The sequence below is a fragment of the Histomonas meleagridis genome (assembly GCF_020186115.1).
Source record: "Histomonas meleagridis strain 2922-C6/04-10x chromosome Unknown scaffold_168, whole genome shotgun sequence".
Taxonomy (NCBI): domain Eukaryota; phylum Parabasalia; order Tritrichomonadida; family Dientamoebidae; genus Histomonas; species Histomonas meleagridis.
In genome coordinates this window covers 113,466-165,360 of record NW_027150930.1, presented here as the reverse complement: position 1 = coordinate 165,360, position 51,895 = coordinate 113,466, and the positions used below count along the sequence as shown (strand labels likewise).

The 51,895-nt window shown below is 26.4% G+C and overlaps 8 protein-coding genes across 8 annotated transcripts; 3 read left to right on the top strand and 5 right to left on the bottom strand.

Annotated features, from left to right (window-relative positions):
• Positions 1-7,293: 7,293 nt before the first annotated feature.
• Positions 7,294-8,430, bottom strand: GO595_010045 (uncharacterized protein; the record flags this gene model as incomplete). The annotated part of the gene is made up of 1 exon (XM_067912681.1): positions 7,294-8,430. The coding sequence occupies one exon, from the start codon at positions 8,428-8,430 to the stop codon at positions 7,294-7,296; it is 1,137 nt and encodes a 378-aa protein (XP_067769818.1).
• A 1,182-nt stretch (positions 8,431-9,612) lies between these two features.
• GO595_010044 (DUF4980 domain-containing protein) lies at positions 9,613-11,523 on the bottom strand (the record flags this gene model as incomplete). The annotated part of the gene is made up of 1 exon (XM_067912679.1): positions 9,613-11,523. One exon carries the CDS (start codon positions 11,521-11,523, stop codon positions 9,613-9,615), a length of 1,911 nt encoding a protein of 636 aa, XP_067769817.1.
• Positions 11,524-11,847: 324 nt separating this feature from the next.
• Positions 11,848-13,014, bottom strand: GO595_010043 (ATP-dependent RNA helicase FAL1; the record flags this gene model as incomplete). The annotated part of the gene is made up of 1 exon (XM_067912678.1): positions 11,848-13,014. The coding sequence occupies one exon, from the start codon at positions 13,012-13,014 to the stop codon at positions 11,848-11,850; it is 1,167 nt and encodes a 388-aa protein (XP_067769816.1).
• Positions 13,015-21,239: 8,225 nt separating this feature from the next.
• GO595_010042 (Phosphatidylinositol transfer protein) lies at positions 21,240-22,148 on the top strand (the record flags this gene model as incomplete). The annotated part of the gene is made up of 1 exon (XM_067912677.1): positions 21,240-22,148. One exon carries the CDS (start codon positions 21,240-21,242, stop codon positions 22,146-22,148), a length of 909 nt encoding a protein of 302 aa, XP_067769815.1.
• Positions 22,149-35,186: 13,038 nt separating this feature from the next.
• Positions 35,187-35,780, top strand: GO595_010041 (small GTP-binding protein; the record flags this gene model as incomplete). Its single annotated transcript, XM_067912676.1, has 1 exon — positions 35,187-35,780. One exon carries the CDS (start codon positions 35,187-35,189, stop codon positions 35,778-35,780), a length of 594 nt encoding a protein of 197 aa, XP_067769814.1.
• Positions 35,781-47,126: 11,346 nt separating this feature from the next.
• Positions 47,127-48,998, top strand: GO595_010040 (calponin-like domain-containing protein; the record flags this gene model as incomplete). The annotated part of the gene is made up of 1 exon (XM_067912675.1): positions 47,127-48,998. One exon carries the CDS (start codon positions 47,127-47,129, stop codon positions 48,996-48,998), a length of 1,872 nt encoding a protein of 623 aa, XP_067769813.1.
• A 39-nt stretch (positions 48,999-49,037) lies between these two features.
• On the bottom strand, positions 49,038-49,433 carry GO595_010039 (elongin C; the record flags this gene model as incomplete). The annotated part of the gene is made up of 1 exon (XM_067912674.1): positions 49,038-49,433. One exon carries the CDS (start codon positions 49,431-49,433, stop codon positions 49,038-49,040), a length of 396 nt encoding a protein of 131 aa, XP_067769812.1.
• Positions 49,434-49,928: 495 nt separating this feature from the next.
• GO595_010038 (heat shock cognate 71 kDa protein) lies at positions 49,929-51,536 on the bottom strand (the record flags this gene model as incomplete). The annotated part of the gene is made up of 1 exon (XM_067912673.1): positions 49,929-51,536. One exon carries the CDS (start codon positions 51,534-51,536, stop codon positions 49,929-49,931), a length of 1,608 nt encoding a protein of 535 aa, XP_067769811.1.
• Between the last annotated feature and the right edge of the window lie 359 nt (positions 51,537-51,895).

Genomic DNA, 51,895 nt, shown 5'->3' with positions numbered 1-51,895 from the left:
TGTGTCAATGAGCAATTGATTTAATTATTTCCATCCAACCTCCACATAACATTGTATATAGTTTCTTTTTATTTTAATTGCTCTGATCGTTGTAAAGATTAAATTTTATAAAATTTTAAAGTAATAAAACATAATTAATATGTAGAACATGACAATTCATAAAAATTTATATGCGAAGCAAATGATTTTATTGATCCATTTATAAAATATTAATTATATCAAAAATGAATTTTAATGTAACATTGACATGAAATTTGTGTTGTAATTTAGATACGATTAAATTTTTCATAATTTCTTAATTTTTGATCGTAATTTAGTTTGATATATAATAATTGTTTCTTTTAATTATAAGAAACATAAAATTTAAACTCTTTCCTTCTTGCTCCTAGGAAATTGCTTTGAAATTTATCCTCTGATATTAAGTTAAGTCTTTCTATCTTTTCCTTAATTTTATTTTCGGTTATCATTTTATTTATAGGGACGTGTAGACGTTAAAAAATGATACCTGCATTCAAAAATGCAGATCTATCGTTAGAAGAGATTGTAGCAATCTCAAACGCCTTTAAATATTTATATATATAAATATTGTGTGCTTGCGAATTTTTCGGGAATGGTGAGATGATACATGGTTTAATATGCTTTAAAACGCCAAAAGTGACTAAATCAAGCATTTGAAAAAAATTAGAGGCATGTGGCGGGAATGTGATCATTTTAATTTCGTTCAAACCCAATATTGTTTTCACCTTATCTGATAGATGCGAACTACATCCATCGAGAAATAAAGTCGCCTCTTCATTCTGTAAATTTAAGGAATTTCTTGTGACAAAAGTGACAAAAAAAAGTACAATCCATTCCTCAAAGATTAACGAATTAATATACCCAGATTCTGAATACCTCAGAATAACGTCGGTTCCTTCCCTTAAACCTTTTGCATATGATTCATTGTCTACTGTTTTCTCTGAATGGATCAGAACAGGTGTTAATACATCACCTGCAGCTGAAATGTATTATAACATTGTTTGCAATTTTGTAGATTATTTAAATTTACTGGTGATGAATCTTGGTTCTATTGGGTATCTAATTATACCTCTCAATGGCTTCCTTTCTATTCACCGCGTCCAGAAAATTTGAAACAATTAATTAATAGTCGTATAACGATACTAGTATTTTTTTTTTCTACGGATAGGTTTATTTTAATACAGACTTTACCTAAAGAAAAAAAATTTGATTCCACATTTATGAATGATATTGTTCTTAAAAACATTCATAAGAAGGTGAGAGAAAGGAGATATGTAACTGGTACAAAAGGCTTGGGGATTAAACAAACAATTAGAATATGTACGAAGCTTGGCTTGAAGTGCTGCAAAGACTCCTCGTGCTCCTCAAGACAAAAAATATCAAAGATTATATACATCACTGTGCAGTGGCATCTGTTAGAAAGTATGCACAAAAAATTGAGAATGGCACAGTACTTGGTTTTGATGGAAGCTGGTCACACACCAGAAACGCCTCACAATGTGTATCAACTTTCATTGATCTTTTAACAAAAAAAATTGTTTTATCACATTGTCGAAAATGATAATTATTAAAATAATGGAAATTATTCTGGATATCTACAGGGTATGGAAACAGAATGTTTCAGGATATTAGCACAAAGGTGGTACAAAAATAAAAAAATTAAAGCTATATGCTAGGATACCGATAATGACCATAAAAACACGTTGCATAAATTAAAATGGAACATTAAAAATTGTGGTGGATTCAAATCACAATTTCAAGCAATTTATAAAATGTTTAAGAAAAGCTCTCAAAAACCAAGATAACAAATATATTAATTCAATCGAAAAAAGTCTGCAAACCCACTTGTGGTATTTGTCTTGCAATTCTGATTTAACAGAACCAAAAAAGAACTTTATGGTTCAAATCAGCAAAACATCTAACTGGCGATCACTCACAATGTGAACATTGTAATAATGAATCTAACAAAGAACCGATTTATTTTTGCAATGAAGAAATTATCAAAATTCTGGAGCAAACTGAGAAATATCTTAATGAATGTGATCAAAATGCAAGCACTCAAAAGAATCATTCCGTTTTTTCAAAGCGAACTTTACGTCAAAAAATAAATCATGGAAAAATTTTTTCGCTGCTAGAATGCGCAATTATTTTAGGGAATGAATAATCATCTTATTATATGGAATTTTTAAACGATTTAGATATTCGTTATCAGAAATGGCAAATTGAAGAGCTAGAAGAAATGGCGAAATAAGGATTAAAAAGTAAAACTTTTCAAAATACAATAGAAATTAAGAAGAAAAGGAAGATACAAAGAAAAAAATGAAAGGCAAACAAATCAAAAAGTTCGAATTATGAAGGATTCGATACTGGAAAATAAAATAATAATAATAATAATAATAATAATAATAATAATAATAATAATAATAATAATAATAATAATAATAATAATAATAATAATAATAATAATAATAATAATAATAATAATAATAATAATAATAATAATAATAATAATAATAATAATAATAATAATAATAATAATAATAATAATAATAATAATAATAATAATAATAATAATAATAATAATAATAATAATAATAATAATAATAATAATAATAATAATAATAATAATAATAATAATAATAATAATAATAATAATAATAATAATAATAATAATAATAATAATAATAATAATAATAATAATAATAATAATAATAATAATAATAATAATAATAATAATAATAATAATAATAATAATAATAATAATAATAATAATAATAATAATAATAATAATAATAATAATAATAATAATAATAATAATAATAATAATAATAATAATAATAATAATAATAATAATAATAATAATAATAATAATAATAATAATAATAATAATAATAATAATAATAATAATAATAATAATAATAATAATAATAATAATAATAATAATAATAATAATAATAATAATAATAATAATAATAATAATAATAATAATAATAATAATAATAATAATAATAATAATAATAATAATAATAATAATAATAATAATAATAATAATAATAATAATAATAATAATAATAATAATAATAATAATAATAATAATAATAATAATAATAATAATAATAATAATAATAATAATAATAATAATAATAATAATAATAATAATAATAATAATAATAATAATAATAATAATAATAATAATAATAATAATAATAATAATAATAATAATAATAATAATAATAATAATAATAATAATAATAATAATAATAATAATAATAATAATAATAATAATAATAATAATAATAATAATAATAATAAAAGGTGAAAGAATTAACATGATTTACAATGATCTCGAAAATTATATTTATGATGATATATTTAAGGAAATTAATAATGAAGAATTGGAAAAAATATTTGATCAGAATGATAGTTCTGATAATAATATTATCAAAACCATATGAGGTTTCATAAATCCGGATAATAATTGTTTTATATCTTCGGCAATACAAATGTTTTCTTCATCTGTATTATTAATGGAAATAATCGATCATTTCAAAATCAGAAACATTGAACAAAACACTGAAAATAATCCAATTAAAGGATTATATAAGGTACTGAACAAAATAAATAAGGAAATTGGATCAGACCTTAATTCGATAATGGATGCATTGCAAAGTTAACAGATGGCAATTATTTAGTTGGATAACACTTTGATTGTCAGGAATTTATGCAAATATGTATGAACATAATCGAAAATATAGACATTTTTGTTTTAGCTTTAATATCAATACAAAATTCAAATGTACAATATGTAGCTTCGAATATTCGATTGATAGCATTGATAACTTTATCAGGATACCATGCAAAAAACAAGCGCATACACTAAATTTTTTGGATGCAATTTATGATTATTTTCATGAACATAATGAGGATAGAATCAAATGTATTAATGAAAACATTCACGGGCAAGCAAATATCTCTTCATCTAGGACATTAGATGAATGTCCTGATGTAATTATATTTCATTTGCTTCGATTTAACAAAACGGAGAAAATAAAAGATCGTTATTTTTTCTTCGAAAAAATTAATATGCATCAAATATTGGAAATGGATGGTGAACATATCTATAAATTAAAACTTTTATTTATCATTTGAGGGATGACAAAAGTATAGGACATTATGTATGTTATCCAAATATTGGTAATTACTGGATGAGATGCAGTGATGACGACTTTGAAAAGTGTCATGCCACAAATACAAATGAAGTCGAAAAAAATGGATATGTTCTTTGGTATGAAAAGGAAAAATGAATAACTAATAATAGATAAATAGTTCGTCGATAAATTACTCGATTATGAAAATCCATTTTAATCGCCAAAAAAGGACAAAATTAAAGGGATGGTGCCGAGATAGCAAATAAGTAAACAAGAAAAAGGAAATATTATGTTTTGTCATCTATTTGATGCTTTTTAATATCAACTTGGATAAAATCAGGTGAAGTGGCATATTTATTCAATATGACCATGTAATTTAAACATTCAATAATTTTGCCTTGCATTCAATTTTTTTTTTTGATGTGAAAAATTAAAATTCCATTCCATATAAGCTGTATCAAAAAATTACATGTGATTAAAAATGATGGGGATAAATATGCATTTATATCATGAATTATAACAGAAAAAAATCATATCAGAAATTATTAAAAATAAAAAAATCACCATATTTACTCATAAGTCAAGATGTGAATAAATCATACATAAGCGAATTATAATTTAACATAATTTTAGAAATATTTTTGATTTTCAAAAAAATTTGATCATTATTGAGATCATCAAATAATTTGTACCTATAAGCTGAAAAAAATATGAAAATTGCTCAAATGTTATGCATTGGCATGATCAAAACTCGGTTTATTTTGATGTAAATTCATTATTGCAAATCATAACAACAAGAAGATTTTATAGATTTCAGCACAAAAAACATAATAAAAATAAAAATTAAGCAATAATAGAATTAAAAAAAAAAAAAAAAAAAAAAAAAATCTTGGCCAAGGCGGTGTTCGATTTGCACACTGTTAGTCCCTATTAGTGGTAGGCCAGACACCGCCTTGGCCAAGACATTATCTGATGATTGTCGGTCACATAAATTTTTGATATCAACGGTTCATGTCAAATATTCGTCAGAATATGTCAAAATGTCATATCGGTTTCAATTCAAATAATCCAAAATACCGAAAAAAATATGGGCTAATCGTTTTCGCCATGATCGGCAGATTCAAAAAAATTTTTTGCTGAAAAAGTTATGTTTGAACGGTTATGAATGCCATTTTCTATTTTGATGGAAAGAATTAAAAGCAAAGTTACAGCTCTTATTAATGAGTGTAATAAAATTAACAAAACAACTTTCCCAACGGGTATATTAGTATAACAGAATTTGTATCAAATGTTTCAAGAGAACTTAAATTACTTTATACTGCAGCTCAAACAAGTTGCTGTAACAGAAAATGTGTATTCAAATGTACATTTCATGGAAGAAGATTAGGTATGATTAAAACCCATTGACCTTCTTATCTTGTTTTTATGATTACTTTCTAAACAATGTTCAATATTTTACATTTGATCAGCTCAATTCAGAATTTCAACATAGTCATTCAATTTCTGACGATTTTTACAAAGCACACAGAAATATGTTAACTGAAAAGATCATAAGGGAGGTTTATCAACAACAAAAATTAGGTGTTCCTCCTGGAATTATCAGGACATATTTAAATATTGTAATGAGCTCAAATAATTTTTATAATCTCAGAAGAGATATTATTCAACAAGAAAATTTTGAAAATCTTGATATGTTACTTAAAAAACTTCAAAATATTCAGAATTTTCATTTTATATTGCATATAAATGCTAATAATGAATTTTATTTATTAACAGCAATTCATCTAAAAATAATTTACACAAATCATTGGAATGATGTAATTAATATCGATGATACACAATGTACGAACATTTATAATATTATAATTGCAATAGTTACGATTGATCCTGATGACCATTCTCAAATTGTTTCATATGGTTTTTTTCAGATAAAACAGAAAATTCGTTTGAATTATTTATGAATGATATTAAACAATTTACACAAAAAACAATTCGTTTAATTGTTATGGATAGATATATGGTCCAATTCAATGCGGCACATAATATTTTCCACAAAGCAATTATTGGACTTTGCTTAGTACACATCCAAAGAAATCTTGAATCTCTCCACAACAACGAATTAATGGATTTCTTTTTCCAAATGAAAAATAATATACAACATTGTGAAAGCTTTATAGAATATTTGACAAATTAAATGAATAACATGGAAAATTCATCTGGAAAAGAACTATTAAGTAATAAAATTAATTATAGACAACATTGGTTGCCATTGGATGTAACTTTAAAAGGCATTCCTATAACTTATTTGAATACAGAAAGAGTTGAATGTATTTTTTCGAAATTTAAATCGAATTACTTATTGAAAAATATTTACAGAATCATTTAAAAGATTGAATAATCTTTCCAACCTATTATTAATTCAATCAATTTGTTCAATAAACAATGTTATGGATAATAAATTTGAAATTAGAATTGATATAAAAAAAATGATAAAGTTGGACTTTAATATTAAAAAGTAATTATTTTGAGTTAATGGATACTTATTTGTTGCTTATTTGGTTATATACAAATGATCAGACAATCATTTTTTAGAATGAAATATTTCAAGTATTGTCTTAGCATTTGGTCGATTTTTTTTTAATAGCTTTATAATTTTTTATTGTAGATTCATTTTTGCGTTTGTGGTTCAATTTAAAAAAAAAGATCCAGTCATTCTCATTCTATATTATATATAATCGAAATTTTAATATGACAAAAAGTAATATCATAAATGAGGATATGGGGAAATTATTTTTTATTTCCTAAAACCATTTATATCTAGAGATACAGAAAGAAAAGAATTAAAATTCCATTCAAAATAAACCTCAGAAATTTGAGAATATTGTACAATCGGAGTCGAACCGATGGTATTTAACTTGCAAAAAAGGATTATACCGCCAAGCTATAAATTTGATTCAACAATCGGTTGAATATTAATATTTCTCTCTAACAGGTCCACCTAAATTGAATAAAAAAAATTGCTTTCACAATTTAGCCAACTTTTTGAAGGTCGTAAAATATTTACAAACACAAAAAATAACGTTGCAGAGAACAAAAAACATTTAGTTATGGAAAGAGTTGACAGTTATTATTGTATAATAGGATGCGAAATCATGTTCTTAAGTAATGCTGAGCCTGGTTGAATTGATTGTGCTTTTTCTTTGAGATTTGTATTTTCTATCTGTAGATATTTAAGCTCTTTCATAAGTGCAGAGATATGTTGTTCATAATATTTCTGCATTTCGTCTTTTTGGTGTAATAATATTTCGCAATTTTCACGAAGAATTTGAATCTCCTTCTGTAAAAGAAGAGATTTCTGTCTGTAGAGGGTTTCAATAGTATCGTTTTTGTCTTGAAGAAGCTTTTTGTCTGCTTCAAGTTTCTGTATTTTAAGATCATAATCTGCTAATTTTGGTGGAATTGGAAGATTTGATATATTTCCGGTGCTGGAACGAGTACGTCGATGTTGAGGGAAGATTCCATCTAAGGATAATACACCTTGATGAGACGGTGTTTTATTATCTGTATTTTGACATAATGATGGAGACTCGATTTTAAGAAGTCCGCCGGACCGTATTATTGGAGACTTCTGTTCGCCTAGCTTTGGTTCTTTGGATTTTGCTTGTAATGGAAGCAAATTTGTTTTTAACTGTTGAGGCTTTCGAACTGCGTTTGTGGAGGCTGAAACTGATGGAGGCTTGTTGCCTTTGAGCTCACATTCATAGGCGATCATTTCTTTGAGGTATTTAAGATATCGAAAATATGCTTGATAATGAAATACTCGTTCGAAAAATGGGTGAAGCACATCTTTTGATACCCTTTGGAATGAAGCCATGAAAGATTTTGCATCGAAAGGTTCACCAGATACATCTGCAAAAGGTTGTTTCAAAACTTGAAGCGGAACCAATTTTTCTGTTAAAGACTCTTTGTTGCTAACATCAAATCCTTGAGCTTGAGCTTCGTCAATCATTAGTTTACTGAAATCGTCGTAGATGAAATGGACATCTTTTTCAATTTTACATCCCAAAATCATTTTAAGCTTTTTAATCTTTGGGAATTGATTAGTGAAAAAGTCCTTTGCTATTTGTAGTTTTGATTCAGGGTCTGAAGTTGATAATATCGCACGTAATGTATTTGAGATTTGGACCACAAGACTTTTAACTTCTTCTGCTTTGCCAAATTTGACCTCACAAGAATAAGCTAAGTCTACAAGTGAGCCTTGCATATTTCTGAGTAGTTGTCGTAGATATTGGACCTGGGCTTGCTCCATTTGATATTCTGAGCACAACAAAAAGCTCTTTAGAAAAAGTAAATATACTTTTTGAATGTGATCGATGTCATAAAAAATGCTTCGCTGAAAATTCCATATAAAATATACCGTTAGTTTTACTACCAACGGCCAAGACATTGAATTGTTTGAAATTTATATACAATTTTAACAAATTCAGTTTTAAGAAAAATTCTGTATATAAAAATCATCTTTATGAAAAATTAAGTATAAAACGATGGTTTTTTCTGGTGAATTATGCTTCGAAGCTGACTGTCAGTTTTGGGTGAATGAAAACTAAAAAAGCCAAAAATATTACATTTTTTATAATGAAGACTTATAACGAAGCGCTTGGGTAAAGAAAACCCCTTGAATTCCAAAGATAATTTTTTACAGTATTAATATGCTTCAATCAAATTTTCATATTATCTGATCAAACATCTTTTACTAATTTGGCGTGTTTTTTCACTTAAGGCATTTTAATTGTGTTTTTAATGAAAACAGATCATGTGTTATAAAGAAAATTGCTTGAAATTAGAAGTATACAAACATGATAAAGTACAAATTAGATTCACTTGTATTAGGCTTATCGAACATGTTGCGTCCTACATTTCATACCAAAAGAAAATGATGTGCAAGACAAAAAGGTTTTGTGCTGATTGCCTGACAGTTTTTGTTTGACAAATGGTTTTTTTGGGTTTGCGGTTACGGTTTGGGCAAATACGATAATAAAAATTTTACAAAACCAAAACCAACATCCGACAATCCACGCCTACACTATGCGTTAAACTATAACATGTTAAGGACATCATATTTTTACGGTGAAGTCAAAAAATGAGTCAATCCATAAGTCTTGGAAACTTCTTTAAGGAATACTTCTTGGGGAAATAAAGCATTCAATTTTTTTCAATAAAACTGTCAGTTCATTTTTTATGTCTTTCATGAACTTCTTTAAGCAATACTTCCTTAATAAGTTATAAGTTCCTGACCATCCAATTTGTAGATTTGATTTTAACTAAGCTCAAATTATTATAATTTAATGGTATTTGCTCGCCATTGTATTTCGAGATCTCAAAAACGCACATTCGCATTAATAATTTCTCCTTTCATATTCCAAAGTAAATCCAATTAATTTTTACTTTAATTTACATTAAGTGATGTACTCAGTTGTCCGTAACTTTTCTTCCTCTTTAGCACCACAACGACGCCAATGATTAATCCGACCACGACAACAGCTGCCACAACTGATATTGCGATGATAGCCTCTTTGGACAGTCCGCTTTTGTTGGCTGGCGGTGGAATCGGAACTTCAGCATCGATGTTATTCATTGTCTTATTTAACTCCCAAACATTCACATTGACCACAGTTGAGTTGTCGTCAGATATAACCATAATTTGATTTAATGGTTTATCTGGAAATATCAGATTTGTAATTGCACATATTCCATCGCTGGAGAAGAACTCAACAGACGACTTATCGATGAACAATGTAAATTCGTATTTATCTTGAACAGATACATTACAATATGTTGATGAATTGAAATCATTTGAAAATGTAGAACTGGTACTATGGTTTCGATCCATAATATATTGTCCAGTTGCTGTATTTAATGTGATATCTACGTATTGTTCAACTTCATTTGAAAGTCTTAAGATAAAATTATTTGTATTCGATGTAACACCAACTGAAATTTCAGACAATTCGGTGATTTTTTCTGGTATTGTATAATTTCCTTTTTCAATTTTAATGTTTTCATATGAATTATTCCTTAATCGAAGTGATTTCGTTTCTTCAATTGGTAAATTCGTTAATGTAAGTTTCCCATTAACTTCTTTTAACCCAAATAAACGTGGAATACTACAGTATCCTCTGAAAATTGTCGATGGGATCTTGTCTGCATACTGCCAATTGTTCATCCATGCGATTCCAATGTTACGGTTATTGGGGTCCCCCGAAAAAGTGACAATAGCATATGCATCTTTTCCATAATCAACCCAACGAACGTCTTGTGGTGATTGTTCACATGTGAACTTTGTTCCATCGAATGTACCAACAAAGTACTGGCATGCAGAACCACCTGAATATCCGCCAGGATTGATATTAAGGAGAATTACGTGTTTCTTAATTTCTGGGAAATAAAGAAGATCAGGACATTCCCAAACTCCACTGTGTTCTCCATATCCTTCACCAAAGTCACTTAAGTGAGTCCAATTGATTAAATTATCTGATCCCCAAAATTCAATATGTTGACCAGCAGCAATGAGAATGACAAATTTACCAGGTGAGTATTCAATAACTTTAGGATCTCTAAAATCTGGGACATTGGAATAAATATTTGGAATAATTGGATTGCCAATATATTTAGTCCAAGTGTAACCACCGTCTTGACTATAAGCCATACTTTGCTGCTGGTAATCACCAGCTGATGTATAGAATGAAAGAATAGCATTTTGACCAAACCCGGAAACACCTTTTGTATCAACAATGGAACTACCAGAGAAAATTTGGCCAAGGTCATCACGTTCAAGTGAAACAGGCAAGTATTCCCAATTATATAGATCTTTTGAAATAGCATGCGCCCATTCCATATTACCCCAAACAGCTGCATATAAATTAGCTTGGTGATGGTAGTGGTAATACCCGTTGTAATAAAACATTCCGTTTGGATCATTCATCCAACCATATTTTGGTGTGAAATGATATCCTGAACGATATTGTTCATCGTAAGGAACTTGAAATGTTTCACTTTCATAAAGCCTTTCCATAAATGAAGTGTTATCAGGAAGACCAACAGCAACAATAGTAAGTTTTCTTCCCTTCCATTTCGAAACATCCAAAGGAAGTTCATACGATATTGAATCGTTGTTAATAGCACAACGTATGTCCAAAGTTTTTTCGAATTTATCATCGAGATATAATTTGGTAGTATATTGTTGACCTTTTTCATCGATTGCAAAATTTATATAGTTTGCATTAACTATAAAGCTTTTAGCATGACCAACTGTGTCGCTTGCAGATAAGCAAAGAACCGCAAAAGCAATTTGGAACATGAATGTGACGCCGATATCCATCGAAACTTTTTGTGGGATCACACAGAATTTGTTTACATAGAAATTTCTATCTGATTAAATATTTAATACCGTATTTCCACTTTTTCAAATGATTACGATAATTATCAACACAAATATTCCATTGACTCCGTTATAAAAACGATGTCTGTTCAAAGCATTCAAATAATCCAGAATCCCATTCAAAAAACAACAAAATTCATAGAAAACGCCAACAAAAAGTGCCATAAATTTAAACGGTTGTGCTGTTATCATTTTTGCTTTGAAGAGAAATTATGCAAAGTTATATATAATTTTATTACACAATCAGAAAAATAATGAATCTAAATCAGACGGAAGTGGCTGTATTACCGAATCATAATATTTCTGTATTTTTTGTATTTTCTTTTCATCGCCACTTCCAGCGCAAAACGTAATTGCAATTCCTTTTCGACCGAATCGACCACTTCTTCCAATTCTATGTAAATATGTTTCGCATTGTGTTGGGATATCAAAGTTAATCACAAGTGTAACATTTCGTACGTCTATACCGCGCGCCCATACATCTGTTGCTATTAAAACTCTTGTTTCTCCGTTTCTAAAGTCTGCTGTTATTTGTTCTCTTTCTTCCATAGACAATTGACCATGTGCTAAACTCACAGTAAATCCGCTAGAAACCATTTGGTTCTTGAGCCATGTTCCCTTGTCGCGAGTATTGACGAATATAACCGCCCTCTCGATTGCAACGCTCTGATACAAATCAATTAGCGCATCGAACTTGAACTCTTCGGCGGAGCGAACAATGTACTGGTTAACATTAGAAAGAGAGAGCTCATCGCGCGGAACTAAGAGATTTAGTCCTCGTGGTAAGAATCCTGTGTACAGCTCAATTACATCCTCACTAACTGTGGCTGTAACTACTACAATTTGTGGCTTGGCTGGCTGGAGAACTGTTAAAATGTCTGTTATTGTGCGCTTAAAAGATGTAAGCATTTCATCGGCTTCATCTAATACAACAATTTTGACTTTGTTGTAATCGATGTTGTGCTCTCTGAGAAGCTGAAGGATTCGCCCTGGAGTTCCAGAAACACAATGAATTCCTTTCTTCAATGCTTTGACATCTTCACCAAGTGAATTTCCACCAATACATGAACGAGTTTGAGCGCCAAGTGATTTTAATGTGTTTTCACTTTGAAGTGCAAGTTCTCGTGTTGGTGAAATCACAATTAATTCTGTGAATTTTGATGTAAGTTTGAGTCTTTGTAATGAACCAATTGAAAATGTTGCTGTTTTTCCAGTACCATTTTGAGATTGAAGCACCATAGATTTTCCTTGTGATATTGGAATAATTGCACGTGATTGAACAGGTGAAGGTTTGGTCCATCCTAATTTAAGAATAGCATCAAGTAACTCTGGTTTAAGGTTCATTGACTCCCATGTATCGTAAACTTTTATATTTTGAGTTGCTTGGAAAGCACGTTCTTCGTTAATCATTGGTCATAACCTTGTCACTTTTGGTGAGTAAACGGTTTTTGCTTAGTCTAAACGTCTGCTGAACACATGAATCATTAAATTTAAAAATTAAATTTACAATTAATTTATTTATTTTACGTGATTTTTTTCTTGAAATTTTAAATTCCTTGTTAAATTCATTATAGCTAATAACACAAATAGATTTCTTCATTGATAATGCATTATAGGTTTTTATTTCATCTGTTCCATTAAACAAAAATTTCAAGTTTTCACACTTTGTTTTGAAAGATAATCATTTTGTTTTCTTGTTGCGAGCAAAAACAATCAAGAAAATGAGATTGAAAAGGCATAAAGGAACTTGATAAGATTAAGGATTTTATTAAGTAATTATAAATAAAATGACCTAAAGTTGAGTTGTTACAACTTATGACAAGTTATTATGTTCTAGAAGCAGTTTAACTATTTCTGTATGACCATATTTAGATGCCAAAATAAGTGCTGTATCAAATAATTTAAATGATTTCCAAATATTATCTCAAAATTTTAATGTATCAAAATAAATATCAAACAAAACAAATAAATATTTTCAGCATTGACATCGATTCCTTCTTGTTTAAGTATTAATTCAACCATTTCAGTATGACCATTTGAAGATAAGTAAATAAGTGCTGTATAAAATTTTTAAAATAATTTCCAAATATTACTTTGAGATCCAAAATCATCAAAACATATTTTACATGAAAAGAATAAATATCTTTAACATTAACATCAATTCCTTCTTGTTCCAGAAGTAATTTAACTATTTCCATATGATTATGATCTGATGCGATTATAAGTGCTGTTTGAAATAATTTGAATAATTTTCAAGTATTTTTTTGAAATAAAAAATTATTAAAATTAAGATCAAATAAAACATATAAATATCTTTATCATTAATGTCAATTCCTTCTTGTTCAAGAAGTAATTTAACTACTTCTATGTGACCATTTTTAGATGCACAAATAAGTGATGTTTCAAATAAATTAAATAATTTCCAAATGATTTTTTAAAACATGAAAAAATTATCAAAGCGAATGCTAAACAAAGTAAATAAATTTCCTTAGCATTAATATCAATCTCAACTTGTTCAAGAAGTAATTTAACTATTTCTGCGTGACCATTTTTGGATGCCAAAATAAGTGCTGTCCGAAGAGATTTAAATAATTTTTAAATATTATTTCAAAACCAAAAATTATTTATACCAAAATCTAATTAAATCAAAAAACATCTTTAGCATTAATATCAATTTTTTTCTGTTCAAGAAGTAATTTAACTATTTCTGTGTGACCATTTTCAGATGCAAACATAAGTGCAGTCTCAAATAATTTAAATAATTTCCAAATATTATTATGAAATATAAAATCATTAAAACAAATTCTAAATATAAAATATAAATACATTTAGCATTAACATTAATTCCATCTTGCTCAAGTAATATTTTAAAGATTTCGGCATAACCATTTTGAGCACAGTTTAGAACAAATGATGTTTCAAAAAATTCGAAGAAATATCAAATATATATTTAAAACATTAAATCATATTATTAAAAATCGAATGAATTTAATAAATAAATTTAATATTGGTATCAATAAATTGATTATTAACAAGATAATTAAAAAGTTCTTTATTTCCACAAAATGATGTAGCTTTAAATTTAATTGATTTTTTTGGAAATTTTTCAAGATAATATTGAACAAGAAATAAATTCCCGCTTTTTATTGATTCGTTAATAATATTTTCACTGATTTTCATTCTCTTTTCTTGTAAAAATGATAATATTTCATAATTATTAGATAAAATACATTCGATTCCCAAATTTTCTAAATTAGAAATTTTTGCAAATTTATTTTCGTAAAGATAATGAAAGATATCATTTCTATGAAATTTAATTGCCGCAACATATGTATCACTAAATTTTGAATGATTTTGTTTACACAAATGAATGATTTCAAGATTTCCGCTTGCAACTGCAAATTTCCCTGAATTATATAATTTAGCACCATTTATAAGCAAAAATTTAAAACATTTGATTGACCCAAAAAATGATGCATATTCAATTAATGTAACATTTTCTTTGGCAAGAAATGAACATCTTTCATAAATTGATTTTTCAATTCTTTGATTAAAATCAAAATTATTTTGCGATGATATTTCTTGAAGTTTTTCTATTTCATCATTTCGAATTATTCTTGAGATTTCATTTGGATTATAGCCTTCTTTAATTAAGTGCTTATGAAACTCCCAATCATTCTTTGATAGTTCTTCATTCATTTGTGAAACTTCTATATTTTCATAAAGTAATTCATTATCAATTTTCTCAAGAAGATAATTCGATTCTTGGGTATTAATAGATAGGAGAAACTTTGCAAAAATAGTGAATATTTTATTATTATTATCTTTTATGCGTTCATTTTCTACTGTTTCAAGTATTTTTAAATATTCGAAACAAACTTTATCAAGACCTTTAACCAAAAAAAATGAATAAGCAATACTGCAAACAATGAAATTGAATGAATATGAGAAATCTTTAAAAAAGTAACTGAAGGAAGACTCAGCTGATTCGTTGATATTAGTTTCATTTAAATTAAAAATAATTTTTTCAAGGGATTGTAATATTTGGAGATTTTCTTTGTAGCTGGGTTGTGTGGAACTATGGTACTTTTCCATTGAGCAATTAATCGGTTTTCATATCACATATCATATTTTTCATAAATACGATGAGTAAATTCAATGACAACTATCACTTTTTTCAACAGAAAATAAAATCGTCACATAGAAAATTATATCGTTTGTCAACACATTGAATTTGGAAATGTAAATATTTCAAAAAGTGGCTATTTCTGCGGCATGCGCGGATGAAGATTAAATGAATATGGTATATGATATAAAGCTCCTCTTTGATTAACAGAATAAGTCTTTTTTTTTACAAAAAATGATGGGCTCAGATTGAACATAAAATTTTCTATATTGTACAATTTCATTCATTTATTTTCGCCCAACACAAACATAGAAAGTGTCAGTAACGTACTATTCCATGAACCATAGACAAATTAATTTGAACAATATATCAGCTGATAAAATTGAAAGAGAAAATATCTTTTTGAAATCGTAATCCGCAATTATTTGAATTGGATTAGTTCCGATACGTTATATTGATTTCTGTCAGATTTATTCTTAAATTTGATGACGTCTACACTCAAAATTCTACGACGATTGTCTGGAGAATTCTGAGCTTTTTTCTATCACATAATTTTTTCGTTTAAAAGGACATCTATGTACTCTAATGAAGTAGAGACCAATTTAATATTCAGTTTAACCACATCTTTTCAATGGTGTTCGAGACACTAGATCGTCAAATGAGTTTTTGAATGTTTCTCTCAAAAAAATTTTCAGCTCATAACACGAGGTCAAAAAATTATAATTAAATGCTACCTTCTCCAAAATATAAGACAGAAAAGATATCTTTACTTTTAATTCTTTCATTTTTAATAATAATCAGATATCTTCTTATACCAATTGAAGAGCCAAAAATTGAAATCCTTACCGTATCAAGAAAGAATAGTACTGAAGATGTGCTTTTTATAATATTGACTACCCTAAACAATTGTAGACCACATATTACAAATGATTATTTTGTATCAGATTTAAACAACATTCAGGGATATAAAGCTATTTACATCAACTTATATAAAGAGAACATAACAAGTCTTGAGCCAAATTCCAATAAAACACAAAAAAACAAAATTTTAAATCTTTATTCACCAGAATATTATCTAAACTTTCTTCCAAAAGATCGAAACCAAGATTACTACAAAGACATAGATCTCTTTTCAAAGTCATATTTTGCTCTTTCTTATTTTTTCCATGAGACAAATTATCGGTGGATCTATAGAGGTGTTGATGATTCTTTTATTAATGTAAAGCTCGTTGAGGATTATTTCAAAAACCTTGAATCAAAATATGATCCTTTAACGAAACCGGTAATACTTGGAAATTGTATACAAAAGAATAACAAGTATTTGCAAGGAGGCTCTGGTTTTTTGTATTCTAGAAAGGCTGTTGAGCTAATGTTACCGTATTATGAAAAGGTTATTACAACATGTAATTATTTTGAAGATGTATTCCATAATAGGTTCCTTGAATATTTGGGCATTGAGCTGGAAGATGCAACAGATGAACATTTTTTGGGGCACAGTTTAACATGGAGCGATTTATCTATACTTAAGAGTAATAATATTGGGGCTCTAAGAAAATGCCCGGAGTTTAAGAAAGACAAATATTTAAAGTGTAGGTTTTTCCATGCGCCTGTTTGTAAAGTTGTTTTCTTCCATCAACAATGCAGTATTGAACCAGGACTTTCTGCTTCTAGAGTAGTTTTTAATTGTAATAACGATGCAATTCATTATTATATGGAGAATCAAACTGGAATTCCGCGATTATGCGCAGCAAATTAATAAAATAGATATGTAAAAAGTGCTTTTAATAATTTTCATTTTTTGTTAAAAATTTGATCGTACTGAACCCAAATGAAAGTGAAATTTGAGGAATTTCAGAGCTTTAACAATAACTATTTATAATCTTGAAGAAATTTTACCATTTCTGTATAATCATGTGTGGATGCTTCAATAAGTGCTGTATCAAATAATTTAAATAATTTCCAAATATTATTTTGAAATATAAAATTATTAAAATAAATATTATCTTTAGCATTAATATCAATTCCTTCTTGTTCAAGAAGTAATTTAACTATTTCTGTATGACCTTTTTCAGATGCTAACATAAGTGCTGTATTAAATAATTGAAATAATTTCCAAATATTATTTTGAAATATAAAATTATTAAAATAAATATTAAATAAAACAAATAAATATCTTTTGCATTAATATCAATTCCTACTTGTTCAAGAAGTAATTTTACTATTTCTATGAAACCATGTTGAGATGCATACATAAGTGCTGTATAAAATAATTTAAATAATTCCCAAATATTTTTTTTAAACTAAGAATTGATAAAACACACATCAAACAAAATAAATGAATATTTTTAGCATTAATATCAATTTCTTTTTGTTCAAGAAGTAATTTAACTATATCTGTATGTTTCTTTGAAGATGCCCACATAAGCGCTGTTTTAAATATTTTAAATAATTTCCAAATATTATTTTGAAATAAGAAATTATTAAAATAAATATCAAAGAAAACAAATAAATATCTTTAGCATTAATATCAATTCCTTTTTGTTTAAGAAGTAATTCAACAATTTCTATAAAACCACCTTCAGATGCCCAAATAAGTGCCGTCCAAAATAATATAAACAATTTTCAACATTGTTTTAAAAACATAAAATTATTAAAACAAATATTAAATAATACCAATAAATATCTTTGGCATTGATATCAATTCCTTCTTGTTCAAGAAGTAGTTTAACTATTTGTATATTACCAATTGAAGATGCATCAGTAAGTGCTGTACCAAATATTTTTAATAATTTCCAGAATTAGTCTTGAAACATCAAATTAATACAGCAAACATTAAACAAAACAAATAAAAATTTTGAGCATTGATATCAATTCCTTCTTGTTTAAGAAGTAATTGAACCACTTCTATATCATCATTACATGATGCATACATAAGTGCTGTCAGAAATAAATCAAATAATTTCCAAATGTTAGATCGAAATATTAAATTAATCAGGTAAACATCAAATAAAACATATAAATATCTTTACCATTGATATCAATTCCTTCTTGCTCTAAAATATATTTAACATATTCAACATTTCCGGAATAAGCTAAAATGTTTTCTGGAATTTGGTGAGTTTCAAGAAAATATTTTGTGAGATATATATTTTCTATTGTTGCTGATGCATTAATAATTTCATCATCAATTTCCATTCCTTCTTCAAGTAAAAACATAAAAATTTCATAGTTATGATATAAAATACATTTCTTTCCTAAATTTTCTAAAGAATCGATTTCTTCAATTTTATTTTCATAAAGATAATGAAAGATATCATTTCGGTGAAATTTTATTGCTGTTTTATATGGTTTTTCAAATGATGAATGATTTTGTTCACATAAATGAATAATTTCAATGTTTCCACCTGCAATTGCATATTTACCTGTGTTTTCTACATTTGCACCATTCATAAGTAAATATTTAAAGCATTTAACTGAGCCAAAAAATGCTGCATAATCAATTAATGAAACATTTTCTTTATTAATAAAATCACATCTTTCATAAAGTGATGGTTTTATTATTCGATCAAAATTAAAATTATTTTGTGATGACATTTCTTGAAGTTTTTCTATTTCATCATTTCGAATTATCTTCGCAATTTCATTTGGATTAACTCCCTCTTTAACATATTGTTTATGAAGCTCCCAATCATTCTTTGAAAGTTCTTCATAATTTTTCTCGAATCTCCGCTTGAATTCATTATAACCCGATTTCTTAATTTCTTGTTTTGACATATAATGCGCAAAATAAAGATTAAGTGTATTTCGTACACTTGTTGGAGGGAGTAAATTATTTACAACTAATTTTTCAAGAAGATAATATGATTCTTGTGTGCATTTGTTCATAAGAAAACGTGTAAATATATTGAGAATATTCGCTTCATTGAATTTTTTAATGTCTTTTTCCAAAATTTCAATTTCTTTAAGAAAAACGATATAGATATCAAATTCATTCATTCTGGTGATAATAATAATATATATTATTTGAGTGATAAATGTATTAAAAAATATTGGATAAGTATTATCAAATTTGTTAATAATTGATTTTGCAGATTGATCAATATTTTCTTTATTTATATTAGAAATTATGTCCTTGATAGATAAAAGTGTTTCCATTTTATCATGAAATTCTTGAGCTGCATTTTTTCCAACAAAATTGGATTCCATGACCAGGCTTAAACTGATGGGTTTGAAAACTTTTTCAATATTTTACAGCTAATACTAAAAAAAACAGAAAGAACAAAAATATGTTAATTTAGTCGGAATTTCTTGATCAAGTTCACATTTAGTAAATCTGCACACATGCCCTTAATGGCTTGTTAACAAAAAGAAATGAAAATCAATAAATTTATCAAGTTCCAATGATAAATAAATTAATTTGTCTCAATGCAGGGTAATGCATTCGTTCAAGGTCGCCTCTGAAATATTTATTGAAAAAGATTAAGAGTAAAATTGTTTAATAAAATAATTCCTTTGCAATGAATTAAAAGTTATGTTTGAAAAATTTTAAGTTTCTGTATTACTATCCTTTATTTTTTAATACACGAAGATATGAGGTTTATGATTTGGTAAATAATAATTACAATAACAAAAAACATCAAATTATACAATTTGATTCGTTTAAACTTTGCTCTCTTTTGAAATGCATTAAATCAGTTGTTATATTTATGCGAGAACAAAATATAAATAGAAAAATGATATGATAAATCATCATGAAGATAATATGCTTTTAGTAAAAATTCGAGATTTTAAGCATTTTTCAGGAGGTGACGGATTTTGCTATAAAAAATAAATAATAATAAAAATGAATGTGATGTTTATTTATATATTTCTTATGCTAAGAATATCTTATGCATAGCTTAGCATATAATGTTAAAATTGCAACACAATTGGCTAATCAATTTTTGAAATCGCATTCTGAAATGTATTGTGCAATTAAGCAACATAAGAAAATACAATAGCGTATAATAACATCAACAATTTGTATAAATCTTCGGTATTCAATTGAATTATATATTTAAATATTATAAATCAAATAGTTTAACAAATTATCTATTATTTCGAGAGACTAATGTTTGTGTGAGGCTTTAAATAATAACATTTTAATCAAAAATTTTTTGATTAATAAAAAAAAAATAAAAACTGTGTGCGAAATTTATAAATTTAAATATTATTCAACAAGTTATGTTCAATCAAAATTCATAAGAAATTATTGAAAATCACCATAAATATCGGATATGTATTATTCCAAAAATGACTTTTAGTGACCGTTCAGAAATTGACAGTATTTTTAAGGAAAGCGGGTTATTTGAGAGGACTACAGGAAATTAATCTCAGAAAAATTGCCGTCATATGACATTGATCCATTCAAATTCCCACCGTAAATTGTGGTTAATCAACTTTTTCAATCAAATCAAAGGTGTTTTTACCAACAAAGAAACAAACTTCAAGGGTCTAACTTCATTTTCCAATGCAGATCCTCGAATTCAGGATTGTGGTACCTGTTGATTACTATAAATATGCAATTGGGAATCGATATATGAATTTTCTCTATTTGGAAGCCGAAAAACAGCTCGATGAAGGAATCGAGATTCTAAAAAATGAACCATATAATAAAAATGGAGAAAAAGGTCAATACACCGAAAAAGTATATGACATAAAATCTAAGCTACCTCTACAAATCAGTTTGTTTGTTCCAAACAAATATCTACATTTTCATGAAAAGTCATATAATGCTTATCCACACTTCTACACTGAATATTCAGTCCCTGGATTAAAAGACAAATTTAAGCTTTCTATTGAGTCACAACATCTTGAATTTTCTCGTGGCATGAAAGCGCCAGATAATTTATTAAATTTAGATAAGAAAGAGCTTAAGAATCGTAAAGTCATTTATTTAGACGTCTTTAATGAGCCAATTGAACTAGATTCTCCCGAAGACAACATTCAAAATTTTGTCTGCCCAGAAGCCAATATTAACACACCAATTGACACTAAAGGTAAACCTAATCCAAAGAAGATCCCCAAATGGGTTAAAAACTACGATGGCCCCATGACATTATGTGTTAAAGTTGTTCGATTTGAAATTAAATGGCCAGCTGCTCAAAAGGTCATTGATAAGTTCGTATCCAAAGTTGCGTATTTTAAGATTTTTACCAATGCTAATAGGAAAGTTATTGCTTCTATGAAACAATGGTACAAAATGACGATTGAAGACATCTTGGAAATAGAAGACAAGGCGATAAAAGAACAGCGCCAAAAAGGAGAGTCCGCTAAAGACGAAGAAGAATCATCAAGTTCCAGCTCAGAAGGAAAAATTGATAAAGTCATTAAAGTTGGCGGAAAGGTAGCAAAGAAGATAAAATCCTTGAAGAAATGAATATTTATTTAAACAATTCCCTATTTTAACATGAAAAGTTCTGAAACAAAAAAAGTGTCTGAACTTTAATATAAAAAAGGCAATTTGTCACTTAAGGTTTTAATTCAAGCCATGATTTAAGGTCAAACATGTTGTGATTTTTCTTTCATACAATTTTAATTAAAATAACCGTTTGTGGTTTTTCCGTAACTGATTTAAATAGTTTACATTTTGTGAAATGACCAACGCTCAAAATCTAAAATGCTGAGTTTCTTCTTTCTTTCAGCAATATTTCTTAATATTATTCACTGCAATGAAACACTAGAAATTACAGATGTGCCCAGTGTTGATTTAAGTACATATTCTTCATTAAAAAATACTGTAAAATATCTTATTATTGGGCAAGGTGTAAATATAATTGGGCCATATGCATTTAGGTGGTGGCCTATTTTAAGTAAGATTACATTTGGTGATACAGTAAATCTAATTAATTATAATGCTTTTGAATCATGTCCCCTTTTAGAAACAATAATCTTTTCCAGTGGTAAAAGTTTGAAAACGATTGGTGATTATGCATTTGTCTCATGTTCTTGCCTTAAAGAAATTACTCTTCCTGATGCTGTTGATTCACTTGGCCCATGTGCTTTCGAAGGATGCAGTCGTTTAGAAACTGCCACACTTAGTGGTAATATTCAAAGCATTCCAAGATATCTTTTTGAAGGATGTACCTCTCTTGAATCAGTCACACTTAGTTCTAGTGCAACATATATTAGTAACAGAGCATTTTACGGATGTTCTTCATTAAGCAAAATTACAATTCCAGAGAAAGTCAATACTATTGAAAGTGATGTTTTTTACCAATGCAAGCAATTAACCAGTGTTATTTTTAGTGGGAATAATTCATTGAATATAATTGAATCAAGCGCATTTTATGAATGTACCAGTTTAGTTTCTATTGATTTACCAGAAAGCATTGTTACTATTGGTGCATCAGCATTTAGTGATTGTTCTTCATTAGAAACAGTTAATCTCGGGAAAGAATTATCTAGATTATCTTCGAATGCATTTTCAGATTGTGTAAAGTTGAAGTCGATTGTAATTCCTGATTTACTTATAACCATTTCAAATAATGCATTTTTAGGGTGTACATCTTTAACTAAAGTTATTCTTGGTGAAAAAGTTGAAGAAATTGGATCTTCTTCATTTTCAGGCTGTTCAAATTTGGAAACATTTTTGTTCAATAAAAATATTATAACAATTTATTCGAAAGCATTTTATCAATGCACGAAATTAACGAATATTACATTACCAGAAACTCTTAAAACAATTCAACAACAATCATTTTATGAATGTGAAAATATATACGATATATGTATACCAAATCAAGTGAACGAAATAGGTAATGAAGCGTTTTATCAATGCACAGGTTTAAGAAATGTAATAATTAAACCAAGTGTTTATAATTTTGGTTATAAAATATTTCAGAATTGCAAAAGTTTAACAACAGTTACATTTATGAAAAGTTTGGAATACATTTCAATATATACATTTGCATCATGTTCTTCATTAAGAAGTGTAACTTTCTTTGAAATTATTCCATCAATTAAATCGTATGCATTTTCAGAATGTACATCACTAGAAACAATTGCATTGGATAATGCAACTACAATTGATGAATATGCATTCTATAAATGTACGTCATTACGAACAGTTACATTTGGAAATAATTTAACTTTAATTGATTCATATGCATTTGCATATTGTGAAAAATTATTACAAATTGATTTACCAGAAGGACTTGAAACGATTGGACGATATGCATTTGAATATTGTGAAAGTATTTCAGAAGTTATACTTCCAAACACAACCAAAACACTTGGCGATTATGCATTTTATGGATGTTCATCATTAACTACTTTTGTTGTTAATGATGGTATAAGTTTACTAAAATTGGAAATTCAGCGTTTAGATACTGTTCGAATTTGAAAAGTATTTCTACACTAGAAAGACTTACTGAACTTGGCTCGTATGCATTTGCGGAATGTACATCACTAGAAACAATTGCATTGGATAATGCAACTACAATTGATGAATATGCATTCTATAAATGTAAGTCATTACGAACAGTTACATTTGGAAATAATTTAACTTTAATTGATTCATATGCATTTGCATATTGTGAAAAATTATTACAAATTGATTTACCAGAAGGACTTAAAACGATTGGACGATATGCATTTGAATATTGTGAAAGTATTTCAGAAGTTATACTTCCAAACACAACCAAAACACTTGGCGATTATGCATTTTATGGATGTTCATCATTAACTACTTTTGTTGTTAATGACGGTATAAGTGGTTTCACAACAAGTGTATTTTCAGGTACTTCCATAAAGTATCTTACATTTTGTGGTTTATGGTCAATTGGAGATAATGCATATAAATCATTTACAACATTAGTTTCAATTGTATTTAAAAAAGGAATTACTAAAATTGGAAATTCAGCGTTTAGATACTGTTCGAATTTGAAAAGTATTTCTACACTAGAAAGACTTACTGAACTTGGATCATATGCATTTTCAGAATGTACATCACTAGAAACAATTGCATTTGGAAATAATTTAACTACAATTGATGAATATGCATTCTATAAATGTAAGTCATTACGAACAGTTACATTTGGAAATAATTTAACTTTAATTGATTCATATGCATTTGCGGAATGTACATCACTAGAAACAATTGCATTGGATAATGCAACTACAATTGATGAATATGCATTCTATAAATGTAAGTCATTACGAACAGTTACATTTGGAAATAATTTAACTTTAATTGATTCATATGCATTTGCATATTGTGAAAAATTATTACAAATTGATTTACCAGAAGGACTTGAAACGATTGGACGATATGCATTTGAATATTGTGAAAGTATTTCAGAAGTTATACTTCCAAACACAACCAAAACACTTGGCGATTATGCATTTTATGGATGTTCATCATTAACTACTTTTGTTGTTAATGACGGTATAAGTGGTTTCACAACAAGTGTATTTTCAGGTACTTCCATAAAGTATCTTACATTTTGTGGTTTATGGTCAATTGGAGATAATGCATATAAATCATTTACAACATTAGTTTCAATTGTATTTAAAAAAGGAATTACTAAAATTGGAAATTCAGCGTTTAGATACTGTTCGAATTTGAAAAGTATTTCTACACTAGAAAGACTTACTGAACTTGGCTCGTATGCATTTTCAGAATGTACATCACTAGAATCAATTACATTTGGAAATAATTTAACTACAATTGATGAATATGCATTCTATAAATGTAAGTCATTACGAACAGTTACATTTGGAAATAATTTAACTTTAATTGATTCATATGCATTTGCGGAATGTACATCACTAGAAACAATTGCATTGGATAATGCAACTACAATTGATGAATATGCATTCTATAAATGTAAGTCATTACGAACAGTTACATTTGGAAATAATTTAACTTTAATTGATTCATATGCATTTGCATATTGTGAAAAATTATTACAAATTGATTTACCAGAAGGACTTGAAACGATTGGACGATATGCATTTGAATATTGTGAAAGTATTTCAGAAGTTATACTTCCAAACACAACCAAAACACTTGGCGATTATGCATTTTATGGATGTTCATCATTAACTACTTTTGTTGTTAATGACGGTATAAAGTGGTTTCACAACAAGTGTATTTTCAGGTACTTCCATAAAGTATCTTACATTTTGTGGTTTATGGTCAATTGGAGATAATGCATATAAATCATTTACAACATTAGTTTCAATTGTATTTAAAAAAGGAATTACTAAAATTGGAAATTCAGCGTTTAGATACTGTTCGAATTTGAAAAGTATTTCTACACTAGAAAGACTTACTGAACTTGGCTCGTATGCATTTTCAGAATGTACATCACTAGAAACAATTGCATTTGGAAATAAATTAACTACAATTAATTCATATGCATTCTATAAATGTACGTCACTTCTCACACTTAATCTTAGGAAGGTAAATACAATAGGATCAAGTGCATTTTATGATTGCAAATCATTAAATTGCATTTATTATTATGGAAGTTCTTCAGTTTATATTTATTCTGATGCATTTTATGGAATTAAAGCAACACATGTAATTGTATCTGATTCATATTACGGAGATAAATTCGGATCACTTTATATTATAAAGGATATACAAGAATGTAATGAATCAACAATATACCCCAAAGTTTCTTCTTCAAGTACAACGATTGCTGTCGTTGTTTCTCTTGTTGTTATCATAGTTATTATTATCATTGTGGTATTTGTTGTTTATCGTAGGAAACGTAAAATGGTGCAACGCAGTGAACAATTGCAGAATTCTTTGATAAATGAGGAATACCACGCAATGCCACAGGCCGCTGAAGCTGTTCCACCAGTAAATAATCCGTCTGTTATCACTCAGCCTGCACAAAAAACATTCGAAAACCCGTATAATAGCGTTGATGATCTAAGTAACCCTTACAACGAATTCAACTCAACGTTTGAGCAATCATACTACATATGAACGGAGTGACAACAAGACCCAGAAGGCACTTAACTGAAATTAATTAAAATACTTTTGTAATTTGTATTTTAGTTTGTGCTGATTTCATTACAAATTATATTTAGAAGAACTAAATGTTTTTTGGGCAAAAAAATAGAACAAAATTGGTAGGGGGCCACTAATGATGGGATTAAGTGTAACTTAATAAGAGACCGTTTGCCCAATATCATTATTCAAAATAAAAAACAAAAAATAACTGTTGAATAAATTTGGTATTCACTGAAGTTTAATCGTCATTGATAAACAATTCAAAAAAGCTATTCCGACGGTTGTTGATCATTTTTTTGATTGCGTTACAAAAAAGTGTGCTAAAGCGGTTTTGATCGGAGAAGATTAAATAAACTTCAGAATTCCTATTCCCAAAACATTTGGTTGATGAAGGTTCATGTGAAAGATATTTCAGGAATCAGCATTCAACTTGATATTCCACATGAAACATCAATCAAAGATATCAAACACATGATTTTCGAACAATTAGATGTAGCACCAAAATCACAAAATCTTGTATTCCAAGGGCAAATTCTTCAAGATCAAGACCATGTAGATCTATGCGGAATACATAATGGAAGTGTTTTATATCTTACTCATCAAAAACCAATTAACTATCAGAATCAAAACTTTGAACAGTTTAAAAATCAAATTTTAAATAACAATGAATTTCAAAATCTAGTAGAAATGCTTCCAAGGGTTTTTAATGAGTTTGAAATTAATGAATTACTTCAGTTAAATCTTTTATTTTTATCATCTGATGAAAACTTGAAAGAATTCTGCAAAATAGCAGATATGGGAATGAATAATTGTGAGCTTTCCCCATCTAATTACAATGATATGATTCAAGATTTAAAAGAAATTGATAATTATATTGAAGAAAAAAGAAATCCACATACAGTAATACCTACAAATCCTTCAGTGCCATCAGAATGTCCGCTTCCAAATCCTTTCTTTTTTGAAGAAATCGACGAAGATTGTTTCGATGAAAACGAATACGCGCGTTATTGTCGCTGCTTTATTTAAGTTTCTTAAATAAAATTTTTAGTATGTTTTACTTTCTTTATTTCTTTCATGAAAACCATTTTCTATATTTTTTTTTACTGAGTTAAATATTTTTTATTATTTCATCATTTTCATTGTGATAAATTTTCCTTAATAATAAAACAAATGTAATTCTCTCGAATATTAATTAAAAAACAAAGAAAAAATAATTGTAACACATAATTTTTAGTGATACGAACAAAAAGTTTATTCAGCATAATTAACTTATGCCAAATGAGCGAAGATGAATGATATCCGAACAAGATGGGCAAAAGTTACCACGCGCGCAATTAGAGCAAATTGGTGCATTACAGAAGTTACATCGGAACTCCATTTTAGCGCAGCAATATTTGCACCGAATTGCGTAAGATTTCTCGTAGAAAAGTTGAACTTCGATCGAATATCCAAATCTTCCATCAGTGACCCAAATTTTCATTTCCTTTACATCTATGAAAATAGATTTTACAGGATTTTTGAAGAGTGATTTTTCACCAATTTTCAAAAATTGATATTGATCATTAATTGTAAAGAATGAAATATTTCCAGACACGTCACCAACAACTGTTATTCTTCCATCGTAACTTGTCATACAAGGTAATAATTCTATAGTTGTAATTTCTTTCTCTACTTCTATTTCTCGAAGTTTTGCACAATTTAACGAGTATTGAATTATTGACTTTTTCAGTGCAACCGTCAGTACTCCTTCAAACTTGTCGTATAAAATTGACACCGGTTTTTCGGTTAATTCGATTTCTCGATGACGAACTTTAGATGCGATATTCCACACGACGATTTCATTATCATAAACACTTGCACAAAGGAAATCATCACTAAGTATTGTTGATTGATAGCATTCATTTAAATTCATGAAAGAAGAAACAAGGCTTAAAGAAACCGGAGTTTGTTCATTATGAATAATTTGATAAACTTCGACCAAACCTATTGAATAAGAAACCGCCGCGAAAATTGAATCGTTTGAAACCGATATGTGTTTAACGAATTCAAATTTTGAATCCATCTTCACAAACACTATTGAATTATCAGCGACTTTTCTGATGAGTAAAGCACTTTTTCCAGCGGTTATATAAAATTCGCATTTTGGATAAATAATTCCGCAAATTTTATCGATGCATTTTTCATTAATAAAAACAAAATCACCTTGTTTCGGTAACTTCATTTTATTCTCTTTCATTTTTTGGGTTAATAACGAAAGATTATTATATTTAAATAAAGATCTCTTCGGATGATTACTAGTGAACAATTGTATTGGACATTGTCCGAAGTTAATCACTTGATCCTCGAAAGCTTTTTGATCCAAATGCAAAGACTCGGCCGTTGAAGTATGATAAGAACTTGGTAAGAACAAATTTTTAGCTTTAATTGCAGCTTCACCAGTTTGTTTACATCCGAATATCAAATCGATCCATTTATATAAATCTTCGGACTCTTCAAGGAATTTTCTATTCATCGAAGTATAGAAGTATTGAGAGTTCAATGCCCATTTTGGCAATGTTACTTCTGGGCATTCTACTGTTAAATTTGAAGGATTTAAAAGCATTTCAGGCACCGAATATAACTCCGGGATTAATTCCTTTAAATCAGTTTGATTTGTAGATGAAGCAGATAAATATGAATCGGAAATACTATAGAAATCTCTACGCGATGAATCCCAACCATCATTTAAGTCCCATAAGAAGAAGTTAAAAGGTGGTAAACGCATTAAGAACCAAAAGACTACACCAGGTAATGAATAATGACAACCATAAAAATATTTTGGTGATGTGTCTTGAAATGTTTCATCATAATGTTTCGCACGTTTTAATGATAATTGTCCCATTGGTAATGATAAATCTCTTGGCTCTAATTCAGGTGATATTACCCATGGGAACACTGGATATTGAGCTAAATCAGAGAATGATCGACCACTTGAAGCATTTAATAATAATAAATAATCGAAATTTGAGATTTCCCGATTAATCCACATATCTAAAGCATCTGTAATTCGAGGGATATTAAATAAATGTGAATATGATGATAATTGTTTCCTAAATAAATAAGTTTTATTACGGAATATTTTCTCTATTTCTTCATAATCATTAAACGTATTAAATATTAATATGAAATTAGGATCAAATAAATAATAAAATGAAAATGCGCGACTTTGATGTATATATAAATGTGGTCGTGTTAATACAATATGTTTATCTTCAAAGATTAAGACAATATGTCCACAAAATAATGATGTATGATGCCATTCATTTAATGATATCGATTCTGTAAATGGAATAAATGTTAATGGTTGATTTGGTTGATCGATTAATATAATTTCATTATTTTCAAATTTGGATAATACTAATAATATCATTCGATCATTTTTTATAAATAAGATACAAGGAATTGGATATATATAATAATATAAATATACTGAAAATATCATTGAAAATGGACCATAAAGAGTTTTGAAATCTTCAAATATATTCTTTAGGTTGATTAAATATGAATATTTAAATGGTGATTTATCATCAATAAAAGGAAAATAAAACCATTCTGGTGAACATTTTAAGAAGCCCATGAAATCAATTTGTTTAACTTTACTTGAAAAATTAACATTTTGTTTAAAGTCATTAATTTGAATTCGTTGATTATTCGTTGGTGAATTAATCTTAAATGGAGATGGTGATAATGATCTTGATTGATGAATAGGTAAACATAATTGTGATAAATGATATGATTCTTTTGGTGTTTTCTCTTTGGAATATTTATTTTTATAATAATAATTCATAAATTTGAAATAATATTTTTCACTTTGACGTAATAAGTTATGAATATCAATGATTTGTAATTGTGTATTAATATATAAATTCGTGATTCGTAATATTTTTGAGGATAAATTAATTTTTGTACTTTGAATATATTTCTTTTTATATATTGTTATTAAATTATTTCCAATTTCATTACGTTTCTTAATTCGTGATTCATTAGGTTGAAATGCTGATTTAATAAATGAATTCCATTTGTTTTCTATATTTAATAAATCAGAATCTAATATTTTCTTATTTGTTAATTTGATTATTAAATATATATATTCATCTTTTTTATATTGCTTTAAATTATAAATAAAAAATGAACAAAATTCATTATCATTTAAGATTTCATTTGTAAAAATTATTGATTGAAATGAATTAAATAAATCAAATAATTTTTGTAATTCATTTTTACGTATAAAAATAAATGACAAAAGAATAAATAAACGAAATTCTTGAATAAATTCATTGTTTTTACGTTTTTCCATTATTGTTAATATAGTTGATAAAAGATTTATATAATTATCTTCAAATATATGTACGGACTTTAATGCAAAAGGTATTGGATTTATTAAATTAAGTTTATCAAAGTTATTTATATAATAATTTAATACTGAGATAGTTAATTCTTGTGAAAATCGTATATAATATGTTTTATATTGTAAAGGATTTCCTGAAATTATATCAATTAAATTATTTAAATTATTTGTGTTTTTATAAAAGATATTAACAAATAAATTAATAATTTTATGGAAATTAATTATTTCATATGTTTGTTCAGTAAATTCATTTTTATTATATCCATCAAATTCTAAAGGTAATTCAGCATTTATAATATCTGGTTCATTTAACATCTTTTGATCCGAAATTGTATTTTTAAGTTCTTCTTTCGTTAAATTTATAGTTTTTTGTTCAGCAATATTTAACATTATTGTTTCATTATTATTTTCAAGTTGTAATGTTTCAGGTAAAATATTTAAATTTGATAATATTTGTAAATATGTTAATACATTAGTATTATTTAAATGTTGATAAGTAATTGATTCTGAGTTTAATAATGTATCTAAAACAATATTTAATAATTCGGAATTTTTTGATTTTTGATTTATAAATGCTTCATTTATTAATGTTAACTTGATTAATTCACAAAGCATTGATAATATTGTACTAATAAATGAAGTTCTACGTAAAGAAATTTTTGTCGGAAATGTTTTAATTTCATCATTACCATCTAATATATTAAAAGCTTTAATCCAAGCATTAATATCATTTGAAAATCTATAAAATGAATAATGACATAAAAACATATCAATTATATATTTCGGATTTTTTGATGAATAAAATGATATTATATCGAAAAAGATATAAGATCTTTCATCATTAAATATTAATGAATATTTTAATAATTGTTGGAATGAAAATATTTCTTCTTTATATTGTTTTAATGATTCATAAAATATATTCAAAAGTTTTATTTGTAAATCTGATTCAAGTATTGACATTTGAAACAATGATTTAATTGGAAACATTGAAGGAGATAAATTTAATTTCCAATCACATGAAGTTATAGCATGTATTAAAAATTGTTTAATTTTATTTTCCGTTACATTAATATTAATTAAATTCGATATTAAAGAGATTAATTGAAATTGTATCTTTTCATTTATACCGGTCTTTAAAATAGATATTAAATTCGTTGATAAATTTTCGGTGTTTTCAATATATTCTAATTCTGATTTCGAATTATTAAATATTAAATCATTTTCAATTAAATGTAAAAATGATATAATTTGTTCATTTGGAAATATAAAATATATTTCAATGTCTTTTAATATATAAACAAAGAATTTAGTTAATGTTCGACCTGTATATAACATTAAAGGTAATTGATGTAAAAATAATAAAAGATTATCTTTTATTATATTTATATTTCTTTTCATAGATAATAATAATCGAAACCAAAATTTCTCTTCTTTAAAATGATATAATTTTTGTAATGATATTAAATTTAAATATAATGAATTAAAGTCTTGAATATTATTTGCAGTATCTATTTTTTGAAATAATTCTTCGATTTGTATAAAATCATTAAAATATTTTCCAAATCCATAATATCCAACGTTATAAACATTACCAAATATTTCTGGTTCAATAATAATTTGTTTATTAATTAATAAATGTTTAGATAACCAAAATGAATTAGTTAATGATGAATTATCATCTCCAAATATTATATAATTTGGAAATGATTCGATTGATATATTAGTAATAACATTTGATTTATTATTTAAAGTAAAAATAATTTTTTCATTTGTAATTTTAATATTAATTAATACCCATTCATTCTTTAATAAATTTAATTCAATTCGTTGTGATGATGTTGGACTCCATAAACAAATTCGTGATTTTTGATATGTCAATTGGAAAATAGAAAATTTTAATATCGAAATTGGATCATTTTCATTTTCGAAATAATTTGGAATTAAGAATTTAAATTCGATTTCATTTATAACGTTTTGTGAAATCTTTAAATAATTAATTTGATTATTTGGTATGAATTCATATAAAGGAATTTGAGGCATTTCCAAATTTATATTTAAATTCTTTATGTTATTCTCCAAAAAATATTTAATAACTTTTGGTGTAACATATTGATTTGCTATATAATTTAAATTCGGTATATTATCATAAGGAATATTACGTTTTTCAAATGCTTTAATTCCATATTTTCCTGCATTATATAAACAAATAGGTGAATTATAATTAAACGTTTTAATGAATGGTAATAATGAAGGAATATTTAAGAAGTTTGTTTTCTCATTAATTGCTGCTTTATTTAATTCTTCTTTATCTATTTTAAATAATTCGGAATCATTATCTAATGAATTTATCCATTCATCAATTTTAGGTTGTTGTTTATATTTAGTAAAACTTTTTATTAAAAGAAATACATTTTTCGGATATTTCTCAATATATTGTTCAATGATATTAAATCCATTACATTGATCAAATAAATTAAATGAATCGATTTTACTTTCGATTTCATTTGTTAATATTAAAGTAATTTCATCATTTGATATATAGTTTAATAATAAACTCATTATATCAACAGTAAATGAAATTTTTACCAAATCATTTAAAATTTTATAATAATTCGATTTATAAGGATTTAAGATGAAACTTATTATCGAAAATCGATAATCTTCGATTTTATTTGATGAATATATTAATGTTAAAATCCTTTGAAATGATTCATTATTTGTTAGAAAGTCATGGAATTTCTTATTAAAGACGAAATTATCAAGAAACTTTAAGTCAATTACTTTATCAATTAATTCTTTATTGTTTTGTAATAGGACAGTAATTGTAGTAAAAATAATTTCATCAAAATTATTAATGTTATTATCATTATTAGGTTTAACTATTTCTAATAACTTATTAATACATAAAATATCTTTCGAATATTTAACTAATAAATTGGATAAGTTTTGATAACATTCTAAATTCATTTCTTTTTGTGGTAAGATAAACTCTGAAATAGATATAATCGAATTAATTTTATCTAATTCTTCATTACTTAATGAACTTAAATAGATTAATATCTCAGAGCGAATTTCAGTGTTCGAATTTATATAAAGTTCATAGAAACTTTGCGTTATAATCGAATGAAATCCACATTTACGAAACATTATGGAATAACATTCAATTGATTGACGTCCTTTGTTAATTAGAAATCGATTTAATGTTAAAAAGCCACCTTCATCTAAAAAGTTATTAAAGATTTGTTGATCATATATATAATAACATGATAAATAATTGGTTAAAAAGATCGAATTCTTTATATCTGTTTCTGTTTTTAATGATTCAACACATAATTCAATAGTTGACGTATTACTATGGATTGATTTATAGAAATTGGGTGGAATTACACAGAAAAATAAATTAAGAAATAAGTCTTTGATCTTGTCATGTTCGGTTTCTATAAAAAATGATGAAAAAACAATTGAAAATCCATCGGTTTCTTCAAATGATTGGAAAAATGAAAAATCTCGAAATAATACTACCAGAAAATCAAAGGAAATTAATAACAAACTTGGTGTTGTTTTGGAGGCTTGTGCAATTTGGAAGAAAAATGTGTTATATTCATTTGCTGATGGTATTGAATTTAATAACTTGGATATTAAGACAAGAGATTTGAACATTTCGGAAAGAATATCAGGATCATTAAATAAAATTGTTCCATAATTTGCACAAATGGAATTATAATTTGTAAAAAGAGATTTAATATATTCACTTTGAGCAATTTCAGATGTGATAGATCCAAATGATTGATGGAATCCTTTGATTATTTTTTGGAAAATTGGGATTTTATCGGGGACATTTTCGATTGTTTGAAATAAGTTTAAATTTTCGGAAAATATTTCAATTTTATCTTGAACTTCTGGAGGAAGTGCTTTTATGCCTTGTGGATCATTGGAATTTATCATATTTCGGAAGAAATTCCCAATTCCCTTCAGCATTGGAAAAAGTGGCTATGATAAAATTTGTCACTTTTATTCCGGCATGCCACTTTTTAGACAGCCTAGAGCTGGCTTTAAGAATGAAGTCTTTAAAAATAATACTTGTTGGTGAAGCAGGTGTAGGGAAAACTTCTATTGTTCAAAGACTCACAGAAGACGTTTTTGATAATCAAAGTAATGCAACAGTTGGTTCAGCAAATACTATTTATACATTAAAAAGAGATAAAAAAGATGATATAACTTTGAAAATTTGGGATACTGCTGGACAAGAACGCTACAGAAGTTTAATACCTATGTTTTTTAATGGGGCTGCAATTGCTTTTATTGTTTATGATATTACAAATGAAGATTCTTTTATACACTTAAAAGAATTCCACAAACTCATTGAAGAAAATGCCCCTGAAGAAATCAAATGTGTTTTAATAGGAAATAAAAATGATCTCGATTCAGAAAGGAAAATACCATATGAATCTGCAGTAAACTATGGAGATAGCATTGGCGCATCTTTTTACGTAGAATGCTCAGCAAAAAGTGGTGTTGGCATTAAGGAATTATTCCAGTCTGCCGTCGAAATTCCAAATGTTCAATTTGAATGCGAACTCTCTAATTACGAAGAGAATGATGTTGAAGCAATAAATGAAAATGAAGGGAAAACGGATAAAAAATGTTGCTGAATCTATCTAATTTTAGTTAAAATATTTCATATGAAATAAATTGTTATTTTTTTACAAATGTACATTAATGAAGATATCCTCCTTTTAACTTTGTTATCATGCAATGCAGTTTTTGTAAATCCAATAAAAATTATTATAATTACTGAAAATATCATAAAATTTTTATAAAAAAACATGAGATTTATCACAAAAAATAAAATAAAAATGATTTTTAGCATAATATGGTTTAATTGTTCCTCTGACATTCTGTATGGAGGATTCTAATGGATTCCTATTCATTTATTTTTTATGCTTTTTGGAATTCTGCTTTCTAAATTGCTTATAATTCTTTAGTATATGAACAATATCTTTGTGTTGGTTTTCGGATGCTTGGTTTTGTGCTGACTTAAAAAATTATAGTAAATTCCAAATATATTCTTTAAACTAAAAATTCTTAAAAAAAGCATTAAATAGCACAAAATAATGTTTTTTGTTTTAACCTTTATTCCTTCTTGCAAAAGAAGTAATTTGACGACTTCAATATGACCATTTTTAGATGCCAAAATAAGTGCTGTATTAAATTATTTAAATATTTTCCATGTATTAATATGAATAATTAAAAATTTAATTCAAAATTTAAAAAATTTAAATAAAGATCAACGGCATTGATATCAATTCCTTCTTGTTCAAGAAGTAATTTAACTATTTCTGTATGACCATAATCAGATGCAAAAATTAATGGTGTATAAAATAACTTGAATTAATTCCAAATATTATTGTAAAATTCTAAAATAATAAAGTAAATATTTAATAAAATTTACAAACATCTCTTGCATTCACATCAATTCCTTTTTGTTTAAGAAGTAATTTGATTATTTCAATTGGACCATTATTTGATGCAATCATAAGTGCAGTATTAAAAAAATTAAAGAATTTCCAAATATAAGTTTGAAATTTCATATGAATGAAATAATAATTAAATAAAATATATAAATATCTTTTGCATTGATTTCGATTCCTTCATGTTCAAGAAGTAGTTTAACTATTTCTATGTTATCTTTAAGAGATGCATACATAAGTGCTGTATAAAATAATTTCGATAAATTCCAAATATTATTTTAAAATCCAAAATTTTCAAAATAAATTTGAAATATAATATAGAAATATTTTTAGCATTGACATCGATTCCTTCATGTTCAAGAAGCAGTTTAAGTAATTCTATGTTCTCTTTACGTGTTGCGTACATAAGTGCTGTATAAAATAATTTCGATAAATTCCAAATATTATTTTAAAATCCAAAATTTTTAAAATAAAATTTAAGATTAATAAAAAAATATTTTTAGCATTACATCGATTCCATTTTGTTCAAGAAGTAATTTAGCTATTTCCGTTTTATCTTTGTAAGATGCATAAAGAAGCGCTGTGCAATTTGATTTAAATAATTTTTAAATATAATCTTAAAATATTCCAAATTTATTTAAAAAAATATCAAATAAAACATAAGAATAATTTTAGCATTAATATCAATTCCTTCTTGTTCAAGTAGTAATTTTACTATTTCTGTGAAACCACTTTCAGATGCCATAATAAGTGCTGTATTAAATAATTTATGTAATTTCCAAATATTATGTTGAAATATGAAATGATTAAAATAAATTTCGAATAAAACATATAAATATCTTTAACATTAATATCAATTCCTTCTTGTTTAAGAAGTAATTCAAAAGTTTTTATATTACCTTTTAATAATGTTCGCATAAGTGCTGTTTCAAATAATTTAAATAATTTCCAAATAATATTTTGAAATTTCAAATTATTAAATTATATATTAAATAAAACATGTAAACATCTTTAGCATTAATATCAATTTCTTTTTGTTCAAGAAGTAGTTTTACTATATCTATGTGACCATTATAAGATGCCCAAATTAGTGGTGTAAAAAGAATTTTAAATAATTTCCATATTTTATTGGAAAACTAGGAAATATTTAAATATAAATCAAATAAGACAAATAAATATTTTTATAATTAACATTAACTACATCATGTTCAAGAAGATACTTAACCACTTCAATAAAACCTCTCCCAGCTGCAAAGTTAAGTGCTGTATCAAATATTTTAGCAAATTTCCAAATGTTATTTAGAGATAAAGAATTATTAAAATAAATATCAAATAAAAAATATGATCACTTTTAGTATTGATATCGACTCCTTTTTCTTCAATAAGGAATTTAACTATTTCTATGTTATTATTTGCTGATGCATAAGATAATGCTGAGAAAAATATTTTAAATAATTTCCAAATGTTATTTTGAAATATAAAATTATCAGAATAAATATTAAATAAAATATATTAATATCTTTAGCATTAATATCAATTTTTTCTTGATCAATAATATATTTACAAAATTCAACATTTCCTATTCCCATACATTGTATTAAAGATTCATTAGATATATAATCTAATTCAAAAAATTGTTTAAAAAGAAATATATTGTTATTAAATACAGTTTCACGAATGATCTTATCATCAATTTTCATTCCTTTTTCTTCTAAAAATGAAAAAAGTTCATAATTACTATATCCAATACAACATTCACCTAATTCATTTATATTTTCAATTTTGATGGGTTTTTCATCATAAAGATAATGAAAGAATTCATTCTTATGATATTTAATTGCTATTTCATAAACTTCATCATTTAATGAACATTTTTGTTTCCAAAGATTAAAGATTTCAACATTTCCACATGCAGCTATATATTTACCTGTGTTATTTACATTAGCATTATTAGTTAACAAAAATTTAAAACATTTTATAGATCCGAAATATGCTGCATAATCAATTAATGTAACATTTTCTTTGTTGACAAATGAACATCTTTCATAAAGTGATGGTTCAATTGTTTGATTAAAATCAAAATTACTTTGTGATGATTTTTCTTGAAGTTTTTCGATATCATCATTTCGAATTATTTTCGCAATTTCATTTGGATTAACTCCTTCTTTAATTAATTTCTTATGAAGTTCCCAATCATTCTTTGATAACTCTTCATAATTTATTTTGAAATATGTTGTTAAAGAATCAGAATTTGATTTCAATTCTTCGATTTCATCTTCATTCATATAATGTGCAAAAAATAATGATTTTGCTTTCTTAACATTTTCGAAGTTAATAAGTTTTTGTTCAATCATCATATCTAAAATGTAAAATGATTCTTGTGTATTTAATCTTAGAAGATGTTGAGTAAAAACATGAATTACATTTGATTTTAAATCTTTATTTTCTTCCTTTAATTCAATTTCTTTTAAAAAATTTAAATAAAGGTTGGCATTTTTGCTTTGTGCAATAAAAGATGAATAAATTAATTTGCTAAGAATCATGTTAAATGAATATTGGAAATTAGGATCTAATAAATTTATTGTAGGTTGAACTGATTCGCTTATGCTATCATCTTTTAAGTCGAAAATTGTTTTCTCGATTAATAGTGATTTTTGTAGACCATCTTTTATGGGTGCTTGCATTTAGCGGCCACTAAAAAACCGAAATTTCTTATCATAGAAAATTGAATAACTTTCATTTTTTTGTGTGAAGAGTTCTCAAAATTCTAAATTTATAGCAAAAAAATAAAAAACTGTTTGAGGGAACGATAACTTTTTGTTCTTAAAGGAGAAAAACTTTATCTTTTGAATTTTTAAAGAAAAATTACATCGAACCCTTTTATTACATATTCACACCAACTCATGTTAGGAAAAAACCCAGTTCAATTTCCTCTCAGTGAGAAAAAAAAATGATAAATTTTTTTTTTACTTTCTCTTTAAAATTACATCATTTATAAACTTGAAGTTCTGAACAAATGAATAAATCATAATATGTTTTTCTGGTTCTTGCTTTATAAATTTTTCTAGTTCTTCTTCAATTTCATTTTTGTGTTCATTTACGAAATCATTAATTAACGAAATATTTGGTTTATCCATTTTTTCGAATTTAATTTCTCTTTGTAAAATATGCAAAAACACATTTATCAAATTTATAATCATTTTATTTTCTTCATCCATTTCATTAATTTTAATTAATATTTGCGAAAACATAGTTTTCATGAATTGAATTTGTTTCACTTGATTTGTTATTCTTAAAACCTCAAAAATTGATGAAGATAAAAACGAAACAAATATCGAAAAAACGATTTTTCGATCACCAATTGCAAACATCGCCATTATTACAATAACTCTAATGATATACATTGATTCTTTAGGTAGTTTCATTATTGCCTTTAATATTATATTTAAGAAACGCGAAGGTTTAACAACTTTTTTCTCATCAATTGTATTAATTATATTTTGAATCCATTTAAATGAAAATGCTATAAACAAAACAATTAATTGTTTTGAATAATTATTTTGCTTTTGGAATAATAATATTGGTGTTGTAGTCGATAAAGAAGATAAGAATAATGCTCTTATTAAATAATGATGAGATTTCTTCTCAATGAAAACTCTAAAAAGTTGTTTTATTAAAGAAATCGGAAATGTTGAAGAATTTAAAAGAATTTGTTCTAAATATAATGATGGAGAAAGAAGGGAATCTTCAAATGTTCCTGACTCAGAAAGTAAAGAAATGATCGAAAGATCCGAAATTTTTTCTTTATTATTAATTAAACGTAACCAAATTTTTTCATGTTTTGATTCCAATTCATATAAAAGTTCTCCTTTTTTACTATATATTACAAATCCTTTGAATGATTTCTTTGCTATTATTTTGTCTAAAGGATAAATCCCAAGTTTAGATTTAAAGAAATTATCTTTCGTTATTACAAATTTAGTTTTCATTGATTTATCTTTAACTTTTAATACTTCAGAAAAGAAAATTTTATTATTTAATGAATGAATTTTAGGCTTTAAATCTTCAGTAATAAATTGGAGTGAAAATTTGATTAAATCAGAATAATTTGTTGGAATTGGTAAATTAGGATTAGGTCGAATAGGAAATGGAGAAGATTGATAAAAAGCACGATAATCAATTATTGGCTCATCATTAATAATTTGGTTCAAACTTAAATCACTAATATCAAATGATAAACTATGCATTAATGCTTCCGATTCATCTGATGCAACTGAAAGTTGTTGAAGTGGATCACGAATAAAGTCGCGAAGATGTTTTCGATTACTTTTAGGAATATTATTTTGTTGCTTAAAGGTAACAACAAGTGATGGCGATTTACGTTCTTTTGTTGAAAGTTGGGATGAAGTAGATCGATGTGAATGATGATGAACTTCAACTTTATCATTTTCTTGTTTGTTAGATGGAATAATTTTATATACATCTTGATATGTATCAAAGTTCAATATGTCTTGGAATGAAGTTGATTGTAAATAATCTTTATATTGATAATTACTGATTAGAGGTGTTTCATAACTTGTAAATAATGTTGGAATATCATTGAAAAGACCTTCTTCTTCTATTTGTTGTTCTTTATCTTTAATAGTTTCTTCTGTAATTTGCTGATCTTCAATGTTCGTCTCAATAATTTCTTCGACTTGAATTTGCTGTTCTGCAGTTACTTTATTAACAATATTAATTTCTTTAACTTCTTCTTGAAAATGTTCTGATATAATTTGTTCTTCTTCTTCGTATTCATAATATTCCTCTTCTGATGGAATTGATGGAAGAGAATTAATTTGAAGTGTACTGTGAAATTCTTCAAATATCATAGTATCTTGATAATTACATTCAAATTCAGTTGTATCATTAAATTGGTTTGTATCATATTTAGAATATTGCGTTGAATTTGTTTCGGTTTGTGTATCATTTGTTTGTAATTTTGATTTAAATTCATCAAATGTCATTTTATCTTGGAATTTGCCATATAAATTATCAATTTCATTTGTTGACTTCGATATAAATTCATCAAACACAACTTTATCTTGGAACTCATTATTATTTAATTTATTTTCAGTTTCATTTACTGATTTTGATATAAATTCATTAAATATAACTTTATCTTGGAATTTATCATTAATTAAATCACTATCAGTTTCATTCGTTGATATTGATACAAATTCTTCAAATAACATTTTATCTTGGAATTCATTATCTAGTGTACTATATGATTTATTCGTTGACTTTAATTTAAATTCATCAAATGTCATTTTATCTTGGAATGTATTATCGAAAATATCAATTTCATTTGTTGACTTCAAATTAAATTCATCAAATATTACTTTGTTCTGGAATTCAGTTTCAGCTAATTTATTTTCAGTTTCATTTACTGATTTTAATACAAATTCATTAAATATAATTTTATCTTGGAATTTATCATTAATTAAATCAGTTTCATTTGTTGATTTTATGAATTCATCAAATAACATTTTGTCTTTGAATTTATTTTCAATTATATTATCAGCTTTATTTATTGATATTAATTTAAATTCATCAAATATCATTTTATCATGGAATTCGTTTTTAGTTGAATTAACATTAAATTCATTAAAAGATTTTGAATCATATTTAATTTGTGGGATTTTGAATTCAGAAATATTACCTTTCATTGGTAAATCAAATGCTGATAAGCATTGATATGATTGAGGAGTCATAAACTTAAATTCGGTTTCATTTTCAATCAACGAATCTTTAATTAATAGTTCAACGCCGTATATTAAAGATTTTTGATCTGAATTATTTACATGTAAATGTTTAGAAACAAATTCATCAAAATTCATTTTATCTTGAAAGACATCTTTTGACTTTGATAATTCGTCTTTATAATTTGTTACATTTGTTGTATAGAATTCATTAAATAACATGTTGTCTTTATAATCATTATTTGAAGCTTTGATTGTCTTATCCAAATAAAAATCATCAAATTTACATTTTATGTTTTCTATTTCTTTATAATTGCCTTTATCTATTTGATAACATTCACTAAATGTTAATTTTTCTTGTGAATTAATTTGATATTCTTGATCACAAACAAATTTAATATCATTTTTAACTTGTTTCTGCGTTATTTGAGCAGTTATAGATGTATCTAATAAAAATTGTGTCTCATTTTGCTCTAAACAAATTGTCTCACTTACATTGAAGTCCATATTAATTTCATTTTTAACTTTTGAATTTCGAGATTTTGTATTGGATGATTTTTCGTTTTTATCATTATTTATAACAGAAATATCATCAATTGTAAATTTATCTTGAAATGTATCATTATTTTTAATGGTGAAATCAGAAATATTTTTATATTCTTCATTTTTAATAACAAATTTAGAAGTATTTTCTTTAAAATCATTTTTAGGAATGACGAATTCCGATGAGAAAATTTTATCTCTAAATATATATGGCTTAACATATTGCGAATGTTGATCTTCAGCAATTAATTGTGGCTTTAATTTGAAGTCATCATTAGAAGAAATATTATTTTTCGTTTTAGTTTTGAATTCCGAAGGTTTAATTTTAAAGTTGTCGGCATCAATAATGTAAGTGCATTTTTGCTTAAAGTTATCATTTTTAACTTTACATACATTGTGATTGTCAATTTGATTACATTCGTCGATTTTGAAAGAAGAATCATATTTATACGTTCCATTAATTTGTTCTTCGATTTCTCTTTTAATACTTTGTTCTTCTTCAATTTCTTTTAGATAGTATTCTGAGATTTTTTTTGATTTAATTATATCTTCTTCATATTCATATTCTTCGTCAGATGATACATCTCTTGTAACAGAATTGATTTGAGGTGGACAAGAAAATTCTTCGAATATCATATTGTCTTGATAAATAGTATTAAAATCTGTTGTAAGATTATATTGATTTGTATCATATTGTGAATATTGTGTTAAATTTGTTTCTGTTTGTATATTATTTGTTTGTAATTTAAATTCATCAAAATTCCTTTTATCTTGGAATTTATTATCAATTAAATTATCAGTTTCATTTGATGATTTTGATTTGAAATTAATTTGTGCAATTTTATAATCAGTAGTTAAATCTTTAAATAATATTTTATCTTGGAATTTAATTTTTGATATTGATTTAATGTGATCATGATTTTGATAAACTTTATCATTTTTGGTTATTATTTCTTTGGAACTAATTTGATTGGTTTCATTTGTAACTTTTGTTTCTGTTTGAAGTGCTTTATTAATTTGCATGTAATTTTCTGTTATTTTTTTGTTGTTTGGTATCTTAAAGTTATCACTTAAATATAATATACTTAATGGAATTGAAACACTATCAGTTTTGACGTTTTTACATTTAAATTCATCAGGCGAAAGTTTAAACATAAACTTTTTATATGAAACGAATGAATCGTTTGATGTATTCATTGAACTTTGATTATTAGTCAATTTTGAACATTCATCTCGATATTGATTGTTTTGATATTTTAAAAGATTTTTTGCACCATTTTTATGTGTTTCCAAAATTTCATAATTCGGAAGTGCATTATTTAAATTAAATTCTTTACATTCATTTTTATTAAAACTAATTCGATCAATATCATAAAATTCATCCTTATAAATAACTTTACTTGTTTCATCGCCAAAATTTTGCATCTCAAAATCATTTGCAACATAAACATAATTTTGTTTATTTTCTTTGATTGAATCAAATTTTGTAAGAAGATATTTATCTGACTGATAATCGTCTTTGTAAATAAAAGTTTCAGGTGATGTAAATTTTTCATCATACATAATTTTTAATGAATTTATCATTGGATTAAAACCTAATTCACATTCTTTATCAATAACATAATTTTGTTCATCAGAATTTTGTTGATTTTCTTTCATTTGTTTTATATTTTCATCGTTTGAAATTTCCTTTTGCTTCTGATTTGAGATAATATTATCTTCATTTTGTATTTCACTTTTTTCGTATTTAGAGCTTAAATAATTATCAGTTTGTATTTGTTCATTATCTGTTTTATTGTTCATATTTGTAATTTCTTGATCTTCTTCACTTTCAGTTTTAAGAGATAAAAAGCCTTCGTCGAAATTTTCTTTTTCTTTAATTTGACCATTTTGAATATCAACAAAAGATTTTTTGTAATATGAATCATTTGAATTAACACTTTCTGAGTTCGATTTATCATTAACTTGAATTAAATTCTCTTTTTCATTCGCTTTTTGCTCATTTTGTACTTCATTTGATGAAATTTGCTTTTCTTCTTCATTTGAATCAAAATTGATTGGTAAAGATGAAAAATAATCATCGCTTTGAGATTTATCTTTAATTTGTTTAATATTTTTGTCATTTATTTGTTGTACATAATTGAAATCATAGCTTTCGTTATTATCAATTTTTTGTTTTATATCAGAATCTTCATTACTTTCAGAATTATCATCACTGGATTTTATGAAAATATTACTTTTAATGCGATAATTTTCAAATTTTATTTCCGAAGAACTGCTTTCATCGATTAAACTTGCATCACTAGAATTTAAATTGATTTTGCTATTATGGCGTAGTTCATAATTCTCATTTTCATTATTTGAATGATTTAAGTCATCATTACTTTTAGTTTCTTTTGTTAGTTTCGATGAACTGTCTTCATAATTTTCATTACTTGGTTTCATTTGATCATTTATTTGATTATCATCATTTTTATTAATTTGCTTTGAAGCACTATGTTCATCATCAGATCTTAAGAGAATGTTATCTTTAGTGTTTTGTTGTGAATCACCACTTTCGTCTTTATCATGATTTAGTTCTAATTCATATCCGATTTCACTCGCAGAACTATTTTTATCACTTTCTTTTATATCATCATTTATTTTATTTTCGTCTATTTTATTTATTTGTTTTGAGAAACCATTCTCATTATTTTCTTCATCATTTGGTGAGATTTGCTTTATAATTTTGCTATCGTGAGTTTCATTGGATGATTTTATGGAATTGTTTTGTTCATTGTTTGTGTTGAATTTTTCTGAACTTTCACCAGAAATAGATTTAAAGTACCCGCCATTTTTAACTAAATGGTTTTCAGTAATTGGTTGTGTAAAACTGTTTCCATTTAATGATTCTGCACTTTGAGGCTCTTGTGGTAAAATATTTGCTGCTTTTTTCTCAAAAGTTGAATTGTCGTCAGGCTGATTAATATCAACAAGTTCTTGGTCGAGTTCAGATTGCCATGATTCTTTTTCCCTTTGTAATTGTGCTATTTCATTTGTTAATTCTTCTACAATTATTTTGAATTTTGGTCTTCGTCGTTTAACTACATGAATATCTGATGGTGATTTTGCATTGGAAAAACTTTTAACTCTATTACTAATACTAGAATATGTATCTCCTAAAATTGGTGGATTTTGGTTGAATAAATTTCTTCTCATTCCATTTTTCTGGCAAAAGAAACGTTAAGCTTAAAATGTGTTAACGTATATATAACGGGCACTTTTTTAACGGTCTTCAAAAAAAATGAGCAAAATCGTTGGTTATGTTTCCACACCAACAGCTGATTTTAATGTAATAAAAAATTGCAAAGTTAATATCGAGGGAAACAAAATTTCTTTAGTTGATGATACATCTACATCTGAATTTGTTCAAGAAAATTCATTTGATCAAGTATTCCAAGATTTTGATTCAATAATAAATTTAATTCCACCTAATAAATCATATAGAATAATTAGTATTTGTAGTCAATATTCCATTCCTCAATTTCAAGAAATTTGTGATATTTGCATAAAAATTGCAAATCATTATTTTCTTGAATCACCACAAAAACTAAAAATTTCTATAGGTACTCTTCATGACTCGTATGTTATTGATTTCCTTTCAGTTCAAAATCAAAAGAAAGATAAACTTGAGTTAATTGAAACTGTTACTCAGTTTGATGCAACAGATATTATAGAGAGTGCCTTTAGTAAACCCAGGAAAATTCAAAACACTGCCTTTGTTTATAGAATTGAAGAAGGTGATAATTTCTTTGAATGGGTTATCATCTCAAACGTTGATTCCTTTATTCCAACTTCATCTCCGTCCAATCTCCAACCTAATGAGAAATTTCTTTTTCTAATCAAACAACTTCAATCTTCCCAATCACCAAACATTGAAAAATTCAGACAAATTTCCAATATCTTTCGACTTATTTCAGACTCACTTTCAGACGTTGAAACACTTTTTGTATGCCATATTTCACGTAATGTTTCATTTAAATCGAATTCTTCCATATTTAAAATTTCCACATATTTCAAAGATTTTAATATTAAAATCGAACCAAAACGAAGCGAATTATTTTATGATATGAATGAAAAAGATTTAGATAATGTATCAAATAGTGTAAATAGTGAACTTTCTTTAACGCCATTAAAAGATAACGAAGATAAAACTGAAGAAGAAAACATTAAATACAAAAATGCACTTGTGGAGTTCTTGAATATGAAAGAAGGCGCAGAAGAAGAAAAAACGAAAAATGAAAATGAAAATCAAAAACCGAAACTTCAAATTCAACCACAAAATGAAGAAAATGATGAACAACAAAATAAAAAAGAAAAATCATCAAAACAAACAAAACCAAAATTAGAAATACAGCAACAAAATGAAAACGAAGAACAGCAAAAGAAAACAATTAAAACTAAATCACCAAAACAACAAAAGCAGAAACCAAAATTAGAAATTCAACAACAAAATGAAAACGAAGAGCAACAAAACAAAACAACAAAATTAAGATCTCCAAGACAAACAAAATCAAAATCGGAAACTCAACAACAAAACGAAACAGAAGAACAACAAAACAAAATAAAACAGAAGTCAACACCAAAACAACAAAAACAGAAACCAAAACTTGAAATTCAACAGCAAAACGAGAATGAAGAACAACAAAACAAAACAACAAAATTAAGATCTCCAAGACAAACAAAATCAAAATCGGAAATTCAACAACAAAATGAAACAGAAGAACAACAAAACAAAATAAAACAGAAGTCAACACCAAAACAACAAAAACAGAAACCAAAACTTGAAATTCAACAGCAAAACGAGAATGAAGAACAACAAAACAAAATAAAGCAAAAGTCATCACCAAAACAACAAAAGCAAAAGCCAAAACTCGAAATTCAGCAGCAAAACGAAGAAATTGATGAACAAAAGAACAAAAAGTTAAGGCCAAAGTTACCAATACGACAACAAAAGACAAAACCCGAAACACAGCAACAAAATGATGAAGATTCCGAAGAAGAAATTAAAATTAAACCAAAATTAGAAATTAAACAACAAAATGACGAAAACAATGAACAACAAAACAAAAAGTTAAAATCGCCACAACAAAAGCCGAAACTCGAAATCCAACAACAAAATGAAGACAACAATAAATCAAAAATACCAAAACAACAGCAACAAAAGCCGAAACTCGAAATCCAACAACAAAATGAAGACAACAATAAATCAAAAATACCAAAACAACAGCAACAAAAGCCGAAACTCGAAATCCAACAACAGAACAACGAAAGTAATGAACAACAAAACAGAAAACCAAAATCACCAAAACAGCAAAAGCAAAAACTTGAAATTCAATTACAAGAAGAAGAAACTCCACAAAATAATAAAACAAAATCAAAATTACCGCAACCAAAATCTAAGCCAAAACTTACAATACAAAGTAATGAACAAACTGAGCAACAAAAGACAAAACCGAAATTACAAATACAAACGAATAACTCAAATCAAATCAATTTTGAGATATATGACAATTATTCATCGGATGAATCATCTGAAGAAACAGAAAAACCAAATCCAAACACAATAAGTCCACGAAAGAATAAAACCAAAAAGACGAGAATTGTTCCGAAACAAGACAATGAAAATGAACAAGAAAATATAACTCCACAGAAAGAACTATTTAAGATGCAATTAATTTGTTTCGAAGCAATAAAATTTGCGAAACAAGATAACATAACAGAAGAAGAAATCAATCAAAAAAGTATTGAGTTACATCAATACTTAGATAAAAAAGATGAACGAAGAGAGAAAATGGAAAATGATATTAAGAAATGTCGTGCGAAAACAAGAAAATTAACAAAGAAACATAAGGAAACAATTGAAGCGATTGAACAAACACGTGAAACTTATTTCAAATTACACAAAAAGCGATTGTTGAATGAAATATCAGTAAAAGCAAATAAACAAAAAGAAGAAAAACAAAAAGGAAATAGCGAATATGAAAAGACAATTGTTAAATTAGAAGAAATGAAAAAGAAATTGGAAAAAGAAGTCGAATCTTTAGAAAGAAAAGTAAATAGAAAAAGTAAGTGATTTTTAAATAAATAAAAACAAGAAATAATTTTGTCGTTGTTAGATGTGGAGATAATCAGATGCAACTACAAGTTCAAGTAATAGGGAATTATCAACTTGAAACTTGGATATCTGTTCGGGATCATCTTTATATAGATATAAGAAATGTAAGTAATCAATGAGTTTTTCAACAACAGGACCGCTAAATTGTGGGAATCGAATTTCGTTGGTAAGTGATTCTTGATATTTAAGTGAATCATTAAATAGAGATTTTAAAATACTGGATTGAAAAGCAATTTCTTTTTCTAGAAAAAATTGTGAACCATCATTCGAAATTATTTTGATATAATCTTGTGGTCCTAATGGTTCGTTAAAATCTTCTTCTTCCTTTTCAGGTTCATCTGATCCTCCGTCTTCAGAAATGAATTCAGCATTTGGATTAGCGCTTGTGTCCATATTTAACGGTTGTGATATGAAAATTGAGATAAAAGCGATCATAACCGTGATATTCTGCTTCTATTTTTCAGATTAACAGATACAAAGCTTCAATTAAAATCCACAAGTCTGTTGTAAAAACCAACATTGTAAAATGGTGCAAAGTCATTTACCTTATATCAAGAATTTGGAATAAAACATTAATTTCTGCGCAATTTTTATGATCATATAAAATATTTCAAATTATAAAGTAATTTCGAATGCTATTAAATAAGATTTTGGGTTAAGACAAAATAAATTTATTCCTAGTGGTCAACAAAGTTTTTCCAATCAACTAAAATTATTTGTTTTAATTTTGGTGGAATAACACATAATATATTAATAATATACTGTTATTTTCAAAATTCATATGAATTTTCTATCGGCAGTATGTCCGGACATTTGAAAATAACAGTATTCTATTTTAAGTAAATATACTTTCATAAATAATTATATATAATATATGTTTATTTTCAATCAAAAGTCTAATTCCTTGTCTACTTTCACCTCGAAACTATTAGAAGTACCCGCAGTAATATCGACAGCCTTTACATTTAGCAAACCATCGATATCGATAGAGAATGTTAACTGAATCCTTGGAACGTCATTTGCCGCATGTTGGATATCACTTATTATGAATGATCCGATATATTTATTTCTAATTGTTTCTTTTTCTTCTCCCATAAATATTTTGATTCTTACTTTTGTTTTATCCTTTTTCATTGTCGTATATAAACGTGGTGATGAAGTATACGGAACTTTAAAACCTTTTGGAATGATAACATCCATGTCTTTTCGCTTTAATTCGACACCTAATGACTTTGAAACAATTGGTATGTATCTATAGATTGGATAATCTTCATCTTCATCATAGTCACCATTATCATTGTTTTTATAGAGATTCGCTGCTACAATTGTTGCACCTATTGTTACTGCCTTTTCAGGATCAATGTTTTTGCATATTTTTTCTTGGCCGAAAAAGCTTTGGAGTTCTGATACTACTTTTGGAATTCTTGATGAACCTCCTACCATTATTACATAATCGACTTTTGATTTATCAATATTTGCTTCACTTAAAGCTTCTTTTACAGGTATTAATAATTGTTCAAATATTTTCGCATTTATTTCTTCAAATGTTGCGCGATCTATTTTATCATCAAAATCAATCATATTTATTAATGCTTGAATATGAACCTGATATGAAGTTGTGCTTGATAATGTTATCTTGCATTTCTCACATTGATTTTTAAGCAAATGACATGCACGTTGATTATTACGGATATTAATATTATGTTTTTCTTCAAAACGTTTCGCAAAATATTCAAAAAGGTTATTATCAAGATCTTGACCTCCAAGTTGAAGATTACCTTTGACAGCTAATATATTAAAATGTTTGTTTTCAACTTCAAGTATTGATACATCAAGTGTACCACCACCAAAGTCAAACACAAGAATTATTTTCTTCTCGTTATATTTTTCTTGAAGGCCATATGCAATCGCTGCTGCTGTTGGCTCATCGATTATTCGTAATACATTAAAACCTGCTTTTTCGGCTGCTTTTTTCGTGGCTTCTTTTTGAACCAATTCGAAACTCGCTGGAACGGTAATAACCGCATTGCCTACATCTGAACCAAAACGATCATGGTAAATTTTCTTGACTTTTTTTAACAGAAATGATGATATGTCAATTGGTGTATAAAACTTCTCTTGATCTTGAAATGGTTGAATCAGTATAGAGTCGCTGGCATCATCACCAACAACTTTAAATGGCCAAAACTTCATAAGCTCTTTGATAATTTTATCATTAAACTTATGACCAAGCATACGTTTTGAATCATATATAGAAGATTTTGGGATAAAAGGTGTTTGTTCCTTCGCTGCATATCCAACAATAATATCATTATCATCAGTAAAAGTAACATAAGATGGAATAGAACTTTTGCCATTCTCATCATTTAATATTTCAACATTTGAATGTTTTATACTTTCACCACTTTCAAGAATCCCAGCACTGAAGTAAGTTGTTCCAAGATCAATACCGATTATTGGGGTATGGCTAGTTATCATTCCTCTTGAAGAAAACATAAAATATGATCTGAGATAAAAAATGCCAATTGAAACAAACCGTTTTTCCTTTGGAACACTTCGAACTTGGCATTTTTAATTCCTCGTAATAAATAATGAAAGCATAAAATATCTCTTATGTACCAAATTATAAAATGCAATATTTGAATAGATTCATAAAAATTGTAATTTTTTTTCAGGAAAAGTTGTATACAAAAATGTTAAAATTATTCTTATATTTATAAAGCGTTATGTAAATCGATAATTTATGTTGCAACTTCGATACAATAACACGATATTCAAGGAACGGTTCCATAATTTCTTTTTAAACTATTCATAATTTAATATTAAATCCTGGATCAAAAAATTTAAACAATTTC